The sequence below is a fragment of the Fukomys damarensis genome, unplaced genomic scaffold (assembly GCF_012274545.1).
Source record: "Fukomys damarensis isolate Sample0158 unplaced genomic scaffold, DMR_v1.0_HiC HiC_scaffold_21, whole genome shotgun sequence".
Lineage (NCBI taxonomy): Eukaryota > Metazoa > Chordata > Mammalia > Rodentia > Bathyergidae > Fukomys > Fukomys damarensis.
In genome coordinates, this window is record NW_022900933.1 from 25,112,701 (window position 1) to 25,184,789 (window position 72,089).

At 36.1% G+C, this 72,089-nt stretch overlaps 1 long non-coding RNA gene across 4 annotated transcripts; it reads left to right on the forward strand.

Moving 5' to 3' along the window:
* The first annotated feature begins 10,740 nt into the window (after window positions 1-10,740).
* On the forward strand, window positions 10,741-60,498 carry LOC104856767. 4 transcript variants are annotated; one of them, XR_004518359.1, is made up of 6 exons: window positions 10,741-10,845; window positions 20,718-20,852; window positions 55,257-55,413; window positions 55,912-56,011; window positions 57,319-57,483; window positions 60,250-60,498. It is a non-coding gene; the product is annotated as an uncharacterized LOC104856767 (long non-coding RNA). The 4 variants fall into 4 exon arrangements; XR_778704.2 differs by having other exon boundaries at window positions 55,912-57,483; XR_778705.2 differs by lacking the exon at window positions 10,741-10,845 and adding an exon at window positions 11,043-11,105 and having other exon boundaries at window positions 55,912-57,483.
* Window positions 60,499-72,089: the final 11,591 nt, after the last annotated feature.

Below are 72,089 nucleotides of genomic sequence, written 5' to 3' on the forward strand. Positions count from 1 at the left end.
TTTGCAGGACATTGCTATGGGATCTAGACAGTTGGCTGGCTTCTTTAGGCCTGTAGTATGTGGGCAATGTCTTGCAGTCTTCCATATTTGGCTTTTTGAGTAAATATTAAAAGATCCTATAAGTTATGTATCCTATATTAAATGTATTTCCTTGCCAAAATCCCGAATACAACATAGTTTTTCAGCCCCATAGATCACAAGAACTACAGAGCCAATGCAGCTCCCATTCATACTTCAAAGGAAAGCTTTGGAAAACAGGTATTGTGACCCTGGAGGCAGGAATGCAAAACTGTAGGAATGAAGCTAACATGAAAAGAAGCACAGGAAATCAGGTATCAGGAAAGTGAAGGCCTGACAATAAAAACTGCAGGTAGTGAATAAAGCCAGCTCCAAACAGAGATCAAGTGGACTGCAACTAGCAAGGAAATATGTGCTCCGTTTTCCAGTCAAAAAGTTACAGGACTCCATTTTTGTGCTTCTGGGTTTTGGTTTGTTCAAGTCTCTTTTGTACTCCTATTTCTTCCTTTTGCAACGGGAATCTTTTTTGGTATTGTTCTGCTTTGTTCTGTTTTGTTTTGTTTTGAGACAGGGTCTCACTATGTAGTTGAGACTGACCTGGAGCTCACTATGTAGCCCAGGCTCGGCTCCAACAAGCAGTGATCCTCCTGCCTCAGTCTCTTGAGTGCTGGGATTACAGGCATGCACCATTACGCCCAGCTTGCAGTGGGAGTGTTTACACTGTTCCATTGCATATTAGGAATTTGTAAATTGCTTTTTCAGTTTTTCAGGGGTTCACAGGTAGGAGTTTGCCTTGAGTCTCACAAGTGACTTTCACTTGGACATTGGGGCAATGTTAGAACTGCTAAAACATTCAAGACTAGATTATTATATGTTTAGTTTTTATTCAGGACACTTGAATCATGTCGAGCAGAATTGTTATCTTTTTATTGTATTTATTTTGCAGTTTAACAGATGTGATTAGACGTCCAGTCAACAAGAGGATCTTGTGCTAGTTATTCGTAATTGTCAATTTGAGTGAATTAAGAGGGTTGCGCTGAGATGGTTGGATCGCGAGGGCCCTGTACTCATCAGTGAATTAACCTATTGACTTTTAAAGCTTACAGTGTGGCTAGGTTACAGAGTCCAGTTGCAAATGGGTCACTGGAGCCATGCCTTTGGAGTGTAAATGTCACTCATCCTCTGTTCTTTTACCTGCAACCATAGACTAGGCCTCTTTGTTCCATCTTGCGCTTCCACCACTATTTTCCTACAAATCATGAATCCTCACAAACCACAAGCAAAATTAAACATTTCTCCTTGAAGCTGTGCATGTTGGTAATTTGGCCCTAGTAAGGAAAAGCTGACCAGTACAAGGAGTACGGTCTATATTACCAACACATACATTTCTGAAGAATGGACAAAAAGAATGGGCTTAAAATCCAGTGGGTCAAATATATATATATATGTTATATAAAATTGAAAAAATACAAAAAAAGTTTAAATTTACACTTTGAAAATTAAATTTTGTATTTTTGTATAAGTTTGCACATTGGTATACATCTATTTCTTCAATTGGCATTCATGTCTATATGAATGTTTATAAAATATGCATGTCTATAAAAATAGAAATAGAGATAATTTAATGTATGAAATATATGCTTCATTATTTTCCTCTATAATCAATATTCATTTGATAACCAGTGGCTGATAAGCGTAAAAGGTTAGGTAATAATCTGAACTACTAGTTTAAGAAATATTATTTAAAATCTCAATTAAATTAAATGCAACCATTGTAAGATAAATTGGCCCAAGCCACATAAGTTCATTAATTTTTTTATGTTTAATAGTGGATAAAATACCAAATATCTAATTTATCAGATTTCTCTGTTCTCTCTTTGCTTTGGTCTCTATTTTTTTCTCACTCTATTGGAGTTTCATAATTTTCTTAAGAAATGTATACAGGGAAGAGAAGTAATATTTAATAAATCAGAGCACCATTCAAGTAAGAGAATACTGCTCCAATTAGAATGAGGGCCAAGAATAGTGACTACTTGTTTAGTCTATCTTTTCTAGTATTTTTGAACTATTGACCTGCGAGATTTTAGATGCCATAGACAAACTACTGAGTATATTTCCCTGAGAAAATAGATTCATCCTTAATGATACACTTGAGTAGGTTCTTGGAGAGCTTTGTCGAGAGTAGTGGCGTGGCACAGCATGAACTCAGAAGGAAGGCATTCTCTGGTTTATTTGAGATGTCGTCCATGGGTTCGAGACAGACCAGCTGTGCTTTCTTGCCGACCAACTGAAGATAATCATATTTTCTTTGTCTGCTTCATACTTGCATTCTAAGAAAACAGTGATATAACATGTGATCATAACACGTTAGCTCACATTTAATAATTTATACAGTCATACTTTCTGCAAAAATCTTCTGTGTTAAAAAGCCTTAGTTGAGGATACTAGGTCATATTTACTACATGTATCCCAAGAAAAAGGACAACAAAAATGGGTTACAATGGTAATTACTAGAAAATGAAAATTGTTCTTGTATTTTCAAGTTTTATAGCTGCTTTTATAGGAGGAAAACTAAGTAACTGGCAGCTGCCAGGGCATAAGCCTGGAACTATCAAGACCCCACTGTGTTGTTCTGTCAAGGAGGCTCCATCTCATCTGGATGCACATTTACTGTCATTCATTTCCTCTCTGCATGTGCTAGGTGCTACAGAGAACATGGATTCCCTGTGTCTTAAATTATAAAACAAATGATTCCCTCTAGGTGGCACAGAACTGAGCATGTACAGTGCCCCACTATTCTCAAGACTCCTAATGAGCAAATGGCAGTGATGTTCAATCAAACATCGTTTGGATAAAAAATTTAGTTTTTGCAGAAGTAGAGCAAAAGTAACACTTCACTCCATTCGTGAAGCTATTCTTTTATATCTAGAATTTGACAAACTAAGAAAAAATATCTCATGTGCACCACTTAGAATTTACATTGTGGAACCTGGTCTTATATAATTTCCTCTTCACACAATCTTTTAGCAATTCACCCCCAAAATATACACAAATAAAAATATTTATAAACTCTTGGTTCACTGAATTGAAGTTGATTTACCTAGCTAATGTTGTATTAATAATACCCTATCGTGGGAAGGGTAGGGGAAAGGTAATGAGGGAAAAGAAAAAACAAAACAAAACATGAGAAAATGAAAAAATGGAAAAAATATTTGTAAATGGGGAAGTGAGGAGGGGGGTGAAGGGAGGGCAGGCGTAAGGGGAAAAAATGAGAACCAAGACCTGTCATGTAAAGGTACAAGATCCCAATGATGAATGTAACTGTGCTGTATACCTAAAATGTACCAATAAACTCAATGAAGAAAAAAAGTAATACCCGATATTTCTTCAGTCAATAAAAGCTATTTAAAGGCAAACTTATAGTTCATTTCTGCCCATTTTTTATTCACACAGAAACAAGCACAAAATAGTTACACAGTGATTCACTTGTTCTTCTAACTAATATGTTCTGGTGGCCACCAATTTGTAGTAGAAGCTGCGCATTCCTTATTGTTTGTGATGAATATAGCTCATAACCTCAGAATTTACACTTTTATAGATATAATGGAGTTAGGAGTAGAAGCACAATTTAGAATGCTGAATTAGAAGATGGGTTTCAGAGGAATGCTATGAGTTGATTATAAAGATGAGACCCAGGTAAGAGATCTGAAAATACAGAAGACATACTCTATGCAAGAGTAACATTCTATAGAATATATCTGGAAGAATAAAATGTCTGCAAGGAAAAGACAGATTGCTGACCAGAGCCCCTGGGGGCTAAGGTGGGAGGGCACACACTTCTGAAGTTCTATTCTAACAAAACCCTGCTCTTGTGAGGAGTTTGAGGAAAACAATCAGACAATTCCATAAGTGTACCGAACACAGATACAATCAAGATGCTGTAAACTAGAAAAATGACTAAACATCCTTCTCTTAGCTAACCTGAATGAGTGCTTTGTTTTCTCAGATTTATTTGCTTTTGTTTCACCAGTTACATCTTTAGTCCTCTGTTGCCATCTTTTCTTAGGTAAATCTTTAAAACATCATTTCACCAAATTATCATTGCGTTCTGACAGCTTTCATTTCAGCACAAATCTTTTCATCTTTGAAATCATCTTTAAACACAGGCCCAAGTACTATAACAAGCCCAAGCTAACACACTTTTATGGAAATGGCCCAGTGGTTCACAGCCTCTCTTGATGCAGTGAGTAAATAGACCAATTGTGGGGAATGTACCAGCATTCCTGGTACAGTAGATTTGAGCTGGTAAACTTAAACATGTGCAGTATTTTGTGGAATAGCAACTGTGGGATGGGTATAAGAAATCATGCAGGAGAGTATAAGGACCTCCAGGTCTCCTTCTGCACTGGTATCACTCTGTTCCCAAGGACAAAGATCCCTTCAAACAGCTGTATACGAAAATAAAACAGAAAATGCTGCTGTTTTTATCTGTTTGTATGCTATCCAAGTGGAGGTATTCAATGGGTATTTGAGAGTCAGTATAGAATATTAATTTAATAGAAATGATTTAAAATTGTGGGTCTATCATTCCATGAAAAGCAGGAAGTTTACTAATAATCTGTACTAGTGCAAGGGAATGAGAAAATAAGGAATATTTATTTAATCTATTGATGTCTTTTCAGGCAGAATTTGATGTGAACTCTTATTCAATAATCACCCTGTTACCAAGGTGTGTTTTAAAACAATTCTAGTTCTACTCTTATACATTCATCTTTCTATTGTTTACTTGGAAATGTTAAGTAAGCTCTGTAAACAAGTTTCTAAATTTGGGGGATGCACAACAGGTTTAGTCCAAGCATGGTATTCACATCTGGAGGAAATGAGACATTGAGCTGCTGACTAAAAAACCCAAATAAAATAACACCAAAATCCCAATAGGGGTCACCCATCATTTTCTCATCTTAGATATTATACTTTCCACTCAGAATAGCCCTGGTATTGGGATCCCAACAGACCAGGCTCAGCTACCTGTCCTAAAGTACTAAGCAGGGAGATGAGAAGAGGTGCAGGGCAGGAAGGCTTTTAATCAGCATGGCAATGCTGGGTGGGAATCATAATTAAAGGAGTTCTAGATCTGTCTTTTGAGGGCTGATAGATCCTTTGAGGTTTTATGAAAGAAAAGCGAGAACATGGATAGATTGGGCTTTGCTTAGCTCACAGTGTTAGTAATCCTAGTCACATGTGGTTTGTCTGTATCTCAGGATTGGTTCTGTGAGGTTGTAGAAGGACTACAGTCTCTTCGCAGGGCAGTTTGGCTCATTGTGGGCTCCTATTTCAGAGCGCAGTATTGAGATATTTCATGGGGAAATTACACCTGCTTAGAAGGCTGAACTCACTGTGAGGTGTGAGCCAGGCCCTGCTTTGCTTGTGATCCAAGGTAGCTCAATGACTGGAGACACTATACTTTGAACTTGAGATCTAGAACTAGACAGTATAAAAGCTGACAACTGGATGTTCCTGCAAATCCTGACAATCCCTTTAGTTACTTTTTCTTAATATCCTCAGTCTTGAAGGAGGATAAGATTGGGTATGTAAATTTAGGTCTAATAAACCTTCTGTTATAGACACCGCTTAAATGATGAATGTGCCTATATGTAGAGCTAAACAGCTGAGTAGGGTTTTGGGTAAAAGTTTTAAGGAAATCAAGGAGACAGATATGAAAAATTAAGACAGAGTTGTAATTTCATCCTGCTTTTGGTTACCTACTGGGGAGGAGGGTATCTGCAAGCCCAGCCTTTAGTACAAGAAGACCCCTGCTGGAAAACTCAAGTTCCATGTGCCTTCTTGGGTTCCTACTAGGCTTACTAGAGGTAAATGTCCATCAATTTCAACTGCCATACACTATGGAGATGAAGCATATGAATAAAGATCTACTATAATATTGCCTTCCTTTAGTTGGAATACTAATTTTGGGTCCTTCACTGGTATAATTTAAAATTGGATAATTCTTGAGGTGAATACTATTAAACCTATTCTGTGCTGCAATAGAAACACATATTTTTCCCCCTCAAAATGTCATTTAAGTCCATGAACAAGCACATCTATTAGAAAACATTTTGATTCCTGTACTACCACTTCCTTTTAGGTAATAGTGATATTCATAGGCAAAGTGAATCTTTCTTAAGCTCTTTGTTATAAACGTGAACACATCTGATTTGTTCACTGTGTCAACTTTCAAGCTTTTACTCCATGAGGTTACTTTGGCTGCTGATTCAAAGCAAGGAAAATCTGGACTATTTTAGAGAGGGTATGGGAGGGAAAGAGGAAACAATGTCTTTCAAGCATTTGTAATATGTCTAACCAGGCAAAATGTTCAGGAAGATTCATAAGCATTTCTTGGATGTTCAGAGTAGAAATCAGTCAAAAAAACATATGCTGAATGTCCAATATATGCCAGACATAGTGATTTACACTATTGGAAACATATGGTAAAGGTATTTTCTTCCATTTAAAAAATCTGTCCCCCTCCTGATGTAGCAATGGTAGCAATTACAGTAACTATGGCTGGGCACCTCTGTGCCCACAGAGATGGTACTGACTGCAGTCAGTGGCTCTCAAAAGTCTCTTCTGTGTGACCACTAACACAGAGGAGAGGAAACTTTCTCCTCAAAAGGACCTGAGTGAGGTGCTGTCGTTTCTCCAGACACCAGTTCAAGCTAAAATTCTCTGAATTCCTTTCTTACAGCTCCTTTAAAAGTCTGCATTCTTTTCTATTCCCTAATAGCTCACTTTTGGTTTTCTTTGCACATTTTTTGCAAGTAAATATTTAGTAAATAATTTTTTAAAAAATGTTTAACACAATGTAGGGTTCAGCAAGAAGTGTGCTATATTGTTTGACAAATGTCTCCTCATTTGATCCTTCAATTGTTTTTTACTTGTAAAATTAGATAATGTATCCTTTCCAGCTTACATTGGTTCATGATTACTATTGGTGGAAGATCATTAACTAGAAATTATGACTTATTGTTATTTTTATATCACTATGGGGCTTTCTACATGCAGAGCGTGAGAAGAGGAGGCCAAGCCTGGTGACCCAGAACAATATCCTCCCCATGTCTGCTGGGACAGAGGGGTGAAAGGAAAGGGCTCTTAGCCAAAAGAGAGAATGCTGCTTTGATTTATTCTGGTTTGATGAAGCCCAGATCCTTCTCACCATTTCATGAAAACAGTAATAGATAAAGTCAGATGCTTACGTGACATTTTTATGGGTGAATTCATATAATTTCATAATTCCATATGTACATATTTACAAAAATTTCAGGTAAAGCAGAAACCTTGTTTAATTTACTGTTATGTTCTTAACCATCTGAAACCATGTTGATTGATTAACAATTATTGTCTTTGTTAATAATATGACATAAGAAAAACAGATAATTTAGGTAAATTCAACTGTGCAGCTAGAAAATAATTTTAAATTGATGTTTGCTTCTGCTGTTTACCTATGTGATTATATATACTCAATAACTCACATTTGATTGACTTGATCTAGGCAACATGGATAAAATAAAGGGCTCAATTTGTACATAATCAAAAAGAAGTTGAGAAGGGCAAAAATTTATAAATCAATAGTAGACTATACCTTTCACGGGATATTAGTTTGATACAGACCACTATTATAAATGCAGTGATGCTAAAATAAGTTAGACTCATTGTTCTCTTCTACTCAGATATCTAGTACAGAAGTGTGAGATAAAATGCTGCCATCACTTTCTACTTTCAGTTTTTCTTCTCTTTGTACGGCAGCTACTTAATAAAATGGAGTCATGGAAAGACAGTGTGGCCTTCTGTAGCTCATAAGAATTGTTAAGTGTAACCATAATTCATATCAAGAATTCATATCGGGCAGGCTCAGCAACCTTGCAACTTTGCATTGCTTCAGTCAAAACTATGTTAAGATCCTATGAAATATTATGAGTTGTAGTCTGCATCTCTTATAAATGAGAGAAATCAGACGCAGAAGCTTAAATATCACTTTGAAAATATCACGAGTAAAAAGGAAGAGGAAAAATCAAAGATACGGTAGAGAAAAGGAAATAGGGAGATAGGTCATTCTAAAGGGGAAGGGACTGGATAGGGAGAAAGTCCAGCACTGGAATGGCACATACAAGGTCCTGGGTTCAATCCCCAGCACCATGAAAAAGTCAACAGGAAACCATGAAAAAATGATCAACCAGGAATGTGATCAAGACAAGAAGTTGGAAGGGAAGGCATCAAGCTTGAGAAGATTTTGCTCATGGGCAGTGTTTTCTGCACAGTAGCAAACACTGTTGCTAGGAGCATTCAGGATTTTTGAGGCTCCACTGGTAAAAAACAACTGGAAACTTGTCCTTAAAACTCTGATACACTTATTCATGTAACTCTTTCTTTGAGTAATATTAATCTGTCTCCTTTTGCGATGATCAACTATGTCCATGAATGTAATAAAAAAGAATATTCAGCCCAAACATTGACAGGAATTTATACTTTATGAGAAGTAGACTTTATAGTTTTCTGAATATGAGATCTGTCAGTGGAGGATAGGGGGAGTAGTTGTCAGTTCAGTGCACAGTTTCTGCCCTTCCCACTGCATGCCCTGGCTCTTTGAACCTTCTCTGGATCTGAGGGCTGCCAGGTAGTGGAATCCTTTAGTATCTTTTTTATTTTCCCTCTCTTTGAGTACATTTTAGGTATACAGTATAGTTACATCCCTCATTGGGATCTTGTACCTTTACATGACAGGTCTTGGTTCTCATTTTTTCCCCTGGTCCCTGCCCTCCCTTCACTCCCTCCTCCCTTCCCTATTTACAAATACTTTATTTCCATTTTTTCATATTTTTTTTCTTTTCCCCTATTACCTTTCCCCTGCCCTTCCCACTTCCCCTACACCTTTAGCCCCTTTCTTCCTATTTCATATTATCATTTATATCATTAGGATCTTATGTACCATTATAGTATTTCACACAGGAGTCCTTTATTTTCCTTGGTCAAATTTAACCTGTCAAAGGGTTTTCTTGTTTTAATATTAACTATGGAATAGTAACTGAAATTTTATTCCAATGTCATTAGGAATTGGAGATGTTTCTTTCTTTACTTTTATATCTGTAAGTAATCTTCTACTTGGTGTGGTGGTGCCTGTAACCCAGCTAAAGGAGGCTGAAGCAGAATGGTCACAAATTCAAGGCCAGCCTGGCCAATTTAGGGAAGCCTTGTTTTAAAAATGTTTAATTCCCAGGACCACACATACAAACACACACATTTAATATTTTTAACGAAATTATTTTTATTATTGTTTGCGAAGCAAATTATATTTTTAAAATTTTGCCTTCAAAACAGCTAACAATAATTTGAACGATGAAAGCAAAAATTCAATGGTTAGCATTTATGTGTAAAAATAAGTGTCAGGAAAACAAAGTTCATCTGATGATCTAGCCTAAATTATACACGGAAGTATTATAATTTGTTTTTACAAATTTGAAGAACAGTAATTAATCTTAAAACAGTAAGGTGCAAAAAACAAAACAAAACAAAACAAAACAAAAAACCATATCAGTCTTGAGTTTTCCAATCTCTTTTCACTGATTTGGTACACACAGTAAAACTCACAGGGGCCCAGGATCTCCTGATGGACATCTCTGCCAAAACACAACCCTGGTGGAAAAGAAGCAGAGAGTTCTCAGCACAAAGGATGGAGCTGACCTCCCTGTTGCCAGCGGGTCAGGAGTGCAGAGAGAGGCAGCCCTACTTGGAGGCCCAAAGCAGCTCTAGGTGCCTGTTTCAGTAAGGGATGAGGAGCTACCATGAGCCCTCCTGCCTGCAAGGTCCTCAGGAGTGCTCCTTTGCCCCATTCCAGTCCGAGATCTGCTCCTCCCTCCCTGCAGACGCTTTCCACAAAGGAATCAAGATGGCAGACTCAGAACAGACACCTCCCCAAAGGTAGTCAAGGGAATCAAGGCTTACAGCCATCCTGACACACTGGCTAACAGGCCAATTGGCTGCTTAATAGATTAGGACAGAATGTGTTCCTGGGGCTGTACACGTAGAAGAGGGTCTTGACAGTCTATTTTGGGTTCTGTGGACCTGGGCTCCCAACCAGTCTGCAGGGACACGTGCATGGCAGAACAGGCAAGGAGGGGGCCGTAAGGCAGAGTGCTGAGCTGTAAGGAGGGCTTAGAGGGGTGTCACGCGGGTCCTTGAGGTCAGCCCCGACTCCTAGCCTTTGGAAACATAGGCTGAGCTTGGGTCTGCAGGGCAGGCAGTGCACAGGGTTGGGAAGGGTGAAGCATGAAGCCACCGTGAGGGCTTTCCTGGCCCACTGTCGGGAGGAGCAAACTGCCCCAAAGCACCGGCCACATGGGCAGAAGCACTGGACCAAGGCCCCACCTCTGCCCCGTGGGCTCCCACAGGTCTCTGACACGGCCCTTTGTCTCCTGCTGGTGGACACAGGTCAGCGGCTACTTCTCTTAGAAGTCGCTGACACCCCTTTCCCACGGACAACACCCCTGTCAGATCCTAGCGCAGACCTTAGGAAGGACCCAGTGCTGCCCAGAGAGGCCTCGCAGGCCACGGGTTCCCTCGGGCAGGCTCCCGGAGCGGGACCCACGGCGTCACCTCTGCGAAGCCCCGCCCCTCCTCGCGGTCCGGGACCTGGCCACGCCCCTCACGTTCCCGGCCTGGCCACGCCCACTTCCGCTGCCGACCCTCGCTGGTGCTGCAGTGCGGTGCCCAACTCCTGGCGCGGCCCGGCTTCACACTTCTTCCATGACCCGGCTCCCTCGGGTTGCGTTTGAGGTGAGGTGATGTGAAGGCCCCTGAGGCGGCCACGCTGTACCCCTCTTTTCTTTCGTGCCCCAACCCGGCCGCACCCACTGCTGTGGTGAACGCCCGCCCGTTTCCAGGCCGCGGTGCCTTGCTTACGTAATGGAGAGATTGTCTTCTCATTTGCACCATTACCTTAATAAATCTGTGGTGGAAAGTAAGTCACATGTTTTTGGTATTAATATCCATCCAACCCAGAACTTATCTCCTGGAATCACGATCGATTTATTTCGGTAGGTTGCAGCTTCTCTTCTTCGTCTCTAAATGTAATTTTACAAAAGCCTTTGACATCTAACCATCTGCAGCCTTGTCTCGGAGCTGAAGTAGCTTTCCCCGGTGATGGTCAGTCAGAACATGGCCCACATTGGAGCAGAGATGACAGTGATTGGACTTAGTGTCATAAAAACCCTTTCTGCCAAGATTGAGCAATAACAGAGATTTAGAAAGCGTGGTTCTTAGGCTAAGTGTATCTGGAGCTTATTGTCAAGTTTGATATTTTCTATTTCTTAGGCAGCACCCTAAACATTACAACGTTGCCAAATAATTATAGTCTATAAGCATATATAAAACAAGCCAATAAGAACAAGCCAAATTTAGTCTGTTTAGTGGAATTGAATTAAGAAAGAGTAATCAAGTTAATGAAAGAAAGCCAGTATTTTGTGAAGCAAGCTTAGTTTTTTCAGAAAGGTATATCAAACGCATATTTAAGAGTCTCTCTCTTTTTTTTTTTTTTTTTTTAATGAGTCAGGGTCTCACCTATGTAGCTCGGACTGTCCTGAAACTCATTGTGTAGCCCAGGCTGGTCTCGAACTCGGAGTGATCCTCCTGCCTCAGCCTCCCCAGTGCTGGGATTACAGGTGTGTGCCGCCATGCCTGGCAAGAGTCTCTTTTTTAAACTGGTATGAATTATCATTTGGAAGAAAGCATGTGATTTATTAATGGCAATACCAATAATTATAGTTTAGTATCACCTTTAAGATTTTGTTGGCACATATGGAGAACAGTACACAATTTTGAGTATAGTGTGCATACATTAATGTTTATTTTAACAACTACCAACATATATTTTTGAGCAAGATTTTTTTATTGACCTAGAGGAATATGGCTTTTGTCACTATTATGACTTTAAGCAATATATATGGTAACAATTCAGCAAAACAATTTAGTTATTTTTATAGCATATTAAGACAACAACCACAACTGACTATATAGTATTAGGACTTTGTTTTTTTTTGGTACTGGGGATCGAACTCAGGTCCTTGTGCTTGCGAGGCAGGCGCCGAAACACTGAGCTAAATCCCCAGCCCAGGACATTTTTTTTTTTAATAAAGGAAAATCACATACTAGTGATTATGTAGCAAGAATTGTAAAATAAAAATTTAAACTGATATTTAAGGAACATGAACTTTTTGATTTATTTTTTTAAACATTCAATTTTAACAAGATAATAGAGAACACAAGAAACTACTTTCACAAATAATTTTAAAGTACTTTAAAAAAACTTTAATTTTAAATTTTATTAAGAACAGACCAATATCTTAAGCTTTATTCTTTTAAACAAACGGCATTATCTTTGTGTATTATACTATAAAGATATTTTTAGAATAAACTGTCTCAAAATATTTTATTCAAAAGTTATACTGTTAACATATATGATCAATTTATAACAGAAACATAACTTTTATGTTTTTATACAATTATTCCACCCTTAATAGAGCATTGGTATTTTAAAATTATTAACTCATATTTATGTCTTAAACTGTCATATATTGATATAAGCACTGTATATCTAAAAAAGAACATACATCTGTCACATATTTGAAATTGGAAACACCCCAAATCATTGTTTTTGAGTCTTATAAGGATTATCAGTAAAAACAAAGTGATTTAAAAGTAAAAACTCATTTTAAGTACTTAATTTAAACAAAAACTAGACAGTGAAATAATCACAGTTTATTTATTGTAGAGAAGCAAGCAAACCTTTTAGTGTCTCTTAAAACTGTTAGAATTAGGCAGCATAAAGAAACCCATTAACAGACCAACAGACCAGGTTTCTTACAGCTATGAACTCTTTATGACAAAAGATTTTTTTTATTAAAATAAAATGTTAGGGGCCAGGAATTTAGCTCATTGGCACCACACCTACCTCGCAAGTACAAGGTCCTGAGTTTGATCCTTAGTACCAAAAAAAAAAAGGGGGGGGGACTGTTATTAGAATATTAAATAAGTTGTGCTTGTACAAATAATTAAGTAATCTTAATATGATGAACAGATCAATTGCTTTGAGACTTATTTTTTAAACCTCAGTTTTACTAGTTGACCTATAACTTGACAAAAGGCTATTTTTAGATATTAGATCTTATATTAGTGATGTATGTATGATACATCTCAACAACCTTTGAAATATGTTTAAATATATCATTTATAAATGTTAATTTATATTTAGCAAATGTGTTTAGTGTTTTAACTAAATTGTAAATAATGTAGAGGTTATATTTATTTATTTAATTTTTAACAATTATATTGTCTGTAAAATGTAAAACATTTGGCAAATACAAATTATATCTTAATCTTTTTGTTGAGGAAAAAAATTTAAAAGTCGCCAATGTCTCCAAATTCCATTTGCATGCACTATAACAAAATATTATTTAAATCTTTTGAAGGATCTTTTAGGGCTTTTGAACTTGAGTCTTTGTATTGACTGCACAAATAATTTATATAACCAAAATTTTATGTCAGTACAAGCAAACTATTTTGGATAATAAAGATGCCCATAAATGGATCCACTTGAAAGCCTATGAAAGAAAATCTTTATTAATTAAGGACATTGAGAATGGAATAGCTCAGAAAATCTAGAAAGATCTAAGAACTGTATGAAGTTGTATTATTGTCATGTTTTTAGTAGTCTTAAACAATATTTAATCTTTAATTTGCATATCTGAAGGTGGGATTGAGGTTGTAGCCAGGTGGGAAATACAACTGAATTTGAATTTTTTGAAGCTTTTATTCTTTCCCTTAACTTATTGTAGATCATAGTTAAAGAGATTTTTTTTTTTTTATTGAGTTTATTGGTACATTTAGGGATACAGTACAGTTACATTCATTGTTGGGATCATGTACCTTTACATGGCAAGTCTTGATTCTCATTTTTTTCCCCTTACCTCTGCCCTCCCTTCACCCCCTCCTCCCCTCCCCATCTACAAACACTTTATTTTCATCTTTTCATTCTCTCACATTTTTTTCTTTTCCCTTTTTGTTCTTCCCCTACGTATCACACCTTCCCTACACCTTTAGCTCCTTTCCTCCCATTTCTAAATGTCAGTAATCTTATTAGAATCTTATGCATTGTTGCAGAATATTCACACCAGGGAAACTATTTGGTATTTACACATGTGGGACTTATTTATTTCACTTAGGAGTATATCTTCAATATGTATCCATTTTCCTATGAATGAATCTATTCTCTCGCTCTTTATGGCTGAGTAATATTCCATTTTATAGAAAAACCACAACTTCTTTATCCAGTTTCCAACGGATGGGCAAATAGGTTGTTTCCAAGATTTAGCTATTACAAACTGTGCCGCTATAAACATGGGTGCACATACTTCTCTGTGATATGATTCTTTTAGTTCTCTTGGAAAGATACCCAACAGAGGGATGGCTGGGTCAAATGGAACCTCCAGTCCAAGCTCTTTGAGGTATCTCCATATTGATTTCCATAGTGGTTGCACTAGTCTGCACTCCCACCAACAATGGAGGAGGGTTCCTTTCTCCCCACAACCCCGCCAACATTTGTTATTGTGTGATTTCTTGATAGCAGCCATTCTTTGTGGGGTGAGGTGGAATCTCAGTGTTGTTTTCATCTGCATCTCTCGAATGACCAGTGATGTGGAACATTTTTTCATATATTTTCTTGCTGCTTTCACTTCTTTGTATGAGAAATGTCTGTTCATTTCGGATGCCCATTTTTGGATCGGGTCTTTATATTTGGGGGGACTGATTGTTTTGAGTTCTTTATATATCCTTGATAATAGTCCTTTGTCTGAGGTACAGCTGGTAAAAATTTTTTCCCACATTGTAGATTGTCTCTTAGTTCTGCTAATGGTTTCTTTTGAAGTACAGAAGCTTTTTAGTAAGATGAGATCCCAGTTGTTGATTCTTTCTGCTAGTTCCCGTGCTACTGAGGATTTGTTCATAAAGTCTTTTCCTATACCAATGTCTTCCAGAGTTCTGCCTAACTTACTTTCCAGCAAGTTTAATGTTTCTGTTTTAATATTTAGATCTTTAATCCATTTGGATTTTAATTTAGTGCATGGCGAAAGATAAGGGTCTAATTTTAATCTGTGACAGGTTGATATCCAGTTTTTCCAACACCATTTATTAAAGAGGCTATCTTTCCTCCACTGAGGATGGTGAGCTCCTTTGTCGAAGATGAGGTAGCTGAGTACATCTGCATTTGTTTTTGTGTCTTCCAGTCTGTTCCATTGATCCTCAGGCCTATTTCTTTGCCAGTACCATGCTGATTTTATCACAGTGGCTTTGTAGTATAGTTTCAAATTGGGAATTGTTACACCTGGTGCCATGTGACTGTTGCCTATAATGGCTTTTGCTATTCTAGGTCTCTTGTGGTTCCAAATGAATTTTTGGATTCTTTTTTCTAGTTCTGTGAAATATAGTGTTGGAATTTCAATTGGCATTGCATTGAATGTATATAGCAGTTTCGGTAGTATGGCCATTTTCACTATGTTGATTCTTCCTACCCAGGAGCAGGGGATATCTTTCCATTTTTTTATATCCTCTTCGATTTCTTTTTTCAGAGTGCTGTAGTTTTCAGTGTAGAGATCTTTTGTTTCTTTTGTTAGATTGATTCCTAGATACTTCATTTTTTTGGATGCTATTGTAAAAGGAATTTTTTCCCTTATTTCTCTTTCTGTCTGTCTGTTATTTGTGTATAGAAAGGCTATTGATTTTTGGGTATTCACCTTGTATCCAGATACTTTACTGAATCTGTCAATTAAGTCTAGAAGTTTTTTGGTGGAGTTTTTTGGATCTTCAATGTAGAGTATCATATCATCAGCAAATAATGATAGTTTAACTTCTTCCTTTCCTATCTTTATTGCTTTAATTTCTTTCTCTTGTCTAATTGCTGTGGCTAATGTTTCCAGAACTATATTGAAGAGAAGTGGCGATAGTGGGCATCCTTGTCTTGTTCCTGATTTTAACATGAAGGTTTTCAGTTTTTGGCCATTCAATATGATGTTGGCTGATGGTTTTTCATAAATAGCCTTTATTAAATTGAGGTATAGACCATCTATTCCAATTTTTTGCAGGGTTTTTATCATGAATGGGTGTTGAATTTTATCAAATGCTTTTTCTGCATCTATTGAGAGGATCATATGGTTTTTGTCCTTGACTTTGTTAATATAATGTATTACATTCACTGACTTTCGTATGTTGAACCACCCTTGCATCTCTGGAATAAATCCGACTTGGTCATGATGGATGATCTTCTTAATAATCCTCTGTATTCTGTTTGCTAGTATCTTATTAAGGATTTTTGCATCTATATTCATTAAGGAGATTGGTCTGTAGTTCTCCTTTTTGGTTGTATCTTTCTCTGGTTTGGGAATCAGAGTGATACTTGCTTCCAGGAATGAATTTGGAAGTATAGCTTCTCTTTCAATTTCATTGAAAAGTTTGAAGAGTAATGGTAGTAGTTCTTCTCTAAATGTCTTGTAAAATTCAGCAGTGAATCCATCAGGGCCTGGGCTTTTCTTTGTTGGTAAGTTTTTAATTACATTTTCAATTTCACTGATTGTGATTGGGGTGTTTAAAATGTTTTTATCTTCTTCGTTCAACTTTGGTAATTCATAAGTATCTAGAAATCTGTCCATTTCTTCTGTGTTTTCCATTTTATTAGAGTACAGGTTCTCAAAGTAGGTGTTCATGATCCTCTGGATTTCTTTCGGATCTGTTGTGACTTCGCCTTTTTCATTCCTAATTGCATGGATCTGAGCCTTTTCTTTCCTTTTTTTGATAAGATTAGCTAAGGGTTTGTCAATTTTATTTATTCTTTCAAAAAACCAGCTCTTTGTTTCATTTATTTTTTGTATCGTTTTCTTAATTTCAATTGCATTGATTTCTGCTCGGATCTTTATAATTTCCTCTCTTGTTCGAGCTTTGGGTTTTTCTTGCTCTTGTTTTTCTAGGAGTCTAAGTTTCATCGTTAAGTTGTTTATTTGAGCCCGCTCTGTTTTCCTAGTGTGGGCATTCAATGTTATGAATTTTCCACGTAGAACTGCTTTCATTGTGTCCCAAAGATTCCTGTATGTTGTATTGGCATTCTCATTTATTTGTAAAAACTGTCTAATTTCTTCTTTAATTTCCTCTGTAATCCATTGATTGTTTAGGAGAGTGTTGTTCAGTTTCCATGTGCTTGTGAAGTTTCTATAGTTTCTTGTGCTATTGATGTCTAGTTTGATTGCACTATGATCTGATAATAAACAGGGGATGACTTCAATTTTTTTGCATTTATTTAGACCTGTTTTGTGAGCCAGTATGTGGTCTATTTTGGAGAATGATCCATGTGCAGCCGAAAAGAATGTATATTCTGGTTTTTGGGGGTGGAATACTCTATAAACATCTATTAAGTCCATGTGTTCCAAAGCTTGGTTCAGTTCTATTATTTCATTGTTGATTTTCTGCCTAGTAGATCTGTCAATTTGTGATAGTGGGGTATTTAAATCCCCCACTACAATTGTATTAGTGCTTATTTGGTTTTTCATGTTACTTAATATTTGTTTTATATAGTTGGGGGCATTTATATTTGGTGCATATATGTTTATGATTGTCAGCTCTTCCTCTTGAATTGTTCCCTTTACAAGGATGTAGTGTCCTTCTTTGTCTCTCTTAATGAGTTTTGGTTTGAAATTTACTTTATCTGAGAATAAGATTGCTACCCCTGCTTTTTTCTGGACTCCTGACGCATGGAGAATTGTTTTCCATCCTTTCACTTTCAGTCTATGGACTTCCTTTTGCACTAGGTGTGTTTCTTGTATACAACATATTGTTGGATTTTGCTTCTTAATCCATTCTGCCAATCTGTTTCTCTTGATTGGTGAATTGAGGCCATTAACATTGATGGTTACAACTGATATATTTTGACTTATTCTTGTCATGTTTTTGTCCATTTGTTGACTCTTTTTACTTTTTCTCCCATCTCCTTTTAGTTTCTTGCCTTGCCTATTTGATTTGGTCTGTTGGGCCTCATGTTATTGTGAATTTCGTTGTCCTTTTCTAGGATATTGTTTAGAATTCCTTGCAGTGCTGGTTTGGTGTTCATGAAATTTCTCAGGTGCTCTTTGTCGTGGAAGTATTTTATTTCCCCATCTATTTTGAAAGAGAGTTTTGCAGGATACAAAAGTCTAGGTTGGAGATTCTTTTCTTTTAGGACTTGGAATACCTCACTCCAGGCTCTCCTTGACCTAAGGGTTTGTGTTGAAAAGTCTGCTGTGATTCTAATGGGCTTCCCTTTGCATGTGATTTGTTTCTTTTCTCTTACTGCTTGTAGTATTTTGTAAAGAGATTTTTAATGAGCTAAAATTTTAGATATAGATGATCAAATTTATATCTTACCTAACGTGAAAAATGAACCAGTTTAGAAACAATATTCCCCACAAAGAAAAACATGTAGGCTAAAACATCTATGTCTTAGCTAATCTTATTTTAATGAAACTTGTTAAGGACAGCTGTATTAAATTAGAGTGTGTTTTTGGTTATATAGATCATGGTGTGTCACAATAAAAATCACCTGTTTTATCTTTTATTTTATTTTACTTTTTTTGTTTTTTTGAAACAGGGTCTCACTATGTAGTTGAGGCTGACCTGGAGCTCACTATGTAGCCCAGGCTGGTCTTGAACTCACAGCAACCCTCCTGCCTCAGCCTCCCAAGTGCTGTGATTACAGGTGTGCGCCACCACGCCCAGCAAAAATCACCTGTTTTGAATCACAGGTAACTAAAATGTTTAGGGAGCTGCAAAGTAGCACAAGCACTTTCACTTTTAAGCAATTTATAAGAGTTTTAAAAACACACCTGCATTTTTTTTATTTTTAAAAGATATTCAATCTAAATTTTTTGATGACAAATACTTCAAGAGCTTAGAACTCTCTATTGGCTCACAAAGAATCCTCAGAATGACTTGAAGCCCAAATGGCTTATATAATTTTAGGTGGTACTGAAACCCTGCTGCACATTCTAAAGAGAAAGATGAATGAAACAAAAACATATTAAAGCAGACTAAAACAAAGGAGTATCTGAAACCAAACCAAACCAAAACAAATGCTGTAATTTTTTTTCTTTTCTTTTTCTTTTGTTTTCTTTTCGTTTTTTTTTTTGTACCAGGGATCAAACTTGGACCTTCACAAGGCAGGCAGTGGAACCACTGAGCCAAATCCCATCCTTAATTTTTTAAAACCTCTGAATCTCTTTCAACAATCAGTGCCCTAAATCGGCCACCAATAGGTCTGAATGGCCCCAAATAGTGAAGGTCCTTACCTCTCCCAAATGGCACTGGTAAATGACCTAAGACAGGTCCAAATTGTGGAGATAGTAATCCCCACAGTGCCCTTCCAGTGGGAAACCAGGCAGAGCCCATCAGCTCCAGATCAGATGGAACATACTGGAGACTTCCAAACCTTTTTACTTTAGCCAACAAAAGCATTTATAGGTAGATGATGCCACATGTGGGAAAAAAGGGAGAATTTCCAGGATTTAAAAGTGTCCCTGGCAGCTCACTAGCCATGGGCAGGCAGTCCCTTTTCCCAAATGATTTTTAGGATGCATGGATCTTAGGAGCAGGAAGTAAAGTGAATCCCTTCCTGGTCAACAAAACTGTTACCATCCACATAGGCTCATAGGCTCAGGCTTGTCTGCTCGCCACTGACCAACTAAAAGAGGGCATGTGTTTTGGTAAAAAGGATTTATTTAAAGCTCCAGCGAGGTGGAGGGGCCCATTAGCCTCAAATTAGCACCTCTCTATATATGGGTGGGCAAGAGTCTTTTATAGTAAGGAACAGGGTGCTCACAGAGAGAGAGAGAATACAGATCTTTATACTCGCTTTTATCACTTTCAGCTGTATTTTTTAGCTTTTTTTTTTTAAATGAAACCAGGCATCTGGCCTATTGGGGCTATTGTAGAATAGGTAAATTAATTAGATATCTTGTAGGGAGTTAGACAGGACTGGCCCTTGAGAACCCAACATGGAGGACAGTCAAAGACCCAACATGGAGGACAATCAAGACACTGATGACCCCCAGCATCGTAAAAGGAGAGAAACAACTATAGAAAACTAGGATAAATAACAGTGATTGATATTCTAAATAGGTATCAGTCACCTGGGTGGGGGACAAAGATCTTTCAGGAAAAATCCCTAAGCCACCCCTTATGGCAAATTCTTGCTTAGTTCCTTGTACACTTGTTCTATGACTTGCTTCCCCATTGCATTCTCATTTAATCAATATTCCCTAAGTGACTACACTTGTAATCTTATTGGTTGATCATAGTTTTGTCCACCTTGTGATTTCTCACTGGATCAGTATTACCTATGCAACTGTAGTTGCAATCTTACTAGTTGACTATAATTTTGACCCACCTTGAACTCACCTCACCTCATATAGCCTCGGCTCATAAAACACATTTGAGGAGCAGGCTGGAGGCAAGGCAAGGGCCTGACTTATTGTATTGCACAGTAATAGTCCCTTGTCCTGAATGGCTGCTATGGGTCCACAAATCCCATTTTTTTCCCAGCTGTCTGCTCAGAGTTCTGTCATCCTGTCAAATTTCAGGACATTCTGCTGAATTGAAGGAGGGTGGAGCAGCAGAGGGCGGTACAGGCCCATGGACACCACTTTGAACTCTACTCCAACTGCCTCATCTTCCCTTTGACCTGGACATGGAGTCTCTGAGTCAAGGCCACTCAGGTGAGTGGATGCTGGTTTATGTGGCCCCAGTACCATGTATGCCTGAACCCTCGTCCCTATGGAATCCATGACCCCTGCACAGCTCCCTGCTCGATTCCTGGATTTGTTAATTCCAGTGAAAATTATATGAGGCCTCCTCACCCAGGGATTCTTTCTCTGGGTCTCCTCAGGCAATCCCTCAATCCCCACTGGCCTTGTGGATTCTCACCCTTTACTCACTCTCCTGCTGCTCAAGGTAGCTGTGGGTTCTCTAGAACACAGTTCTTCCCTAAGCCCTCTCCATCTCTTTGTCCTTTCCCATTCCTATCATTGTTAGGGCAAACTGAGGCATGACTGAGACCACCAGAGCAGGCAAAAATAAAGGAACAAGCAAGGTTTTATTTATTAATCAAGCTTTACTGGGTACAGGCCAGTCAAAGGTGACAAAGCCATTGATCCTGGGGTCTTGGGAAAGGGGAGATTTTATAGAGGAGTTTGGGTAGGGGAGGGCTAGTGCCAGTAGGAGTGGGACATTTTGTCCTGGAGTGGAGGAAGTCTGGTGGTCACCAAGGGTGTCTGGATCCATTGATGTTTCTGTGTGGGTAGGCTGCTTGTCTTGAACCTGTGCCTTGGCTTTGTGTTAGCCGTTATGCCTTGCAGGATGTGTTGCCTGCAAAGGTTTTCTCTTCTGCCTAGGCAGGGGTCTGGCACCATAGGATGTCCCCCCACACCCTTAGGGAAATAACCTGGGACATGTATTCATGTGTTCATATCCCATCTTACTGACCATAACTGCTAGTGTGTTTGCCCCTGGTGCTCCACTGGGAGGCGAGTTATTCTAGCAGTGGCATGTTTATTCCATCCTTGTGTATCTAGAGGTTGGGGAGGAACAGTTGAGGAGAAGAGACCAAGACAGAAAGCAGGAGAGTGAAGGAGAGGGCAGTAGAAGATACATAATGACACAGGATCTTCTGACTGGGAAAGAATACAAATGAGACCCATCAATCAAAATATATGGTGCCAGTGTGGAATGGGGTGTAATTTGAAGTCTACTGTGTTACCTGGCTCTTTGTCTTCTTTGTAAAGATGGTGTGCTACCAGAGAGGGAGATAGATTTAACTTGATGGACAGAAAATCTCTTAGCTAGAGATGAACATCTCTACATAATGTGCTTCTGGAGGTGGAATGGGTCAGGCTCAGCCTCTCTTATACAGGCTAGGTCCTGTTGTACCTTGGATGCTGTCACTCTGGGGCTGTCGGGTGGAATAGCTTCAGGCTGTATCACTTCTGAATCAGGTGGGTCCTGGTGATCTTGGAAACAGGGTCTGCTACCACACTGGGAGGTGATTGTATCTCAGTGGAAGGATAATCAGAGGCTGGAGATCTACAGCAGCAGGAAGTTGTGCTGACAGGATAGGAATGGGGTGAGATTCTCTCTCTGCTGAATCCAACCACTGCTGGCCACCTTTTATGGAACATCTGCTAACAGCTGAGGAGGTTATTCTCAGTGGGTGAGAATCTAGTAGTCAGAGATCCCTCCTAGTGGGGCTCAGCCATGACCATTCCACCCTGCCCTCAGACACCTACCCCAGGCCTACTCATCCTAGGGCTTGGCCTCACTGGTCACTAGGTTCTTTAGCTGGGTCAGGAATTTATACATCTGTGGAAAAGTCTGAGCCTAACATGCTGATCAGCATATAGGACATAGCTGGTTAGTCTGGCCAGGTCTGGGGATAGGTAAACTTCTTCTGGGTAGCGACCACCCCACATGCAGCTGGGCACTGAGAGCAAATGCATGAAGCTCATGTGAGGAGTGTGCTCCCCACACTAATTATAAAGCCTTCATACAGAATCATGAGGACATGTCTGACAGGGATGGTCTGTGATGGGGATCTATCTTTATAAGATCTTCCTCTAAGCCCCTAGCCACCCCTGTGCTCCAATGTTGCCTATATTCCCCTTTCTGCAGGCAAGGCCCTAACCCCCATCCCTCTACTAGCAATCAACAACTGTTGGGATTTGGGATTTCCTAGATCCCCTCAAACTCAGTTCTTCAGATGTGCCCCACTCTGTAGATAGGGGCCTTCGCTCTCGGCCCTGAGCATATCACTTCTTGATAGACTAATCCTCCTCAGAGTTGAGGCGATTCCACACCTAGAGAAGGTCAGGGGAGGGTGGCCTCTTCGCATCCTTACCTGCCAGGCAGTCTAGGGGAGCTGTCTCCTTCCATGATGAGAATGGAAGCAGGGGAAGGCTGAGAGGTTTGTATGTGTTTCTCCCTGAATAAGATGTTAACTGGAAACGCGCCAGCAGCTGATAGGTGTTTCATATTAGTGTGCTCAGTGAATGAACTCTGCCATGTACTACCCAGATATCTCAGTGGGTCCTGGTCCACTCACTCTACGCTGAGGGGGATCCCAAGTCTATAGTATTAATTTTAGTCCCACTGTATTGGAAGTTGAGAATAATGTTTAAGGTTAAGGTTATGGTTAGATTTGGTGACAGGGATATGGCTGGAATTCAAGTACCTAATGATCTGAGTGTGAGAATGAAGGTTAGGGCAATGGTTTTCACAAGGATGAGGTATTTCATTGGATTCCATGTACCTGAGCATTGCAGTGTAGCTATGATGGGTACTGTTAGGGGTAGCATTAGGGATTGGATTAGGCTGTAGGGTTAGGAATCGTGTTGGAATTTCACTACTTATATACTGAAGTGTGGGTTTGATGGTTAGTGTTGGTGTTAATTTGAGGATTAGGTTTAGGAGTGCTGTCATGATGCAGGTACATGGGTTAGTGTTAGGGTTAGGCTTGAGGGTGGGTTGGGTTAGGGCTAAGTTTCTAGGGTAGTGTTACGGTTCGATTTTGGTTTCAGCATTAGGGTTATGGTTAGAGTTAGTATTTAGGTGTTAGAGTTAGAGTTAGGGTTAGCATTTAGGGAGGGTTATTTTTAGGGTTCAGAGTTTGGAATAGGGTTCGTTTTAGGGTTAGGTTTGGCCATAGAAATATTGATGAAGTTCAAGTACCCAGTCATTGCTGTTTGAGTGCAAAGCGTAGGGCAAGGATGTTCATGAGGCTGAGGCACAGTGTTGGATTCCAACTACCTGAACATTACAGGTACACATAATGGGTAGGGTTTGGGTTGAAGTTAGAGTTAGGGTTAGGTTTAGGGTTAGGAATAGAGGCCGAATGTCACTTCCCATGAAATGAGGTATGGATTTAATGGTTAGTTTTCGTGTTAATTTCAGGATTACTGTTAGGAATATTTTAGGAATGTAAGTACCTGAGTTATGGCTCCTGGTGGGATTAGGGTTTAGGTTAGGTTTGGGGTCGGTGATAAGTGTTGAAATTTCAGTACCTGTGTTTTTGAGTTATGGGTTTCTTTGTTAGTATTAGAATTAGATTTGTCCTCAGGCTCAGGAATAGTGTAGGATTTTAAGTTCTGCTATTTTGGAACATGAGAATAATATTTACGATTTTGGTTAAGGATAGGATTGGTAACAAGGATATGGAAATAATTCAAGAACCTGATAATTTGAGTGTGAGAATGAAGATTACTACAAGGATTTTTATTAGGGGACTGTATAGTGTGCACAGGATTCCAAGTACTAGAGCATAGCATTGTAGCTATGATGTGTCGTCTTTAGGTTGAGGCTAGGGTTAGTAGCAGGTTTTGAGTTAGGAATAGAGGCCTAATTTCACTTCCTATGTACTGAAGTATGGGTTGGATAATTACTGTTAGTATTAATTTTAGGGTCATTATTAGAAATGGTTTAGAAATGTAATAACCTGGGTTAGGGCTCTATGTACGGTTAGGATTGGGGTCAGCGATAGTCTTGGAATTTCACTACATGTGTATTGGAGTGTGGGTTTCATAGTTAATAACAGCATTAGATTTGGCATCAGGGTTAGGAACGGTGTAAGATTTCAAGTACCATTGTATTGGAACTTGGGAATAATATTTAAGGTAAGGGATAAGGTTAGGTTTTGTGACAGAGATATGTAAGGAATTCAAGGACCTGATAATTTGAGTGTGAGAATGAAGGTTAGCGAAAGGAGTTTTATGAAGGTGAGGTATAGTGAGGAATTCCAGGTACCTGAGCATTGCAGTGCAACTATGATGCATAGTTTGGGTCCAGGTTAGGGTTAGGATTACATTTAGTGTTAGAAATAGAGTTTGAATTTTGAACCTATGTACTGAAGTATGGGTTTGATGGTTAGGGTTAGTATTAATTTTGGTATTGTTTGGAATGGTTTAGGAATGTAAGTACCTGTCTTAGGCCTCATTGGATGGTTATGGTTAACATTAGGTTTAGGATCAGAGATAGTATTGAAATTTCAGTACCTGTGTATTGCAGTGTGCTTTTCATAGTTAGTATCAGCATGAGAATTGACCTCAGGGTTAGGAATAGTGTAGGATTTCAAGTAACATTGTATTGAGACTTGGGAATAATATTTAGAATTAGGGTTAGGTTAGTGTTAGGGATATGGATGGAATTCAAACACTTGATAATTTGAGTGTGTGATAATGAATTTTAGGGCAAGGATTTTTATGAAGGTGAAGTATCATGTGGGATTCCAGGTACCAGAGCATTGCAGTGTAGCTATAATGTGTACTATTAGGTTTAGAATTAAGACTTGGTTTAGGCTTTGGGTTAGGATTCGTGTCGGAATTTCACTAACTGTTCACTTGAATGTAGGTTTAATTGTTAGTGCTAATGTTAATTTGAAAATTAGGCTTAGGAATGGTGTCAGGATGCAGGTACATATGGATTGGGGTTAGGGTTAGAGTTGGGCTTGTCCTTAGATTCGGTTGGGTGATGTTTAAGTTTCTAGGGTAGTGTTCCAGTTACATTTTTGGGTTAGGCATTAGGTTCAGAGTTAGGATTTATGGATTATAGTCAGGATTAGGGTTAGCATTTAGGTTTGTTTTCGGGTTAGGCTTCACAGTTTAGGGTAGAGTTGGTGTCACAGTTAGGTTTGGCCTTAGAAATATTGATGGAGTTCAAGTACCCTATCATTGCTGTGTGAATGTGAAGGTTAGGACAAGTATGTTGATGAACCTGAAAAATAGTTCTGGATTCCAAGTATCTGATCATTACAGTGTACAAACAATGGGTAGTGTTTGGGTTGAGGTTAGGGTTAGAGCTAGGGTTGGTGACAGGGATTTGGATGGGATTCAAGCAATTGCTAATTTGAGAATGAAGGATAGGTCAAGGAGTTTTAATGAGGACCAGGTAGAGTGAGGAATTCCAAGTACTTGAGCATTGCAGTGTAGCTATGATGCATAGTTTGGGTTGAGGTTAGGTTTAGGATTATATTTAGTGTTAGGAATAGAGTCTGGATTTCACTATCTACGTACTGAGGTGTGGGTTTAATGGTTAGCGTTAGGGTTACTTTCAGGATCATTGTTAGAAATGGTTTAGCAATATAAGTACCTGGCTAAGGGCTCATAGGCGGGTTAGGGTTAGGATTAGGTTTGGAATCAGAGATAGTCTTGGAATTTCAGTACCTGTGTTTTTTAATACAGGTTTCATAGCTAGAATCAGCATTAGATTAGGCCTTGGAGTTAGGAATAGTGTAGGATTTTGTGTATCATTGTATTTGAACTTGAGAAGAGCATTTAGGTTTTGGATTAGGGTTATGTTTGGGGTCAGTAATAGTCTTTGAATTCAATTACTGTGTAATGGAGTACGGGTTTCATAGAATCATCATGAGATTTGGCCTTGGGGTTACAAATAGGGTAGGATTTTAATTTTGGAACTAAATTTAGGCTTAGAGTTAGGTTTGGTTACAGGGATATGGATGGAATTGAAACACCTGATAATTTGATTTTGGAATAGTGTAGGATTGATTTCACTTCCCACTGTAATCGAACTTGAGAATAATGCTTAGGGTTATGGTTAGTGTTAGGTCTGTGACTGGGATATGGATGGAATTCAAGCACCTGATAATTTGAGTGTGAGAATAAAGGTTAGTGCAAGAATTTTTAGGAGTATGAGGTAGAGTGAGTGAATTCCAGGTATGTGAGCATCACAGTGTAGCTATGATGTGAGAGTTTGGGTTGAGTTTAGTGTTAGGATTATGTTAATGTTAGGAACAGAGTCTGAATTTCACTACCTATGTACTGAAGTATGGGTGGGATGGTTAGTGTTAGTGTTAATTGTAGGATTATTGTTAGGAATGGTTTAGGAATGTAAGTACCTGTCTTAGGGCTGATGGGACTTTTAAGGTTAGGATTAGGTTTGGGGTGAGGTATAGTGTTGGAATTGCAGAACCTGAGTACTGGAATATAGTTTCATATTTAGAATCAGCATTAGATTTGGCCTCAGTATTAGGAATAGTGTAGGATTTAAATTAACATATAGAAATTTAGGAATAATATTTAGGTTATGTTAGTGTTAGGTATGGTGACAGTGATATGGATGGAATTCAAGCACCTGATAATTTGAGTGTGTAAATGAAGATTAGGGAAAGGATTTTTATGATGTTGAGGTATACCGTGGGATTCCAGTGACATGAGCATTGCAGTGTATCTATGATGGGTAGTCTTTGGGTTAGAACTATGGCTTGGTTTTGGCAGAGGTTTAGGGATCGTGTCTGAATTCCTTTACCTGTGCACCTGAGTGTGGGTTTGATGGTTAGTGTTAGTGTTAATTTGAGAGTTAGGTTTAGGCATGGTGTCAGGATGCAGGTATATGGGTTAGTCTTAGGGTTAGAGTTGGGCTTGTGGTTTGGTTCGGTTGGGTTAGGGTGAAGTTTCCAGGGTAGTGTTACAGTTAGATTTTGGGGTAGGCATTACCATTAGGTTAGTTCTTTGGGATGAAATTCAGTGTTAGGCTTAGCATTTTTTTTTTTTTTTGGTGTAGGGTTCTGCTTCAGGGTTTGAGACAGGGTTAGTGTTAGGGTTAAGCTTGATCTTATAAATACTGATGGAGTTCCAGTACCCAATTAGTGCTGTGTGAATGCGAAGGATAAGGCAAGTATGTTCATGAGGCTGAGGAACAGTTTTGGATCCCAAGTACCTGAGCACTAGCGTGCAGATATAATGGGTAGTGTTTGGATAGAATTTAGGATGAGGGTTTGGTTTAAGGTTAGGAATAGAGGCCGAATTTCAATTCCCATGAACTGAGGTATGGGTTTGATGGTTAGTATTGGTGTTAATTTCAGGATTAGGGTTAGGAATGGTGTAAGAATTTAAGTACCTGGGTTATGTATCATTGTAAGGTTACGGTTAGGTTTAGGGTTGGGAGTCTGTGATAGTCTTGACATTTCAGTACCTGTGTATAGGAGAGTGGAATTCTTAGTATCACCATTAGATTTGGCCTCAGGTTTAGGAATAGTGTATGATTTAACTTATCACTGTACGGAACTTGAGAATATTGCTTAGTGTTGAGTTAGGGTTAGGTTTGGTGACATGGATATGGATGGAACTCAAGCACCTGATAATTCGATTGTGAGAATAAAATTTAGTGCAAAGATTTTTATGAAGGTGAGGTAAAGTGAGGGATTCCATGAACCTGAGCATTGCAGTGTAGCTATGATGCAATGAATTTGGGTTGAAGTTAGGTTTAGGATTATGTTTAGTGTTAGGAATCTAGTCTGAATTTCACTACCTATGTACTGAAGTATGTGTTTAGTGGTTAGCTTTAGTATCAATTTTAGAATTATTGTTAGCTATGGTTTAGGAACATATGTAACTGTCTTAGGGCTTATGGGGTGTTTAGGGTTAGGGTTAGTTTTGTGGTCAGTGATAGTTTTGGAATTTCAGTAATTGTGTAGTGGCATATGGGTTTCATTGTTAGAATCAGCATTAGATTTGGTCTGAAAGTTAGGAATAGTGTAGGATTTCAAGTACCATTGTATTGGAACTTGGGAATAGTATGTAGGCTTAGGGTGAGGTTTAGTTTTGGTGACAGGAACATGTGTGGAACTCAAGCAAATGATAATTTGAATGTCAGAATGAAGGTTATGTCAAGGATTTTTTTTTGGTTTTTGAGACAGGGTCTCACTATGTAGTTGAGACTGACTTGGAACTCACTATGTAACCCAGTTGGGTCTCAAAATGTCAAGGATTTTTATGGAGGTGAGGAATAGTGTGAGTTTCTAGGTATCGGAGTATTGCAGTGTAGCTATGATGGGTACTGTTGAGGTTAACACTAGAGCTTGGGTTATGCCCATAGGTTTACGAATCTTCTCAGAAATCCTGTACCTGTACACTGGAGGGTGAGTTTGATGGTTAGTGTTAGCATTATTGTGGCAACTATGTTTAGGAATGGGGTCAGAATGCAGATACATTTGTTAGGGGTAGGGTTAGTGTTGAGCTTGTGGTTTGGTTCGGATGGGATAGCGTGAAGTTTCTAGGTCAGTGTTACAGTAAGATTTTGGTGTAGGCATTATCGTTAGAGTTAGTTCTTTGGGATTAGATTCAGGGTTAGGCTTAGAATATGGGGTTGGTTCAGGGTAGGCTTTAGAGTTTGGTACAGGGTTCGTGTCAGCATTAGGTTTGACTTTAGAAATACTGATGGAGATCAAGTGCACAGTATCTGCTGTGTAAATATGAAGGGTAGGGCAATTATGTTTGAGAGGCTAAGGAATAGGTTTTTTATGTTTGCGGTCAAAGATAGTCTTTGAATTTCAGTACCTGGGTATTGGAGAATAGAATTCATAGATAGAATCAGCATTAGATTGGGAGTCAGGGTTAGGAATCATTTAGGATGTCAAGTACGTTTGTACTGGAACTAGGAAATAACATTCAGCATTAGCGTTAGGGTTAGGTTTGTGGTCTGTGATAGTGTTGGAATTTCAGTAGCTGTGTGTTGGAGTATGGGATTCAAAGTGAGAAACAGCATTAGATGAGACCTTGGGGTTACAAATAGTGTAGGACTTAAGTACCCTGGTATTGGAACCTGGGAATAGTCCTTTGATTTAGGGTTAGGGTTAGGTTTGAGGCCAATGATAGACTTCTCATTTCAGTTCCTGGCTTTTGGAATATTGGTTTCATATTTAGAATCAGCATTAGATTGGGTCTTTGGGTTAGGAATTTTATAGGATTTCAAGTAACATTTTATGGGAATTGGTGAATAATACTTAGGGTTAGGGTTAGAATTATGTTAGGGTTCAGTTGCAGTCTTGGAATTTTAGTTCCTGTGTATTGGAAAATGGGAATCAAAGCTAGAATCATCATTAGACTGGTCCTCAGGGTTTGGAATAGTGTAGGGTATCTACTACCATAGTATTGGAACTTTGGAAATATACTTGCTGTCAGGGTTACAGTTGGTTTGCGGTCAGTGATAGCCTTGCAATGTAAGTACCTGTGTATTGGAGTATGGATTCATATTTAGAATCAGCATTAGATTGGCTGTCAGATTTAGAAATCATTTAGAATTTCAAATACCTTTGTGTTTGAACTTGAAACTAAATTTAGGATTAGGGTTAGGGTTAGGTTTGTGGTCTGTAATTCTGTTGGAATATCAGTAGCTGTGTGTTGGACGATGGGTTTCAAAGTGAGAATCAGCATTACATTAGGCCTCAGGATTAAAAATTGTGTAGGATTTCAAGCACCCCAGTATTGGAACCTGAGAGTAGTTCTTAGATTTAGGGTTAGGATTAGGTTTGTGATCAGCCATAGACTTCTAATTTCAGTGCCTGTGTATTGGAGTGTGGGTTTCATAGTTAGAATCAGTATTATTTTGGCTGTCAGTGTTAGGAATCATTTAGGATATCAAGGACCTTTGTATTGGAACTTGGAAATAACATTCAGGATAAGGGTTAGGGTTAGGGTTGCTCTGTGTGTTAGTGTTGAAATTTCAGTAGATGTGTGTTGGAGTATGGGTTTCAAAGTGAGAATTAGCATTAGAATAGACCTCAGGATTAAAAATAGTGTGGGAAGTCAATACTCGCCGTAATGGAAACTGGAAGTAGTACTTAGATTTGGGGTTAGGGTTCGGTTCAGGGTCACTGATAGATTTCTCATTTTAGTTCCTGTGTGTTGGAATATGGGATTGATAGTTAGATCAGCATTAGTTAGAATGTCAGGGTTAGGAATCATTTAGAATTTCCAGGATCTTTGTATTGCATCCTGCAAATATCATTTAGGATAAGGGTTAGGGTTGGAGTCTGTGATAGTGTTGATATTTCATTAGATGTGCATTGGAGTATGGGTTTCAAAGTGAGAATTAGCATTAGATTAGGCCTCAGTGTTTAAAATCATGTAGAAAGTCAGTATTCCCAGTAATGGAACCTGTGGGTAATGCTTAGCTTTAGGGTTAGGGTTCAGTTCTGGGTCAGCAAGAGATATCTGATTTCAGTAACAGTGAATTGGAGTATAGGTTTCATAGTTAGAATCACCATTAGTTTAGCTGTCAGGGTTATGAATCATTTCGGATTTCAAGGACCTTTGTATTGATCCTTGGAAATAACATTCAGGATTAGGGTTAGGGTTAGGGTTGGTGTGTGTGATAGTGTTGAAATTTCTGTAGATGTGTGTTGGAGTATGGGTTTCAAAGTGTGAATCAGCATAACATTAGGAGTCAGGGTTAAAAATCGTGTAGGAAGTCTCTACTCCGGGTACTGGAAAGTGGGAGAAGTACTTAGATTTAGGGTTAGGGTTCAATTTGGGGTCAGTGATAGACTTCTCATTTTAGTACCTGTGTATTGGAGTATGGTTTCATAGAATCAGCATTGGTTTGGCTGTCAGGGATAGGAAGCATTTAGGATTTCTAGGACCTTTGCATTGGAACTAGGAAATAACATTCAGGATTAGGGTTAGGGTTAACATTGGTGTCTCTGATATTGTTGTTATTTCAGTAGATGTGTGTTGGAGTTTTGGTTTGATAGTGACAATTACAATTAAATTAGGCGTCAGTGTTAAAAATAGTGTAGGAAGTCAATAGTATAGGTAACGGAAACTTGGAGTAGTAGTCAGATTTAGGGTTAGGGTACAGTTTGGGGTCATTCATAGACTTCTCATTTTAGTTCCTGTGTATTGGAGTATGGGTTTCATAGTTAGAATCAACATTAGTTTGATGTCAGGGTTAGGAATAATTTAGGATTTCAAGGACCTTTGTGTTGGAACATGGAAATAACATTCAGGATTAGGGTTAGGGTTACGGTTGGTGTCTGTGGTAGTGTTGATATTTCATTTGATGTGGGTTGGAGAATAGGTTTGAAAGTGAGAATCAGCCTAATTAGATTAGGCCTCAGGGTTAAAAATTGTGGAGGATTTCATGTACCTCAGTATTCGAAAGTGAGAGTAGTACATACATTAAGCATTAGGGTTTGGTTCTGCGCCAGTGATAGACTTCTCATTGCAGTTCCTGGTTATAGGAATATTGGTTTCATTTAGAATCAGCTGTACATTGGGTCTTAGGGTTAGTAATTTTTTAGGATTCCGAGTACCATTTTATTGACATTGGGGAATAATACTTAGGATTAGGGTTAGTGTTATTTTGGGTTCAGTTGTAGTCTTGGTATTTCAGTTCCTGTGCATTGGAAAATGGGAATCAAAGCTAGAATCAACATTAGACTTGTCCTTGGGGTTTGGAATAGTGTAGGGTATCCACTACTATGGAACTTTGGAAATATACTTCCTATCAGGGTTAGGATTGTGTTTCCGGTTAGTGATAGCCTTGGAATTTAAGTACCTGTGTATTGGAGTATGAGTTTCATGTTGAGAATCAGCATTAGATTGGCGTTAGAAATCATTTTGGATTTCTAGTACCTTTGTATTTGAACTTAGAACTAACTTTCAGGATTAGGGTTAGGGTTAGCATTGTATTCTGTGATTCTGTTGCAATATCAGTAGCTCTTTGTTGCAGTATGATTCTCAAAGTGAGAATCAGCATTAGATTAGTCCTTGGTGTTATAAATAGTGTAGGATTTCAAGTAAGATGGTATTGGAATCTGGGAGTGGTACTTTGATATAGGGTTTGGATTAGGTTTGTGCTCAGTCATAGACTTCTAATTTCAGTTCCTGTGTATTGAAGTATGTGTTTCATATTTAGAATCAGCATTAGTTTGAATGTCAGTGTTAGGAATCATATCACAGTGACATATGCGCACCTATGTTTATAGCAGCACAGTTTGTAATAGCTAAAACATGTAAACAGCCCATTAGCCCATCAGGTGGAAACTGGATAAAGAAGATGTGGTTTTTCTCTAAAATGGAATACTTCTCAGCCATAAAGAATGAGAAATTACAGTCATTAATAGGAAAATGGATGCATTTTGAGGATATACTCCTAAGTGAAATAAATAAGTCACACATGTATAAATACCGAACAGTTTCTCTCATGTGAAAAACTGTAATACACAAAATTGCAATGGGATAATTAATAATCTGAAATAGGAAGACAAGGGCTAAAAGTGTAGGGATTTTGGGAAGGATAGGGGAAAAGGAATAAGGGAAAAGAAAACAATATGAGAAAATGAACAAATGCAAATAAAGTGTTTGTAAATGGGGAGGGGAGAAGAGGGTGAAGGGAGGAAAGGGACAAAGGGAAAAAATGAGAACCAAGACCTGTCATGTAAAGGTACAAGATCCCAGTAATGCATGTAACTGTACTGTATACCTAGAATGTACAAATAAATTCAATAAAAAGAAAAAAAATAAGATTCATATTAGGGTTAGGTGTAGGTTTATGGTCTGTTATAGTGTTGGAATCTCAGTAGCTGTGTTTTGCAGTATGGGTTTCAAAGTGAGAATCAGCATTAGATTAGGCCTCTGAGTTAGAAATAGTGTAGGATTTCAAGTACCCTGGTATTGGAACCTGGAAGTAGTAGTTAGATTTAGGGTTAGGGTTAGGTTTGCAGTCAGTGATAGACTTCTCCTTTCAGTTCCTGCATATTAGAGTATTGGTTTTATATTTAGAATGAGCAATATATTGGGTCTTGGTTTTGGCAATTGTGTAGGATTCCAAGTACCGCTGTATTTCCATTGGGAAATGATACTTAGGGTTAGGGTTGGGGCTCTGTTTGGGGTCAGTTGTAGTGTTGGAATTTCAGTTCCTGTGCATTGTAAAATGTGAATCAAAGTTAGAATCAGCATTAGGCTGGGCCTCAGTGTTTGGAATAGTGTAGTGAATCTACTCCCTTTGTATTGGAACTTTTGAAAAATACTTCCTGTTAGGGTTAGGGTTTTGTCTGCCATCAGTGATAGTCTTGGAATTTCTGTACCTGTGTATTTGAGTATGGGTTTCATAGTTAGCATCTGCATTAGATTGGCTTTCAGGGTTAGGAATCATTTAGGATATCAAGTACCTGTGTATTGGAACTTGTATATAGCATTCAGTATTAGGGTTAGGGTTAGGATTGGTGTGTGTTATAGTATTGGAATTTCATTAGCTGTGTGTTGCAGTATGGGTTTCAAAGTGAGAATCAGCATTAGGTTATGCCTCGGGGTTCGAAATAGTGTAGGATTTCAAATAACCTCGTATGGGAACCTGAGAATCGTCCTTAAATTTAGGGTTAGGGTTAGGTTTGTGGTCATTCAAAGACTTCTAACTTCAGTTCCTGGTTATTGGAACTGGTTTCATATTTAGAGTCATCATTAGACTGGGTCTTGGGGTTAGGAATTGTGTAGGATTTCAAGTACCATTTTACTGTCATTGGGGAATAATACTTAGGGTTTGGGTTAGTGTTCTGTTTGGTGTTAGTTGTAGTCTTGGAATTTCAGTCCTTTTGTATTGGAGAATGAGAATCAAAGTTAGAATCAGCCTTAGACTGGTCCTCTCAGTTTGGAATAGTGAAGGGTATCTACTAGCATAGTACTGGAACTTTGGAAATATTCTCCCGGTCAGGGTTAGAGTTTTGTTTGTGTTCAGTTGTAGCCTTGGAATTTCAGTACCTCTGTATTGGAATATGGATTTAATATTTAGAATCAGCATTAGATTGGCTGTCAGAGTTAGAAATCATTTAGGATTTCAACTACCTTTGTATTGGAACTTGGAAATAACTTTCAGGATTAGGGTTAGGATTAGGGTTGGTGTCTATGATAGTGTTGAAATTTCCCTACATGTGTGTTGGATTATGGGTTTTAAAGTAAGAATCAGCATTAGATTAGGACTTGGTGTTAGAAATAGTGTAGGATTTCAAGTACCCCAGTATTGGAACCTGGGAGTAGTAGTTAGATTTAGGGTTAGCATTCAGTTTGCGGTCAGTGATGGACTTCTCATTTCATTTTCTGGGTATTGGAGTATTGGTTTCATCTTTATAATCAGCATTAGATTGGGTCTTGGGGTTAGGAATTGTGTTGGATTTCAAGTATCATTTTATTGACATTGGGGAATAATACTTAGGGTTAGGGTAAGGGTAATATTTGGGGTCAGTTTTAGTCTTGGAAGTTGAGTTCCTGTGTATTGGAGAAGAGGAATCAAAGTTAGAATCAGCTTTAGACTGGGCATCGGGTTTTGTTTAGTGTAGGATATCTACTACCATTGAATTGGAACTTTGGAAAACTACTTCCTATTAGGGCTATCATTTTTCTTGTGATCAGTGATAGTCTTGTAATTTTAGTACTTGGATATGGGTTTAATACTTAGAATGAGCACTAAATTGGCTGTCACAGTTAGGAATCATTTAGGATTTCAAGTAGCTTTGTGTAGGAACTTGGAAACAACCTTTAGGATTACGGTTAGGGTTAGGTTTGAGGTCCATGACAGTGTTTGAATTTCAGTACCTGTGTGTTGGATTATGGTTTCAAAGTGAGAATCAGCATTAGATTACACCTTGGGGTTAGAAGTAGTGTAGGATTTCAAGTATTCTGGTACTATAACCTAGGAGTAGTACTTAGATTTAGGGGTAGGGTTGGGTTTGCTGTCAGTGATAGACTTCTAATTTCAGTTCCTGGGTATTGGAGATTTGATTTCATATTTAGAGTCAGCATTAGATTTCGTCTTGGGGTTAGGATTTGTGTAGGATTTCAAGTACTGTTGTATTGGCATTGGAGAATAATATTTAGGGTTAGGATTATTTTTGGCATCACTTGTAGTCTTGGAAATTCAGTTCCTGTATATTGGAGAATGGGAATCAGAATTAGAATCAGCCTTAGACTGAGCCTGGGGGAATAGTGTACGGTATTTACTACTGTTGTATTGAAAGTTTGAAAGAATATTTCTTGTTAGGGTTCAGATTATTTTTGCTGTTAGTTTTAGTCTGGAATTTCAGTATCTGTGTTTTGGAGTATGGGTTTCATAGTTAGAATCAGCATTAGTTTGGCTGTCAGGGTTAGGAGCCATTTAGGATTTCAAGTACCTTTTATTAAAACTTGGAAATAACATTTAATATTGCAGTTAAGGTTACGGTTGGGGTCTGGGATGGTGTTGGAGTTTCAGTAGCTGTGTGTAGGAGTATGGCTTTCAAACTGATAATCAGCATTAGATCAGGCCTCAAGTTAGAAATGTTATGGGATTTGAAGGACCCTGGTATTTGAACCTTGGTGTAGTACTTAGATTTAGGGTTATGGTTTATGTTTGAGGTCAGTGATAGACTTATAATTTCAATTCCTCGTTATTGGAGTATTGATTTCATATTTAGAATCAGCATTAGATTAGGCCTTGGGGTTAGGAATTGTGTAGGATTTCAAATACCGTTGTATTGAATTTCAGGAATAATATTTAGGCTCATGGTTAATGTTTGGTGACAGGGATGAATGGAATTGAGGCACCCGATAGTTTGATTGTGAGAATGAAGTTTAGAGCAAGGAGTTTGATGAGGATTATGTATTGTGTGGGATTGCGGATACCTGACCATTGCAGTGTAACTATGGTGGGTACACTTAGGGGTAGCATGAGGGCTTGGGTTGGGTTTAGGTTTAGGAATCATGTCAAAATTCCTCTACCTGTAACCTGGAGGGTCTGTTTGATTGTTAGTGTTAATGTTAATTTGAGTATTACATTCAGAAATTGTTTCCTGATTCAGATTCATTGGTTAGTGTTAGGGTTAGTTTTATCCTAAGAGATATTGATTGAGTTAATGTACTCAAATATTGCTGTGTGATTGTGTAGGGTAGTACAAGGATGTTCTTGATTCTGAGGAACAGTTTCGGATTACAACTACTTGCTTACTGAAGTGTAAATACAATGGGTAATGTTTAGGTGGAGGGTAAGGTTAGGGTTTAGGGTTAGGTTTAGGGTTAGTAATGGAGACCTGATTTCACTTCCCATCATTTTAGGTGTGGGTTTGATTGTTATTATTTGTATTAATTTCAGGATTATGTTTAGGAATGGTGTATGAATGTAAGTATCAGGGTTAGGGTCGTGCTAGGGTTAGGGGTAGGGTTGGATTTGGGGTCAGTGATATTCTTGGAATTTCCATACCTGCATATTGAAATATGGGTTTCATATTATCAGCATTAGATTTGGCCTCAGGGTTATTAATATGTAGGATTTCAATTCCCCCTCTATTGGAACTTGAGCGTAATATTTAGGGTTAGTGTTAGTGTTAGATTTGGTGACAGGGATATGGATGGAATTCAAGCACCTGATGATTTGAGTGTGAGAGTGAAGTTTTGGGCTAGAAATTTTTTGAGGTTGAGATATGGTTTGGGGTTCCAGGTACCTGAGCTTTGCAGTGCAGTTGTGATAATATTCTCTCTAGGGTTAGTTTCGGCTTAAGAAGGGGATTATGAATAGTATCAGAATTTCGCTACCAGTATCCTGGAGTGTTGTTTTACTTGGAAGTTTTAGCCTTAATTATGTAATTTTTGTTATCAGTGGTGTGAGATTGCTGGTACCTAGATTAGGGTTATGGATAGGGTTATGGTTAGGTTTAATGCTAGCCTAATTCATTATTTTGGAGTTTAACAAGCTTTATTTTGCAGTGTGGGTTTCATAGTTCATATCGCAATTAGATTTACTGTTATTGTTTGAAATAGTGCATTATTTCAAACACCTCAGTATTGGACCTTGGGATTAATGGTTTGGTTTAGGGATAGGCATATGGATGGATTTGAAATTCCTTATAATTGGAGTATTATTATGACATCTAGTGCAAGGTTTTTTCTGATGCAAGGAATAGTGTTGGATTCCAAGTACCTGAGCATTGCAGTGTAGCTAAGATGGGTACTGTCAGGTTTAGCATTAGGGTTTGGGTTTGGCTGAGATTTAGGAATCATGTCAGAATTTCTCTACCTGTTCACTGGAATGTGGATTTGATGGTTCAGTGTTAGTGTTAATTTGAAGATTAGGTTTAGGAATGGTTTCAAAGAAGAATTTTAATTAAAGTCCATATTGTAGTTTGGTTTCTTACCTTTCCCTCTTCATTCGCTTTTCCGTAAATCAGATTCATGCTCATTTCCAGTCTCCTTATACAATTCAGTCCACACCTTGACATAAGATTTATTTTTCTGAAATTCTGTGTTTTGATGACTACTCACCCTAAATTTTTCTCCCTGACTTTAATAAATTGTTAAATCCTGAGGACAAACCTCAATACCCTTCCTTAATTTAATTCACATTTATTCATGGAATTATAAGGCCGCAAATGTCACCATAGAAATCGCCCAGGATTTCATGTTGGGCGGTTTCCCATGCTTTCTCTTTTTTCAGTACCTTCATTCTTCCAATTCAACTATCTAAATATCTTAGAACCAGGTTTAAATGAAATTAGTTTATTTATAATCTCATTAACTATCCAAAATAGCACTTTCCAACCATTCCATACACTCAAAGTTAGATCTGTCTGTTATTAATTCTCATACCTATTGGTTGCTATTTATACTCTATTTTTTCTATACTATATTAAATGTTTGTTTCTACATCACAACCCTGGCCCAAGTAAGTAGTGTAAGTTTCATATATAAAAAAAAATCTTTTAATGCCTGTATTTTTCATAGCATTTATTTTCATATTACAGGGATAATAAGTCTGCACATATTCATAAAATTTTCTTTGAAAATTGGATTTTATGTTAGAATTTATTTTTTTATGAAAGTATGTGCTTATGAGTGTATGCATTGGAGAATGACAGAATAATATCCATATTTTGGGGACATGAATTTAATTTCAGAATCAATAATGGGTAAGATAGTTATGGTAGGGAGGCAGGATAGGACCAGTGTAAATGTCTGAGTGATAAGAACTTGAACCAAATGAAGATAGTGGAAACCTAGCGATCTAGAAGAGTTTAGGATGTATTTTACTACAATTATATATGTGTGTGTATATACATATATATATATTCATATAATATGTAATTTATAATTATATATAATAATATTATTTATATGAGAGAGTGTTAATATCACTTTTGAATTATTTCTCATTACAGAGTCTTTGCCCTATTGAGTAGTCATGAAATTTTGTTATCACACCCAGAAAGGTGAGAGCAGGTACTAGAATTCATAGCAGGGCAACACCTGCAGGGTAAGTTATAGTCATTAGCACAAGCATTCTGAATTCTTTCATCTTTATAATGTGAATTGTAAAGCCTTAATTATTAGACCTCTGTTACAATGTAGCAAATATAGCTATCTATCATTAATTTTAATTATACATTACCACTTTAACAAATTTCAGCAAAACCTGGAGTTCAATATACTGAACATTTATCACCCTATTATTTTTGTAAGTTGATAGTCCAGGCAGATTTGGCCAAATACTCTGCTCATGTTTCACATGGCTGAAATCGGGGTGGAGACACTGAAGGGTACTTTGCTTATTAATCATTTAGTCTGTGAGGTCCTAGACCTAAGATTCCTGTTTCTTTCTCAGTTATTGGTTGCAAATCATGTTCAGATTCAAGGCCACCTGCATAGCTTGGCTAAACCAACCTTCACCCCAGTGCCCATCTGTAAAACCAAAAATGTTGAACAAGACTATTCTATGCCTCCAGTCTCTCTGACCTCCCCTTCTGTTATCTTCTGACTTCCTTCTGCATTCTTCTACTGCTTTTTGGGGTCATTATGTGACTACATTTGTTCTATAGAAATAATACAAAATAATCCTTTGGTGGCTTTATGTTATGGTCAGCTAATTAGAGTGCCAAGAGATGAAGGGGGTGGGAAAAAGAATTAAGATGTGTTATATAAACATACCAATTCCCAAAGAGGTATGTAATCACTGTGTACTGTGAACATGTACTAATAAAAATTAAGAAAAAATCAGTTAAAACAATCAGCTAATTATTAACATCTATTGAATCTTCAAAATCCCTGTTGTCATGTAAAGTAAGCATATTTTAGTCAAAGTAGGAGGCAGTATGGATATTAGAACAGGAATTCTGCTTATTTTAATCCAAAAAGAGGCTGTGAGCTTGAAGAGGTGATTTGCCCTGCATTTCCTCTCCTAGTTCCTCATCATAGAGAAGCCATCAGTGACTGCGGAGACCCTGTAAAGATACAATTTGCTTATGATGCCTGAAGTCCCTGTTTTGGAATTGAGAAAATAATTTTTCTGTCAGACTTCTCTCTCTTCCAACTTGGATTATGGACAGAATTGCTTGGCTCAGTTTCTTTAAGAGCTACAATTTTCCGCATCTTGTAAATGTTGAATTACTGGCAAATACTCTGTCATGTAGTCTGCTGTGTCAGGATGATGTGATCCAGAGTCAGAGGTTTGAAGCAGGTGTGGCTAAGCCTAAATTACGTGAAGCAACTGAAGAATCTGTGGATGAAGATATAAATGAATGAAAAAGCAAAAGCTCTGCAGTAGGCAGTGTCTTGGCTAATTTGAGAAAGAAGAAGTAAAGTAAGGAAGCAAGAGAAGTGGATAAATTTGTATGGAGTTCTGAAATAAAGTTATAGAGGAATGCAAAATAGGCTAGACCAGTTGGAACTTTGTAACCTTGTAGCCCAAGATAGAATTTATAATGAGCAGCAAATAGAATACAAAGATATTGAAGGTTATTGTCTAGAAATAACAGTATTATATATATATATATTCATAAAGGTTATTTAACTATTTTACAATGTAAAAAAGCAAATTTGAATGAGAGAAATTAATTCAAATTGATTACTATATGCCAGCAAGGTGATAATGAGGCTTTACAAAAATTTACTAATAGAAGAAGTAGGGAGTAGAAACTTGACTTTGCTGATGAATTAGGGTAAAATAAAATAATTAGAAGTGATGCTTACAATAATAAGTAATTATATTATTCTGAAGAAATACCAAAGAATTATAACTAATTTGTATAAATAAATTACACAAAGAGTAAAACTAGTAATTTGAGGTTTTGGATGCATTTGAGAATATTAAGTGAAGTCAAATAAATGAAAAAAAGGAACAGGGTTAAAGAGGTGTCACTGACCAGACTTTTAATCTGAATGTGTTGAATTTGAGATGCTAGTAAGACACCAAAGAGAAAAGTCTTTGGGTCTGATAGAAAAATTGGGAAATCAGGAGGAACATCAGAGCCAGAAATGTGAAGTTGAAGATCATGGCTTCTTATTCACTTTGACAAACAGAGACAGGACTCCTACCTCTAGTCAAGAATGTAATGCAGATTTACTTCTGGTACATCTGAAAATATCTAACCTGCACTCACTCATAGTTCTTTTATTATCAGACATCTTTCTTGTTCAGTTTTTGTCTACCTCCATTTCCATTGATATATGTGGCAATATTTTCTAACAACTAGCAATTGGTTAATCAACAGCATGCATGTTATTATACCAAGGTTTATTATGCTGTCTATTCAGGTCCCCAAAGCCAATAATGTCAATATTTTATAGTTTCAGGATGACTCTACATTGTATTTATTTCCTGAAATCTGGAATTTATTAAGTAAATTATTATGCAGAATTTTTTTGTTGTACTACATTCTACTGATATGTGTAGGTCTCAGAATCTCTTTCAAAGTTTAATAATACTGTTTACTTATTGGACATGTTCCTTCATACAAATCCTTTCTTAGGACTGAACTAGGACCCACTGGTGTTTTGAGGGGTTAAAAATATAGAGGTTTTACTCTCTTCAAAAGTCATCTGAAATATAAAGTCTTGCAATAATCAGTTTTGAGATGTTTTATTACACTCCATGAATTCATTGGGTAATATTATGTTTCTATGTGTATATACTATGGGTAAATTCTGAACTTTAATCTATACAATATTCTAGAGTTTTGATTTGTCTTACAGTTTGCTTATATCCTTCCAGAAATATTTACTGAGTTAAGCATCATATAAAAATAAACATGAGCGAAAGGAAATATATTCATTAACATGTGAATTGCATATTTAATTCTTTGTACTAAGTTAATCAATCCATATACGTATTTTATTAAAAGATTTCTTGGAAAAATATTATAGCAAACTCCTCCATGGCTGGTAGGTTCCAAAAACTCCAGTGAATGGCAAATACATGACATAGTACTTATCTCATCTCTGTCATTTGCCATCATTTTCACACACTTAACGAAATGTGTTGGCACAAATTTTGCAGTTTGAAGTATGACAGTAAAACTAACATGAATTTTTCCTTCTCTAAAATTTTACAGATGAACATGCTTCCTTACTACAAATCTTAATAACCTTAGTATATAATATTTTTTTGTTCCCTTAAGTGAAAAACTTCACATTATCATTTAAAGGAAGTATTTTTCAGTGTATCTTTGGTATATCCAAATTGCCAGCATCACTATTGTTGTGATCTCTTTGTATTAAGTGAATTAAAGGTCATTTTAAGACAGATGTTTTGGTGTCAGGATAGTTGACCTGGTAACAAACATAGATAGTAAGTGACTCTGGGGTGGGTAGCCTATCCAGGGTGGATACATTGGATAAAAGGGTAATGCAAGACTTGTGTTGAACAGAGCAGGAGTACATGAAATTTCATCATGAAAGTCAGAAATTCAAGCAAGTAAAAACTTACTGTGTATTTCTAAATTTTCTAGCTAATATTTCAGATCATGCCTGACATTGACAAATGAGACCACAGAAAGCAAAGCTGGATAAAGACAGATTACCAAACTTATATGTTGAGTCAAATGATGAAGTCAATTATTGAATCAGGGGACATAAACTACAATGTATATGTTTCATGGAAAACTATAGTTAATCGAGTTTTATTGATTATAAATTAAATAGGCTGCAGTAATGCTCCCTGATAACCGGAACATGCAATTGCATAGTCACACATTGACTTACCAGTTTAGGACATGTTATATTTAAGATATTAAATATGAATGTGGATTGCCTAAGAAGGAAGCTTCATAGAGTTCAAGTGTAACACCGAATTGGAAATATAACTTTAGTAGTCACCAGAAAAGAAATGGAATTTAAAGCTATGAAATCATTGAGCTCAGGAAGGGAGTAGACTATTGATGAAAAGAAGCAGTAGAGGCAGAGAACACTGTGGAGGAGTAAGCCTAGGACACTTGAGTTTGGAGGTTAAGGAGATGCACAAGGAACAGGAATGATAAGAAACATCTGGAAACAAAGGAGAAACAAGTGGGCTTGTGTTGTTTTGGCAGCCAGTCATTATGTACAAATACAGTAAGTCTGAATAAAAATAGAGTGGAAGCACATAAGCAGTTGAGTTAAATGGTACTAATTGTTGAAGTAAAAGATAAAGGTCTCAGCTTCCTGAGGTGGATACAGCTATTCTAGCACAGTTTAGAAATCCAGAACTTTGAAATCAAGATGTCAACAAAACTATATTCCCTCTAAATGGAATGTTCTATAGGAGGATCTATCATGCTTGCTTCTTTCAGTTTCTGGTGGTTCTTGGTTTCACAGCTTCTGGAGAATTAAACCCAGTCTTTTCTTTCATCATCACATGGTCTTTTCTCCTCCAATTGTGATATGTTTTTATTTTTCCTTTTCATAAGTATGAGAGTTGTTGGACAAGGGTCCTGCCTAAACCATTGTGACATAATATGAAAAGTTATACCACTAAAGATTCTATTTCTCAATAAGAAAAGAAAGAATTTCAGAACCAGTACTCCTGAGGTGACAAGAAATACAGAACAACTAGGTTCCAATGCTGTCAGAAATGCACCTCAGCCAGGAGCATAGGTGATTTATTCTGGGCAATAAAGGTGTCAAGTCAGGAGCAAGGGAATCTAGAGGTGAGATGAAGGAAGCTTGTGGATTTATCTGATTGCTTCAGATTTCCCAGTAGAGTGGGAAGCAGTCCAAAAGCCGTACAGCAAAATAGCTAGAAATACAACAGAAAGCAAGATTTACAAATATTTAAAAAGGATTAAGAAAACATGCCAGTCATAGAAATTTGCAGACAGACATCACAGGATAATATGAATTGGCTTATGTGCAACATGAGTTGGAAATTATCACAACTCTCAAAACACTGTTTGAAATTACTAGTGAAGATAAAGGGAAAAACTGATAGGACTAAATAATGAGGAATTTAGGAAGTTCTTTAAAATTTGGAATGTAAATTATTTTATATTCCAAATATTACACATAACAGAAACAAAATTAATAGTTTTTAGTCCTAACCCAATAGAATGATTATATATAGGTTCCTGATTTCCAAGAAGTCATTAAATGATAGCAAAATTATTCAAATATATATATATGTATATGTTTTAAATTCTTAAATTTTTACTGTAAACGCTTACTGTAATTTTTTACTAAAACTAAATAATAGAGTGATATAGAAAATTAAACACTAAATCATCATCTAAATTGTTTGGCTTACTTAAATTTAAAAAAAAATTAAATGATAAATCTACAACATAATCCCCCAAACAATATTTTGGAATAATTTAGCCTGGCTAGAACATTTATTATTTTGATGACTGATCTTGAGAATTCCTTAAATATGGAAGAATGAGCCTGATGTAGTAGCACATGCCAGTAATTTAACCACTCTGAGAGGGTGAGAAAGGAGGATATCACTTTCAAGCTCACCTTTGGCAAGTTAGCAAGACTCTCCATCTCATAAATAAATAAATAAATAAATAAATAAATAAATAAATACAAAGGCTTGGAATGAGGCTTCATGTGAAGGCCCTGATCTCAGTTCTCAATACAACAAAAAAGGACAATGTGTGAAAGAAACCTCAGAGCAGGCTGATCTCTGAATGTCATAACAATCATAAATTAGTAAAAATAAATGTGTCATAGAGCTGAGATGAATGTTAGGTCACCCAAGCATAGATGACAGTGTTTTAATTGGTAGATGTAGTGAAAATATGCTTATGATTTTATGATAAATATATTAAGGGAGATATGTACACCTAGGTTCTAAGAAGAATTCAGATACTCTATCTGTCGTGTCATATGTCTTGAAATATGGTTAAAGTTGTTTTATACTCATGTTTATATGGAAGGATTAATATGTGTCTGCATAAAATGAAAATACACAGTAAATCTGGAGACACATAGTTCTGCATACACACATGATGTATAGAATGTAAGTTTATCCGCAGACACTATTGTGGACTGAGTATTTGTGCTCTTCCATAGTTCATGTGCTGAAATGTCACGCAGTGTAGCAGTATTGGGAATTGGGGCTTATGGGAAGTGGTTAGTTTTATATGAGGTCATGAATGGGTGCCCCTATAAGAGCAACTGGACAACTTCCTACCTCTGTCTTCTCAGCTACCACCCCCCCCACACAATACAGAACATAGTGAGAAGTCTGCAATTTAAAACCCAGAAGAGGGACCTCACCCAAGCCTGACCATGCTGGTGACCTGCTCATGCATATCCAGCCCCAAGAACTACAGAAGGTGTAATTCTCTGTTCATCAGCCGTCATGTCTCTAGTGCATATTTTATCATAGTAGCCCAAATGAAGACAGATTCCTAAGATTTGTGAATAAATGCATACATTTTAAGTATGAGAAATGTCAAATGATTTCTCTAAAAATAAAAGAGAAATGTGTGTGTGTGTGTGTTTGTGTGTGTGTGTGTGTGTGTGTGTGCGCGCGCGTGCGCACTTGGTGTTTAAAATAGAACCAAAAGCCTTACCCATGCTTGCCAAGTATTCTGTCCCTGAGTTATATCCCCAGCCCATTTTATTTTTTGTTTTGAGAATGGGACTCACTAGATTTTTCCAGGCTGGCCTCAAAGTTGCCATCTTCATTCCTCAGCCTCCTGAGAAGATTACAGGTGTGTACCTCTAATACCACATCCATTTTATTAACCATGGAAGAATTTTATACATCAGGTTATCTCGCTGTGAAGTTTTATGTGCGAGTGTGTAGAAAGGCATCTATCTAGTAGAGAAGCACACATTCACCAAAAATTCATGTCCATTAAAAACAATTATAAAAGAAAATAGCAGACTTATTCTTAAGGAAATATACATTCACCTTATTCAATCTTCATTGCTAAGGCAATGAGAATTTAACTAAGAGAAATATTTGGACCTATCCAGTGAACTTTTATTTGAGAATGGACAGTGCAGTGATTAACACAGTAAAGCTGTTATAGGAAGTAACCATAGCAAGCGTTACCACTTAAATGGTAGAAAGTTCTTCATATTTATCACATGTTTTATAACTACCTAGTTGCTTGTTTGACTTGGTAGTATTTTAGGCTACGACTGATTAGTATATGGCAGATTATATATTAAAATGTTTTCTTAATGAGTGGAGCAAGTGGAAAATATGGGTGACACCTATAAGATAATATGACATTTTTACTTTTGGAAAATTGCATGGAATTATGACACTTCTACTATACTGTTAAAGAGGCAACACACACATTATTCCATTGACTTTTCTATAAACCATTAAATGCTTTTTTACTCCTGACATAACTATTTAACTGCTAGACCAACATAACCCTGCCTACAGCCTCAGTAAATTATACAGACATTTCATCCCCAAAGTAGCAGGATTCAATAGCCTGGGTGCAAAGATCATTAGACAGTGTAAATTTCAAGCAAGGTGTTAGTGTCTTCTGAATTGCTGGAATAAAACAAATTTAACATGGTAGTGCACTCTTCAGATTTATCTAGGTATTGTGAAATATGTGCAGCAAAGTCAAGCTTGAGAGTATTTGGGGAGTTTGAAATAGAAGTAAAAACATTTCCTTTCAAAAGAGAAACTGTGTTCGTTGCTTTTTTCCACAGATTGTTAAGACCAAAGAAGAAAATTTTTAAAGAAATGCAAACCCAAAATGTATTGCTAATGTATTCATTTCTTCTTAAACCATGGTCTGGCTCACCAGTGTGATTTACACACCCTTTCTCTTCTAGAACACAGTGTGACTACTCCTACCTTGATGTCTTTCACTGATTTTGTTTTCTTTGACTATAAGGACTGCCAGAGGATCTTATTGTTTGAGGCCTTTCACCAGGGTAAGCAGGCAGGTTTTAGAGACTTAAAAAATAACTGATTTTCAAATGAATTATTCACTAAAATTGTGAATAAATTAATAAAATATATACTGATGAAAAAAGCAAAAATAGTAGTTTTTCTAAGGTAGAAATATTTGTGCTTGTAGTCATGATACATGTACAACAGTCATAATTTTTTTTTCTTTATTTTGGTACCAGGAATGAAACTCAGAGCTCTACACTTAACAGGCAGGCATTGTGCAGCTGAGCTACATCCCTGGCCCATAACCCTTTATCTTAAGCATCAACATTTTCCTTTATTGTATTTTTCTGTATGTTTCCATTAACTATGTTTGTGCATATAATTCAAGTTATAGAGCAGAACCAATTGAATAAATGTAAATGTATATGAAGCATATAGAGATGATATTGATATATATATATATATATGTAGAGATATGATACATAAATATATATCATTTGATATCGATTCATGCAGTTACCTTTGGAGATCAAGCAATCTTAAGATCTGATGTCAACAGGCTGTAGACCCAGGACAGCCAAAGGTATAATTTCTTAACTCCAAAGGTGTGAGTATAATGAAGTAATTTCCAGTCTGAATTGGGCTCTGCAGGCAGAAAAAAAATGAATGACCCAGTTCAAACAGTGGAAGAGAGATCCAACTTTCTCTTGATCAAATTTTTTCTGCTCAAGCTTCCAAAAGACTATATAAGGACCACTGATATTGAGAACAGCAATATGTTTACCTAATCTTTACTGATTCCAATGTTAATCACTTCCAAAAATGCCCTCACGGACATAGCTAGAATAATATTTCACAAAATATATGGATATCCTGTGGTCTAACATCTTGACACATAATATTACCATCACACTATCATATCTGTCATCTATTTATCTATATTTTTGTATATATGACATAGTCTTAAAGTGTATGTAAATTAGCACTGTACTGTAATATGATAATGATAGGTAAACACAGTAGACACTTGACTTACAAACTCAATCAATTTGCAAGGGCTGGTTGTAACTCAATTGGTCAGTTAAAGGCTGGAGCTCCTCTACATAGCCTTCAAAGACTCTGTCCTGAATACAGGCAGATCTCAGTGTTCTTAGACATTGGCCCAGGATTTCTCAATTAACTCCACACAGGAAGGGATGTTGTAATGTTCCTTCCAGAGTTCTTTAAGGGTTAAATTTGTATCTGAGACTAGCTGGAAGCACACGTAGCCAGCATTTGAGTTGTAACGCAAAACTTCACTTTGTTCAGAAAATGAAACTAAAATTCTGGTCATAACTCAAGTTGTTTTGTATGTGAGGCTGGTCATAATTTGAAGGCCCATTGCTTAGAATAAAAGGAAGGAAAAACATCTCTTCACCATATCATTAAAATTAGCCATAATTTAAATTTTCTTAGAAAGTTTATTTGTCCCACATAATGTGGCATTAAATGAAAACCTATTATTCATCAAATTTCATATGCAATAAATTTCAAAAACAGTAGTGAAGTAGCTTCTAAGAATATAATTGAAAACAAGCATCATACAGGAATTCATATCCTTTTGAATCTTATATATTACTTGAAAAAAATACAGTATTAAAATTTACATACTTTTGCATTTTCACTGTTGAAATGTAATGGTTTCAATTCTGGAATAAAATGACAGGGCTGTTGATAAGTGAAGAGTGGGTGACCATGGGAGTTGATGTCACAGCCAAAACAGACAGTTATCAAGAGGACATGGACTATGACCTCAAAATTAAATTCAGGTGATGAATTTAATTTAATGAGCCACTGGTATCCTATAGTGTTTATCGACAGAGACGATATATAGTGCTGTATAAATAGCATTTTACAGAAAAGCATATAGAGACTTTTCTGGCGCAGATCATTTGATGTAGCTGTTATCTTTTGGACAAGATATGTCACACAAGAAAAATATTTAAAAATTCTGCCAGTGATAGTTATAATCCATATCATGCTAAAAATCTAGCAAGAGCTAATGATAATCTGTCCTAACCTGTGGTTAATTAATACTTCCAAAACATTCAAGAAATGGACAGGATAGGTCACAGTAGATATTGAAATGGAAGTCTTAAAACCTGGCCTACTAGGCTGTTTAGCTAGGTAAAGGGCATCACCTTTTTTCTTCAGCAAAACACTTTCTTTTACTTTTATATATATATGCATCTTTCACCAGAGCCTTTGGGGCACACCTCTTGATTGTTTCCATTTAGACCTTAATTTTTACAAATGCTTAACTCAGTGGCTACTTTTCTTTAATAATTGAACTTAATGATCTTGAAGATTACTTGAAAGATACCTATTCCACGTGTTCACCAAAAATTTTGTGACAGCAGAATCCAGTATTTCAGAGATCTCCTAATCAAAATAACTGTAAGTGGGTCTAATGAGGAAATTATTCCTTTAGGTCATTGCAAATAAACAATGAAAATTTCATGTCAATTCACTTCATTAGTTTTCACTAGGACAGAGTCTAAGTGGTTTATGCTAAGGGCCACTTATTGTTTCGCACTGCAACTTTAAACAGTTTCTTTAAACTCTGTTCAAATTTACTTGGAAATTTCTCTCTGTGTGTTCTTTCTCCTGATGTCTTCTCTTCCTCTTTCCCATCATTCTTTTTTTGCTTCTTTCTTTCTTTCTTTCTTTCATTCATTCCACACAGGATTATCTACAGTTTATCTGAATTATATTGCAATGACCTGAACTGTTGCACTGATGAGTACATCCCAACTTCCTCCTGTGTGTGCCAGATGTGTTACATGGTTCACACTACTTGATCTCACTGTAGGACAGAGGGTGAGCTATGCCACTGACCACTGTGTGTAAAGAGGTCTCAAACCTTTAGTAGTCAGAAATGCATTGCTTTAGTCTCATTAAAATGTCACTTTGTCTAAATATGAATATACTTCTTCAATATCTCAATTCTTGGCACCTTGCTTTAAAAGAACTCTGCTTTAAGTTTTGCAGATGACACAACACTGCTGAAAACATGTTCACAACAGCCAGACAAATTTGGAAATTCTTCCAGACAAAAGAATCCACATTTTTTTTCTACTACTGATGACTCAGTAGTGAGGGCAGAGGCTTTGACTTTGTCAGTATTTTCTACTCCACAGTCAAGTGCATTCAGCCTGTCATTTCATCATTGTGTGATGTGTCAACTTCCAAAATTCAACAGGCCAAATGACATAACACTTACACTGTGAAAAATTCCTATTTTCTCCAGCCTTCTGTCACTAACAAAACTGCTTTGACTTTTTTTGCCCATATATCTCACATCTGGCTCAAATCCAACTTCTGTTTTCTGTTTATTCATCAAAAACTTGTTTGATCAGCTTAGAAACATACTCTTTAATTTTTCTCATTTAAAGACCTTGTTTCTTTTTATAAATACTCTTAATTCTGATGCAAGTGTTACTAAAATTTTAATGTTTTCTTTTTTATAAAAAGAAATAATTGTTCCTCAATGATTAACTTATTATTGCTCATTTTTAAATCCAAAATCTTATTTCTAGAGAATATTCTTAAGTGTTAATAAAATGTGAAAGTTCAAAAATATAACTATAAAGTAGTGACATTATAGTGAAACATTATATATATGTATAATTTGAAATCATGTATTCAATTTTAAATGATTATATTTCTAGAAAGAAAAATTTATATGCACTTGTGATCTTTCTGACATTTCCTCGAAGCAAAGAATTGTAGCAGTTTAAACAAAATTTGAGAGAAAATTAAGATACTGTTGATCTGCTAATCTGAAATAGAGGGGAAAGATAGGAGCAATAATGCATCTTAGTCTGGATTTAGGAAACAGATATTTGAAGCTTGAATTTGTATGAGAAAGGCATAGAACCAGATTCAGGGAGAGTGTGCCTAAAATAAATTGAAGATACTATGAAAAACCAACAGGCAACATCATATTAAATGGCCAAAAACTGAAAACCTTCACGTTAAAATCCAGGAGCAAGATAAGGATGCCCACTATCACCACTCCTCTTCAATATAGTTCTGGAAACATTAGCTGTAGCAATTAAACAAGAGAAAGATATTAAAGCAATAAAGATAGGAAAGGAAGAAGTTAAACAATCATTATTTGCTGACGATATGATACTCTACATTGAAGACCCAAAGAACTCCACCAAAAGACTTCTAGACTTACTTGACACTTTTAACAGAGTAGCTGGGTACAAGGTCAACACCCAAAAATCAATAGACTTCTTGTATACAAATAACAGACTCACCGAGAGAGAAATTAGGGAAACAATTCCTTTCACAATAGCATCCAAAAAAATGAAGTATCTAGGAATCAATCCAATGAAAGAAGCAAAAGACCTCTACACTGAAAACTACAGCACTCTGAAAAAAAAGAGATTGAAGAGGATACAAGAAAATGGAAAGGTATCTCCTGCTCCTGAGTAGGAAGAATCAACATAGTGAAAATGGCCATACTACCAAACCTGCTTTACAGATTCAATGCAATGCCAATTGAAATTCCAACACTATATTCACAGAACTAGAAAAAATAATCCAAAAATTCATTTGGAACCAGAAGATACCTAGAATAGCAAAAGCCATCCTAGGCAACAGAGACATGGCAGTGGGTACAACAATTCCCAATTGGAAACTATACTACAGAGCCACTGTATAAAAACAGCATGGTACTGGCAAAGAAACACACCTAAGGATCAGTGGAACAGACTGGAAGACACAAAACCAACTCCAGATGTATTCAGCTACCTCATCTTTGACAAGTTCTAAGTCTTACGTATGTATTTGGAGAAAGGATTTTAAAGAAATAAGTAAATTCACAGATGTGTGTTCTATTTATTTCACTTAAAAATGTGGCCTTAATGTTACAAATGTTCCTAATTTTTCATTTTTTTTGGCTGAATACTACTCCATTTTATATATTAAAAACAAAAAAAACACATCTTTATCCAGTCTCCATTTCATGGGCAACTTGGATGTTTCCAAGTTTTAGCTGTTACAAACTGTGTCACTATAAACATGGGTGCACATATATCAGTGTGTTATATGATTCTTTTAATTCTTTTGGGCAGATACCCATAAGCGAAATAGCTAAGTCAAATGGGAACTCTAACCCTAGTTTTCTAAGGTATCTCCATACTGATTCCCATAGTAATTGTACCATTCTACACTCTCACCAACAATTGAGAAGCGTTCCTTTCTCCCCACAACCCCACCAACATTTGTTATTGGTTCATTTTATGATAGCAGCCATTGTTCCTGGAGTGAGATAGAATCTCAGCATTGTTTTCATTTGCATTTCTTGAATAACCAGTGTCATTGAACATTTTTTTGATATATTTATTTGCTGTTTCTACTTATTTGTCTGAGAAATCTTTGTTCATTTCAGATGCCCATTTTAGGATTGGGTCTTTACATTTGAGAGGTTTAATTTTGGTAATTTCTTTATATATTCTAGATAGTAGACCTTTGTCTGAGGAACAACTGGTAAAAAGTTTTCCTACATTGTGGGTTGTCTCTTCACTATGTTCTACTATTTTTCTCTTCAACAAGACTATATTTATTGTGGATGATAAAATTCAAGAAGTCTCAAATCCTCAAACTCAAACTTAATTAAGTGCCTGTTTATCACCAAACATAACAAGCCATATATTATATGTACGTTAGTGTTTATTTGACTGTGCACACATGTCACTTTGATGGATATAAATTTGGCTTCACTCAGAGAAACTGGCTTGAAAATGACAGTTCAATGATATTTTCTCCCCTTGTAGTTTGAAAGTGATACTGGAAGGATGTCCGCTGATGTTGATGAAGAGGCCCAGGGATGGAGGACAGGCAGGTTCCAAAACAAGTACAGGAAACAGAAGAGTTTAAAGTAGAATAAAAGATCATAGGAAATGTAGAGTGCCATAGAGTTCTTCCATCAACATTTCTACTATATATTATACTAAATAGAAAAAAGTAGAAAAATAATAAATTGTAAGTAAGTTTTTATCTAAAGGAAAAAACCTAACAGAAAGCATGTTTGAGTATCAGCCAAAAAAAATCAAAGATTCTTTGGGTGTTGCAGAGAAATAGATGCACAAATATTATGATAAAAATGAATTAAACTAGCATTAGCAGAAGCAAACTGAACCAGTAGAAATCGAAACTAACCCTAAATATTTTGTTAGTTTTCATTGGATTGATAAAATATTCTGAATAACTTTAAAGTAATTTCTCATAGAACACTGCCCAAATATAATTTAATTGAACCCTTTGCTGCTTTTGCTGAAGAAAGGATAATTCAACTTCAATACATTTTCTTTCTTAGAATTTTCAAACTCATGGTGGAGGGTATAGATTTCCAAACAGTTAAGAAACCTGAAAACTTCCTTTCTCTCATTAAAATATAAAAACAAGCTCTCAGCTGTCTGTATTTCATGGAGTCTGGCCCACAGGTATAGAATTGGTATGTGCTAGGGTCCACAATTTGTTTGAACTTGGCAGTCTTTATTGTGTTTTAATTAATTTTCTTTGTCACATTCCGTGTATTTCCTTTACTGCATTCAAGGGACTATGCTGAGTTGCCCCAGGGTGGCTAATTTAACACCTGAAAATTCCATTATTTTTCTTTTTCTACATGTTGGATTGACTAGCAAGCAGTGATGTGCCCAAGTGTGGCATAGAAAATCCCCATAGCAGGCATTTTATTTCAGACAAGTTTACATTAAAAGCTCTTAATAGGGACAACATATTTCCTTTGAAGTTCTCAAGCAGGAACTTTGTGATTCTGTATTGCTTTTATTTAGCTAGAATATATAACTACTCTGATGTTTGTTCTCAGTTCACATCTCATTATTGTGGTAAGAACATTCAGTACTTATGTAAGGAGGAAGAGTTTTTTATTTCAGTAAGGCTGCAGGGAATATATACATATGTGCATGATTTGATTAGAAATTCTCTGTGTAGTTATGACTGACTGAGTGGGTGAGAAATGAAGACAAAAATATTATATTATATTTAGGCTCAAATCCCAACAAGGCAATCCTTTGAGGAAATTGCATGATAGGCCTTTAACTTCCTCAGCTACAAAATAGGATGCGTAAAAATTCTTTGCTCATACAATTACTATCTAGGTTAAAATAAAAAGAATTATCTAGAAAATTATAAAACATTATAAAAACATTGTATTTCAAATTGAGATCAGTATAGCATGAGGTGTTAAAACACACATATGGTAAACTACATATATGTGCAATTATTATGCATCAATTTAAAAAATTTAATTTAAAAAACCTGGATTTTAAGCAGCTCTCCATTTACTAGCTACTTGATTATTTCTGCTCAGTGTTTCTAATTCATAAAATGGGAATAATAATAATAGAAGCTCTTGTCATGAGTTATTTGGAATACTTAATGAAAAAATTTTGTGAAGCACGTACCAAACATGGCTACAGACTACGTATTCCGTTAATGACTGCTGTTATCTTTTGTTGGGTGGAAGTTGGACAGAGTTCTGATTCTCTAACAAACCTTTCCATGTTTGTCATTCTTCTGTTTCTTTGTAAAGAAACAAGTCCCTCTGCATTTAAATCATTGCTGACTTACAAGGTTAGGAAATACTCCCTCTTGCCCTCTAAAATTCATCTTAAACAAATCCAGCAATCACAGTGCAGAGGATTCTTTCCTTTGCAGTAAGTACATTTCACATCAATACTTGTTCATTAATTAACACCACCAGGACTGTGTGGGAGAAATGCTGTAAAACACCGGTTTCTGAGAATGAGGGTAGAAAGAAAAGAAGCCAAATATATGAATTGAGCCTGATGCTATCTGTAATCTGTCAGAGCAGCTGAAGGGAGTAGTGAAGGGCACGGGGCACATTAATGAATGCCTGAGAAGCAGTGTGGGGACCTATTCATGGATGAGGGCTACAGGAGGAAGACGATGCAGACAGATGGGAGGAAGTAAGAGTAACCACTACAGGCAATTACAAGATGTTGTAGAGTAGGAAGAGGTGGGAGGCGGGACAGGAAGAGGAAGGTAACGGTAAGCCTCAGACACAGCGTTTAAAGACTGAATGACCACCCACAAAGAGGAGCAATAAGCCAAGCAGGATCACCGATGTTGATTTCCTTTAAGTCTGAATAAGGAACTGCCACCAATACACAAAGAGGATTGACAAACATTTATTTTCCCTTCTCATTTAACAGGTTCCAATGATGCTCTTACTCTGTGCCAGAAACTATGGTGGACTAACAAACTATGCTCAGCTGCAATTGTAATTTGGAGAGGATTTCATTCAATGATCAAAAGAACCACGCATGCATCCATACCTTTGCCTGGATCTCTCCCACTGTTATAATGAGCGTAAGTCCCACACATTTCTCATGCAGTTAGACAGATGTGGTCATGTTTTGTTTCTTCTCTTTCTTAAATTCCAATCCAGCTCTTATCTCTGCATTTGATTTTCCATGTATTCAAGCTCAAAGCTTTCTCTTTCAATTTTATTGAACATTAGTATTCTCTGATTCAAGGAAAAAGTTGCAGGAAACCATATCAGTCAATCACTTTATAGAACTAAAACTGAAATTACTTAAATTTGTTGGGAAAATAGTTGTCAAGCCACAGAAAAGAGGCACTAGGATCAACTATGGATTTACCTACCTTCCTGACAATCTCTGAGGCCATCTTCAGGAATAGATTAAAATTTTCTGTGACTTCTTTTCTATTTACCAGCATCTGCTGGGATTTCTTCCACTCTCACTTTTTATTCTTTCCTTTGCTCTTTTAACCTTAACAGTTTTACACATATATTTCATATACATTAATCCATGTCTGGGTAATTATTGTCTTCACTCTATACAGGTGTGAATAGCTTGGAAATGAGTACCAGCATGGATCGTGAGAGTCACTGAACCAGTGTATTTGCTTGGCTCAGCTGACTGTTCCTGTGCACAAATTTCAGGTGGTTAACACTACAGAGGCTCGTTTCTCGCTCATGTAATACATCAATACTGGTGTTTGGTGGTGATTTGAGGAGTGTGGCTTCATCCATCTGTGACTTCATAATACCCCAAGGTCTTATATTTCTCTTATGCATCTCTGTATCCAGCTGGAAACAGGAGAAAAAGAGAACATGGATATTTCTGCAGGAGCATTTAGGGGACAAATCTGGAGTTGGTGGCAGGGCCCCCTTTCCCACTCCATTAGCCAAGGCTCAACCCGCCAGGTAAACAGAAGGGAAGACAGGATAAGCAATAGAGTTTGAGCCCCCTGAAAAAGTAAAACATATTTGATGAACACTAATCAGCCTCTGCCATAGTCTGGTTACTCATCGCTGTAACAAAAAATACATGTATCTCCTCTAAGAGAGCCAACTGAAAACCCATTTAATTATTGTATCCAGTTAAAATTTCAAATCTTCAAAGAATACATAATTCTCAGTAATTCCTCATGGTGCAGTGATGGATACACTAAAGAGACATTAATTGGCATCCACACCCACCCAGCTGCCACCCGCACCCACACCCACCTGACATCCCATGGGGAAATAGCTCAGCAAGCTTATTCACAAAGATGAAGAATACAAAAACAACATAGAGATTGGCCTGTACCATTTCTGAAATCCTGCCCTGTCACCTTCGGGGGTTTTCTACTCACAGGATACAAAAATTTTATTGTTTAGATCACATTCTTTAAGAGATTTTTCACTGACTTATAGTGGTCCTTAGCATTCTCCTCAGGCAGGTTCTTCATTTTCCATTTTGATCCATGGCTAACAATGGCCTAGAAAATCCTGGCATATAGTGTCTGTCTTTATATGTTATCCACAACCCACCTTCTAGTCTTCAAAGCATCATGCAGCTCTTGTCAGGGTCTATAAAGTTGGCTATCTTAGAAATCTGATTTATTAACTCTGACATTTTTGGAATTTAAGGATCATTTTGTTGGAATAATCAGATAATTTTTGAGAGAGTAGAAGCCTAAGTTCATGGTTTCTTTGAAATATAACTCAAAGAAAAATATAGGATTGTGTTATGCCAACTAGCTTGGATACCAGTAGCTTCACCTAGTTTAATTTTCTGAATACAATCCTCCTGTTATTTAGACAAAGATAATACTATCTCATGGGCATTGGAAAACTCATCCTGGATGCTCAAAAACATAAGAAATTTAGTGAAATACTTGGCTTTTTCTTTAAACTGAGAACATTTTGGGCTATTTGGAATTCAGTCTTATTCAGTCTATTTATTTTAGTCTTACATCTTGCAGTTGGGCTTCCAGATACAATATAATTGTAATTTCCAAACTTTGAGACTCTTGATCTGAAGACTTCCAGCATTTTCCCAATATATTGTGAAACATGCCAAAATTCTCACCTGACAATTTTGTCATATTATACTCTAACAAGAAAGCTAACAAACATCAACCCACAAGGTAAGCTTTACTCTTTTCGTATATTTATCTTACAACTGTAGGCTCAGTAGCCATGTTCACTACAAGTCATCTTCATCAGCAGATATCTGTATTTCCTGATGGTTGCTACCCCAAATCACACTGATGCTGTACATTTTAGATTTTTACTACAGACTATTCCATTTGATAGTAATAATTTCAATGTTAGAGTAGGCAATAACAAGGTCAAATTTTATATGATATTACAGAATAAAATTTCATTCTTGTGGACAGAACAGTTCTTGTGTTTGTTTATTGAAGATCCTATAATCTGATCACTTACAGGCTGTTCTTGTGGATTTTCAGCTCATTGGGATTCTTGAAACTAGCCTACAAGGAGAAACAATGATATGACAGTTTTATTGTGGGATCTATAAATATCTTTCACACAACTTACATTCAGTTGTTAGGAACTAAATCACATGCCTTCAAAGTAATGAGAAAGATGGTCCATTAAAGAGTATGATAAACCTAGAGAGAGTAGACATTGGTGAACAGTGAGCTAGTCACTGTCATCATAAGTATGTAGAGGAGAATTGTGTAGATTGGTCTTTGATAATGAATTTCACAATTTCTTATGTCCTTTCAAAATTTTGTTCTAAATTCAATACCATTGTTATGGTTTGTGTCCAGATGTCAAGTGGTAATACTTTCGAGGTGGTTGAATCTAGTGTCTGGTTGATTCATGTTGAGGCTAGGCCCAAGGGCACTAGGATTAAGGGCATGAGCCCTACATTGTCTGAGTAAGATAAAAGGAGTAAGGAGAGGAATTTACAGTCTCATTGTTTTTGCTGCCTTGTGCCACCATGAACTGTTGCCCCTCTGCTACCCTGCCATGGGGCCAGCCAATTATGGGCTAAAATATCTATGAACTTTGAGCTATATAAACTGTTTCCCCTTTAACTTTGAGTGTTGGGTATTTTGTCTCAGCAAGGAGAGAAAAGACATTCATCAAGTCTTTTATTTATTTATTGGGTCAGGGTCTCACTATATAATTCAGGCTGGTCCTGAACTCAGTATGTAGCCCATGCTGGCCTCAAACTCGAAGTGATCCTGTTGCCTCAGCCTCCCAAGTTTTTGAATTATAGGCATTGCACCACCATGCCCTCTGGTAATTTTTTTTTTTTTTTTTTTACTGGTACATGTTTTCAGAACATAATGATCATATTTCATATTTCTAGTGGGGAATTAGTATATATATAAAATGTATCTTAATTCTTTTTTCATCCACTTCTCCTCCTCTCCTTCCCACCACCTTCCATTTCTTTTTCCTTCCCTTTTTGGAAGGATTTCCTATATCTATCTTTTATTTAGCTCTTTATTTATATTGTGGGTTTCTCATATATGAGAGTTGCCTTTCTTCACCAAAAATATTAACCATGATCAAACACAATGTATACAAATTGAAAACTTTTATTTATTAAGTTACTTAATTCTATTTTAGCTTTTTTTAAATGATTGGTTAATATTTGATATCAAAGGGCATTGTGGCACTGCAATACATTTCAGTTTCTAGCTAACATGTCGTACTGAAAATGCTCTTGATTCTGTCACCAATAAAACAGAACAAATTAAAGTAGCAGGCAAGTTAATATACATTATTAAATTTCCATGGAGCCTTATGAAATGCAAATCCATTCATAATTGTATAAATTTTAAAACAAATTCCTCAAAAAACACTGAAGGGAATATTCTGAAGAATACATCGCTAAAAGAAGCTAATCCAAATATGTCTAGAGAGATTTAACAAGTATATTTATGACTTGATATATTAAATCCTCATTTATTTTTATGTCTTTAACTTATGATAATTTTGATTAAACATCTGCATTAAAATGTTAGAGTTTATTAATAAAACAATTTAAAACAGTAATTATATAATGGTTCAGGTGATATGTGATTATGTACATTACTAAATATAAAATAAAAAAATATATAAAATGCAAATAACCTTTGATACTTTGCTTTATGTATAAACTATTGAAAAATGTTGGAAATAAATACATAAATTATACAGATATTGTGGGTATATTTTATTTCTTCTTATTTTGTTAATATCTAAGTTGACATTAAATACTCTTAGAATTTAGGAAATTTAATAATAGTATTTTAAAAGTAGATGCAGGATAATATAATCTATTAATATTCTGCTTTGGGGTATTTATTTGACTTTACCATTTTATTTTTTTAATTATGCTTTGATATAATTACATGAATATACTTATTTATTTGAATATATTCTCTGCATAAATACCTTGGAATCAAATATTGTTACTTTTCAGTTACTTTTATTTCAATCCATATTAATCCATAGGTACCGATCAATCTATGTTCCTCTTTTGGTCTTTAATCTTGCGCCCTATTTAATTTAGTTATACTGAGCTCTGCTAATAGTTATATTCCCAAACAAATAAACCTTGTAATGGATTGCTTAATGCCTGCACCCTTTTTTGTTAAACCTAATTTTAACCTAATTTAATATAATTAATTAGTTCTCTGTAGTATTATACAGGGAATGAAAATGTTGTATTCAATATATAATGCTACCTGTGGAGGTCAGTCTTCTCAGTTTGACTGGGTTAAATTACTTCTGAAAAGGTGATTTTATTGTGAGGGTATAACCTCCTTAATTTATAAGTAAATTCACAGAATGATCTGTGAGGAGGAGGGACTTATTTGGAGAAAATGCATCATAGAGCTATGACCCTGGGCACTGTCACTGGCTCTTTTCCCTCTCTCTCTCTCCAGTCCTCCCTGCTTTCCAGCTTGAGCAGGGATCCCCCGCAAACCCATCATCAGAACAGATCAGCAATGGAACCAGCCAACCATAGTCCAAAATCTCTGAAACCGAGTTAAAATAAATCGCTCTTCCTCTGGATGTCAGATATTTTGTCTTAGCAATGGAAAGTCAATTAATTTGTTATTAATAATATATACAGTCTTAACTACTAACAGATTCGTGTAAATATAGATATATGAATATGAATGTTAATATAAAATTCAATTTTACATTTATATATACATAATTCAGTAGTGCTTATAAAATACACCAAATATGCTTGAAAGTACATTCATAGATTATAGCATAACATGTCTAGAACTTTCATTTTCTTTGGCACCATATACTTGGATATAGATAAATACATGTTTGAACATTTTTTCAAACTAATATACAAGACCTATAAAACTAATTTGGAAGTAAAGTATATTTAAAAAATAAATTTGTTATTTTATGTATGTGTGAATAATTTCAAATAGTTAATAAAATTGGTTTTATTATTTGAAGTTCTTAAACATTGTGTATGCTTTTCTCCATCCACCTCTGTCTCTGTCTCTGTTTACTAGCATTGGGGATTGAATCCATAGCACTGAATATACTGGGCAAGTGCTCTACCATTGAGCTACAACCTTAGTTTAAACTTTGCTTCTTGTGCATGGTTTTTATTTACCTAATGATAGTTTCATTCCCCCTATAGCATGATTTTAATGCATCCTATCTATGTAATTGGTTCTTGTAGTAGACTGAATATCTACCATCCTGTGGAGTAAAGTGTTCTATATTTCATCTTTACATTTTGAATTACACATATTCAGGGTTTGTTTCTGCCTCACAATTTATTTTATTCTTTCTATGTTTTAATTAGAAGTTATATTTTATGAAATTTATTATTAACTATTTATCAATTTTTCTACTGTACCACATACATTCTATTGCATTTTTGTTATTTAAGGAGACTGTTAAGCAAAAAGACTGAAGAACTAAATATGTATACATAGCTTTCACAAGCACTTGATTATTTTTCCTGACAGATTCAAGCCCAAATTTCATCACTTTTCCAATTTTCTACCTCAGCGAGGCTGCAAAAACTATTATAAATGTTGAGTCTATCCAGTGTTTTTTGTTTGTTGGTTTCTTATCCAGAAAAAGCCAGTTCAAAAACTTTGACCAGGAGACATTACTGCAACAATTGCTTCCAATTCATACTAAGAAAAACTTAGCGTCCTAATCTCTATGTGGTAATAACTGCATGTTCCTTTCACAGGGAACTTGCTACAAAATCTCAACCATGCATCCAGCAGCAAATATGTATCATTTTCAATAAGTATTATGGCTCTATATTCTCCCACACATGAAAATATATCAGTAAGTCATCAGTTACTGTATTGTGTAGCGATTTATTTGGGGACATACAGAATTTGATCCACAATGACAGATAAATTTTCATGGTTCCTTTCTATTTCTTTTTATGTCTTAAAAAATGCCATGAATTTTAGAATACTTGAGAGATATTGAATAAATGAATAGGATTAGATTAGATTAGATTAACTAGCAGAAAGTAACATTTAATTTATAATGAGACTACACACAGATCTTTATACTACATCCAACAAAATTTTATTTTGTTATTAGGCCTTTGCTTATCTTTTGTTTAGAAGAAAAGATGAAACTTTGTACTGATTTTCTTTAATATTTTAACAGAAGAAATAATTTTATAACAATTGAGGACATTTAACTGAAGATGCTACTCAGAGAAAAATTGTTTAGAGTAGTTATTCTCTAGTTTTTCTTTCTCAGCATAACCTGCAGTTTCAAAGAATAGAAGTTACACAAATTTTGTTCTATTTTGGTAGTGTTATAAATACTGAACTTGATTCACTCATTTAAAAAATAACTTTTTTGTAAAAAAACAGATTCACTACCACTAAAACTATATCTTGCAAGCAAAGTTTAGACTCTGTGTGTGTGTGTGTGTGTGTGTGTGTGTGTGTGTATGCATGAAATAGTATGAAAAGGTAACATCTTGATTTTTCAAGCAACAGCTGTCGTTAACATGACATTTTGGCCTAATTTTAGTTTTGGACATATTTTAATAGTAGCTTAAAATAATATATACAAGAGAAAGTCATTTTTAATGTATGTAATGAAAGTTATTTAAACACCAGTATACCACAATATTTCAATTTTAAACATAATATAAATATTAATAACAAAGGAATTATAACAAAAGCATGGAAGAATATCATCAAAACGTAAGAGAATTTTTCTTATGCCCTCTTTCATAATAGGAGTTATAGAGGTGTTTTTTTAAAACTGTGTTCTGGAAAGCATATTATACATGTTTTTCATTTTGTGAAAGAAGACAGTTTGGAAACGAGAGTAAGTGATCTAACTAGGCCATGTTCTAGTCATTTTCAAAAGTGGAATATGCTCTTTATTCACATTTTCACGTTGTACTTTCCTTGCCTTGTTTATATTTTTATCTTGTTTATACACTGACTTATTTCCCCATAAATTGGTACTCTAATCCAGGTCTAAGTCTGAAAACAAATACATTTGATTAATTTCTTAGTACCGACCACGGCGTGGCTCATAGGGTCAACACTTTGCAAAGATAATAATGGAAGTTTTAAGATGTGAATCAGAAAGATAAAAATGCTTGAATGTTAGGCCTGAAGAGTAAATTGAATCAAAATGTTCTGAAATGTGTGGTGTGTAAACAAAAAGCACTAATAGCAGCACACAGTACCATAATTAATGCTTATGAATCATGCGGGTGCCTCTGGATGTAAAACAAAGAGGAAAATGTGTTGGTAGAATGTTCATATACCATTCCTGGTAGATGGAAAGGGAAAATATAGTAATAAACTGATCTTCTAATGGCCATAGATTAGCAGCTTTAGAGAGAAATGAAATAAAATTATGTCTCCTAGGGTCCACACCATCTCATTTTTACATGCCAAGATTTCAATTTTTATGAGACTATTTTAAATGCATCTTAATTTTTGAAAATTAGGTCTAATTAAAGGAAATAGAAGGGGACACAACTCATCAAAGTAGGCATTTCTAGAAAGCCACTTTGCAAGAATAATTAATGTCCAAAAGGCTTTCAATTTAGTTGAAAAAATAATATCAATAGGTAGGAAATAACATTTTCATTGCAGGGATTGCAGTATTGATTATGCCTAAAATAGGCTGTAAGCAGCTCAGGCTGTAAAGAGTCAACCCCACAATTGACTTGTGTATAGAAGTGAATCTGGCCGAAACCTGCTTGCTGAACTCAGAGTAACTCACACCCAAATTCTACTCCCACAATTAAAACTTTCTTAACTAGAAAGACAATGTTCGGATTATCACGATATATTGTTCCTAATTCCTTTTTCTTTTGCAAGTCTTCCCTCCATTAGTTTCCATATAAACTGAAGAATCGCATGTCCTTGCACACAGTCCTGCACTCACAGGTAGCTTGCCTTTATCACAGTGGATTACTAATAAAAATCAGTTCCTTGGACAGACCAGTGCCTTTGCTAATTCAGTAGCATTCGCTGTCCTGGCTTCCTGGCTTCTCTGTCTCTTTAGCTCTGTCTTGTTTTTTTTTTTTTGTTTTTTTTTTCCTCAGCCTTGTATCATACACTGAAGAGGACACTGGAGCTAATATCTATAGTTAGGAAAAAATAAATAAGAAACATGATAAATTAACATTGGTTGAAGTAATTGGATTAATCTCATGCAGAACATAGAGCTTGGCCAAAGTTCAAAGTTGCGTAGAGTTTGGACAGATACAATGTTGATCATTCCAGCCCAGGATGGACATAAATATGTAAAGGTAAATTACAGAATATATTTAAAACTAAGATAGACTTATTCCTTTTGGATGTAAAGTTGGTTGCTAGGAAGAAGAGTGAGAAAGTTTTCATCATGTATATAATGTCATTTATAATTACATATTTCCCTTTCAATTATATAGGGTTCAAGGTAATTAAAAGATTGAAAGGAGTCTTGAATGTGATAGCACATGCCTGTAATCCCAGTACTAGGGAGGCTGAAGCAAGGGGGGTCACTGCGAATTCAAAGCAATCCTGGGCTATATAGTGAGTTCAAGGCTAGCTTGAACTGCATAGTGAGACTCTGTCTCACAAAACCAAGTCAAAACAAAACAAAATGAAAGATTGAAAGGAGTAACATTTGAAAGACACCACTGAGCAAACATCAGACCCAGAGTATACAGAGTATTCATTACATATTTTGGTGAGCTTTGGATGTATACTTACCCCAGAGTTGAGCAGTGACCAGAGAATAGTATAGTGAGATGACAAAATTTCAACAAAAGTCCAGTCAGAGAAAAAAGGCAATGGTAATTGCTTGACAGAAAGATTGTGGCTGAAGAAAAAGTTGGTCATTAAAAATTACAGATGCATTTATTCACGTAGGAGTATATCCTCAATACGTATCCATTTTCCTATGAATGAATCTAATTTCTCATTCTTTATGGCTGAGTAGTATTCCATTTTATAGAAAGACCAAATCTTCTTTATCCAATTTCCAACTGATGGGCAAATGTGCTGTTTCCAAGATTTAGCTATTATAAACTGTGCCACTATAAACATGGGTGTTCATATATCACTGTGGTATGATTCCTTTAATTCTTTTGGAAAGATACCCAGCAGAGGCATGGCTGGGTCAAATGGAACCTCTAGTCCCATCTCTTTGAGGTATCTCCATATTGATTTTCATAGTGGTTGCACCAGTCTGCACTCCCACCAACGATGGAGAAGGGTTCCTTTCTCCCCACAGCCCTGTCAACACTTTTTATTGGTTGATTTCTTGATAGCAGCCATTCTTTGTGGGGTGAGGTGGAATCTCAGTGTTGTTTTCATAAGTCACACATATGTAAATACAGAATCGTTTCTCTGCTGTGAAAAGCTATAATAGTACATAAGATCCTAAAGAGATAATTAACCACGTGAAATAGGAAGAAAAGGGCTAAAGGTGTAGGGAAAATGGAAAGGGTAGGGGAAAGGTAATAAGAGAAAAGAAAAAAAATATGACAAAATGAAAAATGGAAATAAAGTATCTGTAAGTGGGGAGGGGAGGAGGGAGCGAAGGGAGGGCAGGGACAAGGGGAGAAAAATGAGAACCAAGACCTGTCATATAAAGGTACAAGATACCAATAATGAATGTAACTGTACTGTATACCTAAAATGTACCAATAAACTCAATAAAAAAAATTACGGATGCAAGATACAAAATTTTTAAAAAAAGGGATGCTAATATTCAATATTAAATAATATATTGCTTCTAACAGTGCTATTCACAGAAATTATTTTTGTGATGATAGTTTTAAGATCTAGAGAATGGCATTGATCTATTTATACAGGTTTGTTTTGAGCAGAGGGAGTAGAATATATAAAGGATGAGAGTGGATCAAAAGGTCCAAAAACGGGCTATTTATACTTGATTTGGGCACTGCAGTGGACTCATAATTCAGGGATTATAAATCATCATGTATCTGATAGATTAGTAACTTCAATTTCAAATTGAATATCTTAAAAGAGGTATGACAATTCAGCAATGATTCAAGAGTAATTATGTTTTAAATTGTTATTTTGAAGTCATTGATTGAAACTTTTCTTAAATAATGTATGCAGCACCTCTGAAGTATTATTTCAATCCCAAATGAATTTATGATTTTGGCTAAGTTCTTTTATTTCTGAGATTTAAGGTAACTGGCTTTTCCTATGTGGGAAATAAAGAAAAATTTTCTTTATTTGAGGAACATTTGGCTTAGCATCTTCATGTCTGGATCATTTCCTTATTAAATAAGCTAATATTTTAGAACTACACTATTCTTATTATGTGGTACTCAGATTTGACTATAATATTTTAGAGTAATCTGATTAGTGTAAATGTAAAAAGGATTTGAAAAATGGCATACAACAATGACCTAATGTAACCAGGTGTGGTGTCACCCACCTGTATTCCCAGAACTCTGGAGGCTGAGGCAAGAGGATTGTCTCAAATTAGAGGTCATAGTGGGAATATATAGTGAGTTCAAGGTTCAAGCCAATATGAACTATGTAGCCAGACCCTGTCTTTAAAAAACAAAAACAAAAACAGAAACAATAACCCAATACAATGACTTTATAAAAATGTTTTAAAGAGGTTTTTTTTATTGTATCATGGATCGAACTCGGGTGAGGCACTTGTGAGGCAGGCAGCAGCACCACTGAGCCAAATCCCTGGCCCTTTAATGAGAATTTTAAAGGATTTTATTTGATTTAAATAAATTTGAAGTCAGAACTTAGCACTTGGTATATATAGTCCCGATCTCAATTACTGGAATATCTTGAAAAAAGGACACAAACTCTCTAGTAAATTTAACTTTTGTGTTGGTATAACTAAGCTCATATAGAAAATATAAAATTCATCTTAAAAAAACTAAATCAATCTTTAATTACTATAAATAATGTATACTCTAGATGAGAACTGTTCACAAAGTTAATCGATAACATGCCAACAAATATTAATATACAGGATAAATCAATGAGATTGGAAAATGAGGAAAACAAGGCACAGCAAAAGTTGACACAAATGGTGTCAAATCCACATTTAGGTGCTTTCCTAACCTAAGATAATAAAAGCCATGTCTTTAGGAAGAAGGCAGTGCTATGATTATCACTGGGAAAATGTACCCAGCAGAGAAAGTAACCAAAGTATAAAACTGTATATATAAAAAAGTGGGAAAAACTGGGATTTTTCAATACCAAATCAGCACAAATAAAGAAAAGATATAACTTAAAATGAGGAAGGTCTAGATTGTGTTTCATTTCAGGTTTGGCACACATTCATTAACAAAAATCAATTAACACTTGAAAACTTAAAAATGCTTATTTAGGAAGCATTGATTTGATCACACGATAAACATTGACTCACATGTTATGCCTCCAGAAACCTGATAAAGAATCTATTATTTTCTATTTGATAATCTATTCTTCTATTTATAAATTCACAAATAGTGTACTCAAAACTTGCTTCTTTAACATTCTTTGAAAATAATGCGACAAAAATAATGTTACATGCACCTTCAGTTTTGATAAAATTATCAAAATTTTATGTAGTAAAACTGCTTTAGATTTAGGGTTTTATTGGAAACACTTGGACCTATGAAGTGAATGAATTTTGACAATCAGCGTAATGTATCAAGAAGAGCCAATGTGTGAGATAACATCAGAAGGGGAGAATAAAATTCAGTGTGTAGCAGTGTAAAAGCTGAAATATGGATGAGCTATAGGAAATACACCAGCGATTAAGAATATAAAAGGGGAAAAAGGTCACTGTAATTACCAAGAAGAGAGCCATTTGAGGTCTATGAAGGCTTTGTTTCAGAAGAATGATGGGCATGAAATTCACATAGCAGGAGTTTAAAAGGTTCGGAATGGACGGGGTGGATTAAGTGAGTGTAGATTTGTCAGAAAAGATAATTAATGTCACTTGAATGAAGGAGAGGAATCCCATGATACATGAAATCTCAGCGAGTTCCTGTAATGATGATGTCTTTGGACATTTTCATGTGAACAAGAAGACAAGCTTAGAAGGAAAGAGAAGAGTGAGACAGGAGGAGACGTGAGAAATTAAGGGGAGAATCCATTCTATTAGAGAACATGAACAGAAAGGGCCAAGTGTTTGGGTAACAGACCATGGTAAGGATATTACACTTAACAAAATATCCTCAAGCCGAGTGTTTAGCTCGGTGGTTCCACGGTTTGCCTCACAAGCACAAGGTCCTGAGTTCAATGCCCAGTACCCACCCCGCCAAAAAAAGCCCTTAAAGTCCTTCAAGATTGTGGTTTCAAAATTCAGGTCTGCTAATTAAAACAGGACTGCTGACAGTTTTACTTTCTCTTGAAGTCCTTTTAAAATTTCTTTGTAATTGCACCATATTATCAATGTACTTAACTTTGTCCAAAGATAGAATGATTTTCTATAGTATTCTAGGTAATAAGGGGCTCACGTATCTTCTCTTCTAGAATTTTTTCATTCTTTCATTGAAAAAAACCAAAATATCCCCAATAGTCGATTCTATACAATCTTGAATACAAAGAATACATGTGATGCTCAAATGTAGTATCCCAATCTGTAAGAACTGAGCTGCAACGTCGAAGGTGGGTGTTACCTCACTGAGGGTTCTGCTGAATTTTAAAAGACATTGTCCTCTCCCACACAAGCCTCCCCTACCACTCTCCAACCTGCTAGCCAGCAGAAGACACTCCAAGCTTTGAAAGGCTCCTGCCCCTACCTGGAATTATTTTCTATTTCCTTTTTCTTTTTTTATTCTTTAAAATACATTTAGTAATTTCCTAGTACATGAAAACTTTTTCACTATTTAATGTTACTTAATCTATTTTTCTCTACCACATTAATGCAATTAACATATATTCCATTGCATTTCATCCATATAGTAATATTATAATGATTTCTCGACCCATATACTTTCTTTGTGAGATAAGGAAACCATGTTGAAGCTTCCTGTTTCTGTGTCAACATTGCCATCTCCTACCCAATCACTTAACTGAAACAAAAATTAGGAAGAAAGATGGGATGAAAAACTGACAAGTGGGGAAAGAAGAAAGGAAGTCAGAAGGAAGGGAGGGAAAATGCAAACAGCAGTAATAGTACCATGACTTAAAAATCTACCGAAAACGTGTCACAGATATTCAATCTGTATACAGCAGATAACACTTTTTTCCCATATTAGAGCAATCCCTGCAGGAAGCATAACTATGAAGTCCACATTCTCCCCTTTTTTCCACCTGTATGTCCCTGTTAATGCCCATTTCTAGTTGTATGATATTCCTATATGTTTGAAATTAAAAACACACACATGAAGTTGGAAATTCTAAATAATTTAGTTGTTACTAAAACTGCCATTTTGGAGTTTGCAACCACCTCTAGAAAGAAATTTTCTTCATTTGCCGTGGTCTTGTCAAAGCCAGAAAGTTTAGGAAACTCATGTTATAATAATCACCCATCCCAAAATACCTACAACCTTCCATTCAAATAGAAAAAGATGTCTATTTGTGGGTGAGCTTAAGTAACATACACATAGCCCAACAGCAAGCAAGTTTATTTCTAAGAAAATATGAAATGTGTAGAAATACGGGCTTTAAAAATTCATTATTTTTTAGAATTACTGAATATTTTGCAAAAGGGAAGGGGAGCAAGAGTGTGAGAAGCAGGGGAAGGAGGAACAGGGAAGTAAAGGGGGCAATAAAAAGGTTAAAAAGTGTTATGTACATCTACCGACTCCCCATAATTATGTACTAGAAACATGCACTAAGAATTTCTAAAGGAAAAAGCAGTAAAAAAATCTTAATATTTATTTCCAAACAATACAAATAACAAATGTATGTATACAATATGTTTTTATGATATTCACATCAACTATCTTTAGATGTGAAACTCAGCCATTAATAAATGTGCATTTGTTTTGTCTTATAGTGAACACTGTAACCTATCGGAAATAATTGGTTTTTAAAGATGAAGGAATTGAGCTTCAGGAATTCACAGATTTGAATTATTAAACAAGTAAAGATAAGAATCAAGTTTAAGTACATCTGAATCAAAGACTAGGTGCACAATAAACATTATATGAGACCAAGGCTGGGCTTTTTTAGAAAATCAGAAATGTGTTTTAATGTACAAATATTTAAACTTTCATTTTTCAGAAATCTAATTCATGTAATGATTACAGCAGTTCTGCTGTAATGCTGGTTTTGTAAAGAGATTTTGTTCTAACAGGATTGACGTATTAGAGAGCAATTTAAGCATAACTGAAATTGCGCCTGTATTTAGATGAAATTCCATCCATGAGTAATACTAGGTAATCACAGAAAACTGTACCCAGTTCAACTCAATTACATAACAATCTTTTCACCCTTTGTGTTAGGAGACAATCTGATTCACATCTAGTGTTACAGGTTTCCACCTGAATTCAGATAACCCCTTTACCACAGTGTAAAAATCTCAGGACTATTTTGAATAAAACAATTTCAGTTTCTCCATCAAATTAGATGTAATGTAAGTTACTGTCCATAGCACACCCAGAGGCTCAGACAAAAGGGTATCAATGGGGAGTTTCCTTGATGGGTTCCTTCAAAACTGACTATGAAAGTTTTAAGGTAATAATACTTTTCCTGATTTTTTGTTGGGAGATATGAAGATATTACTACATAAGGAAGGAAGGAAAAAAGAAAGAAAGGAAGAAAGAAAAGAAGGAAGGATAAAAATTCTGAACACCGTGTCTGTCCTGTAAGAAATGCCTAAAAGTATTGGAAGGTGAAATGAAATAACACTAGACAGTAATTGAGAACATAGTAAGGAGAATACACACATGTAACAAAAATCTATTATTATTGCAACAATGGATCCTGTCTCCACGTTTTGCTCTCTGCATGATTTAAGAGACAAATGCATTCAAAAAGCAACTATTAGATTAAAAGTTAATATTATAATTTTGGTTTGTGACTTCACAATTTATTGTCCATATAATTAAACAAATTAATGGATTTTTAGAACTTATTAGTTCATGCTTATGTCACACAATGTGTAAACATGCAATTTTGTAGTATCAACAATGTAAAATGTGGAACAGTTATCAGTAACACCATTTTGAATGTCACTGAAATTAACAGTGAAGTTAGCTAACGTTAAAATTTGACTCATAATTTTAATATGTTGAATGCAATCCCAGTCTAACCACAAATAAAAGGTGTAAAGTGTATAACAGTATTAGAAATAAATATTTTTCCACAAAAAGATAAACAAAAAAGAACACAGCAATACAGAAAATGAGGAGTCAAAAAGGTATAAAATATGTCAGTCCACTTCAGCATTTACTTTAAATGTAAATGCATGAAAATACCTAATCAAAAGACAGATTGGCAGAATGAGTGAAAACATACAATCCTATTATGTTCCTTCTGCAAAAATTCATTTCAGATGCAAAGACGTAAAGAGAATGTAAGTTAGAAAATTGAAAATGGTAATGAATATTAATGTAGAAAAAGAAAGATTATACCAAGAGACTAAATATACATTAAATAAAAGATTGGCATTATATATTAATAAATGTTTATTACAATAAAAAGATGCGATAACAACAAACATATATATTCTTAGTAGATCATCAAAATATATTTTTTAAAAACTACCAGAAATGAAGGGAGAAATAAACAGTTATAAAATAGTAGATAAGTATTATTAAAGCGCTGTGGTGTTCAGAGTGGAGCGTCAACTGGATTGGCCATAGGATTTGTCTAGGCAATTCTTAGAGCACACTGCTTGGTATGTCTGCATGGGGCACGGAGGCAAGGCCTTGAGGTGCTTGTATGATCTCTTGTTTCCAACTTGTGTTTTTCCCCTATTCTGCATCTTGGCTGCATTGAAGTAAACAACTCTGCTCTGCAAAACCCTTCTGCCATGGTGTTACTGCCTTGGTGCCGTCTGAGTATAGACAGAGTTTCCCACAGTATAAGCCAAATTATCCTCTCCTCCAAGTTATGAGTGTCAAGTATTTTTTAAAAAACTAAATAGAAAGAAAATAAAGTCATAGTTGCCAGGGTTTGTGGGCGGGGTAATGGGAATTGCCAGTACAATGGTTTCAGTGTTTCAGTTTTACAAAATGAAAAGAATTAGGGAGATGGATATTGATGGCTACAATATTATGAATTTATTTAATACCAGAAATCTGTACATTTAAAATTAAGATGGCAAATTTTAGGTTATCTGTATGTTATCATAATTAAAAAAG